The sequence below is a fragment of the Fulmarus glacialis genome, unplaced genomic scaffold (genome assembly GCF_000690835.1).
Source record: "Fulmarus glacialis isolate BGI_N327 unplaced genomic scaffold, ASM69083v1 Scaffold4817, whole genome shotgun sequence".
Classification (NCBI taxonomy): Eukaryota; Metazoa; Chordata; class Aves; order Procellariiformes; family Procellariidae; genus Fulmarus; species Fulmarus glacialis.
In genome coordinates, this window is record NW_009222440.1 from 1 (window position 1) to 54,470 (window position 54,470).

Genomic DNA, 54,470 nt, shown 5'->3' on the forward strand with positions numbered 1-54,470 from the left:
TCAAAGGCCTTACAGAAGTCCAGATAGACTTAATCTATAGCCCTTCCCATGTCCACTGATGTAGTCACTCCATTATAGAAGGCCACTAGCTGGTCAGACAGGACTTGCCCTTGGTGAAGCCATGCTGGCTGTCTCAAGTCACCTCCCTGTCCTCCATGATACTAAGGCAGGCTTTCTTTAAGAGTGCTAGGAATAAGAAAAGTCGGTAACTTCATCTCTTTATTACCTTCAGCTGCATACTTCAAAAGGTGTTCATATTAATAAAAACTTTCCTACAGAAAATAATTCAGGCATGAAGGAACAGTTTCATATGAAACTGGATAGCTTCATAATTTATAAATGTAGTAATAAACTGAATTACAGGGTTATATGCTAATCTTGCACTTCAGCCATTTGAGGTAAAACGTTTACCTGTGTCTGGAGGGCTTTTTTAATATAATGAAGGAATTTGTTAGTATGAATTTATATCTTGAGTTGTTGTTTACATTTTCTTATCCACTCGTTTCTTTTTTTACTTTATGAAATGTAGTCTGTTGTGCATTACAACTTAACTAACATTTTATGTAACACTGCTCCTATGATAATTTAAATGTTAAAATAGTATGCACTGAACTTCATGTTAATAAGAACTTGTTACAGTATTTGGAGGCTGTTCCTTTTAAAGTTATTCTGTGAATGGTGGTTTGGAACTCAGTAATAATATTTTACTTATACTATAAAACTGACTTTACGCAAAAAAAGAGTCGATTTACTATTTTAAAGGATTATGACTTATTAATTTTATTTTTATGTACTATAGGATATGTTTTGGAGTTGCAGACAAAGTATCTTTGCTGAAATGAAGAAGAAATTTTCACAGGTAGACAGATGAAATCAACTTTATAAAATGATAACCAAGATACATAGTAACAGCATGATGCTGTAGCTTTTGTTTATTTCTTAATGTGAGCATGAGCTATTGAATTTTTTGTGCATGTTCTTGAATACAAAGATTATGTATGTATTAAATGCAGTCTTAACAGTAGCTGCTTCAAATAAGTTTTGTGTTTGCTTTGTGGACTCAGTTTGATAACAGCCTGTCAAAATAGTTTAGAGGCCAATCACTGGCCAGTATTGCCTTTTACACTATTTTTCTAGTAAAGTAGCCACAAAAAAGATGTTTGCATTGTTGTCTGATAAAGTTCAGTTGGTATATGTGAATGCTTGCCATGAATAGAGTTGGACTGAGGTTATTTTTGCTTTATCTACTTACTACGAACAACCTGAAGCAGTGGCAGCGCAAATGATGGCTTAATACCCTTTGCTATACTAACCCTGAGTTAAACCAGTTCAGTCTGTCAGAATTACATCTGTGAACAAGGAAGAGAGGATTTGTCTGACATGGAACAACCAGCAACCCAACCAGCAAATCTTCTGTAATCTTCTATAATTTGTTTGCTTAATGTTATTTCCATCCGTCAGATACTGTGTGTCTAATTATTTTCAGTAGCAACTCCAATATAAGTCACAACTGATTCACTATCAAAGGTAGTGGAGAAAATGTGAATAGGAGGAGTTGAATTTATAGGTATTGTCTGCAGAGAGGAGGGGAGTTAAAGTGTTGGTTATGTAAAGGCAGTAGGACAACAAGGAATTGAGTCTCCAGTGGAGAACTTCTGTTCCTGACATGCTCATATACAGTAGCAGGTCAAGTTGTAGGATCAGTGGGAATCATTAAATCTGAATTAACTTACATTTTCCTAGATGAAGCTGTATGAATAGTAGCAAATACCTCTTAACCTCCCTGCACTGTTCTATAGAGGAGGGTGGGCTTCCACCCAGAGCAAGCCTCTACCATTGCTGGGGATATCTGGGTCATAAGTGTAGGTTGATCTTACGAGTTTGTTGGGTTTTAGCTGCTGCTCATCTTCTCCAGAAAAATCAAGAAAGTAGACCACTGAACTGGGCCACAAGCTTCATCTTCTCTTTTGTAACCACACAATGAAAGAGAAATTGTGTGCTTGTTGTTTAGCCAAAAAAAAAATTGAAGAATGAAGCTGTGCTGGGAGATTTAAAGGAAAGAACCCAGGTGAAGTAATCACTGGTGAAATTTAATTTTAGTCTCCTCAAGTACAGCCCTATGTGTCTCTGGGTGCTGCAGATGAAAGTGAGGATATAATATGTCAAAATTACTTTGACTTCTAAATTGTGTTTGCTTCTTAATGTGTGGTTAATGTTTCAGGAATAGTTTTGTCTGTCTTGGAAAGTAGTTCATAAACCTAAAAATCTCCAGTAAAGATTAAATGTATGAAGATGAAGTGTTGCAGATTTGCTGGAAATAGTGCCTTGCATCTTTTTGAGCATGCAATTAATAAAGATTTTAATAAAGGGCAATACATTTGATAAACTTAGAGAAATGGGACTTTAAAGTCTTAAGAAAAATCACAGTCTAAAGCAAATATAACGTAGTACAGATTGGGGGGGTGGTTTTATTTGCCCTTCTCTGACAACATTTTTCTGATGATGAAAGAATAGATGCTGCAGTCAGCTAACATTTCATTTTATAGCTGTGTGAAGACTGTCAGCTGATCTTGAAATTTTGTAAAATGGAGGGATGCAGCATCAGCTAAAATGTTTCTGTTCCTTTTTAAAAGGTTTGGTGATATAAGTGATCTCATAAGGGACTATACCACTTTGGTCATCTGTGTTGTGAGGCTAGTTGTGTAGAAATACAAGGGATGCTGAAGTTGTTTAGATCTTCTTTGTATTTCTTTATTGTCTAGAAGATGCTTATGACGTGGCTGACAGTTTTAGCATGAACACAGTTGTTGCTATTTGTTAATGGTTTTATCCACTGAAAATTGTGGTAGCGCTGCATGTATCTTTTTGCCTTTTTAGACAAAGTGCCCGTTAGCCATGGACTGAGATTTGGGTGCTCTGACATGCATTGGTAATGCTTTCTGTGTGTTACAAGTTGAAAAGGCTGAGTCCTTGGGGACTGTTAAACTTTACTTTGTCTAGTAGCCGTTTGGCAATGTTAATTTTCTTACTCTGTTCAGGCAGAAGAATTTCTCCTGTGACTCATGCAGCAGTGGATTTAGTAGAAGAAAGTTGGTGGCTTGATTACAAAACTTTTTGTTTAATGGTCAGCTTCCAAGATTATTTGGAAGCTTGCAGATCATCTGGGTTGCATTCCTAAAAATCACAAAAGGTGTACTTCTACCTCAGCAGGATTTATGATCATGTCAAAGCAAAATAGGAGCTTGAAGTGGTGATTTGAAAGTCTGTTCCTGATTTGAAGTAGTCTTCTGTCTGCTTACTGGCTGAAATTCTGTGCAGAATTTGAGCAGTTTCTCTCTCTACACAGTGATCCACGCATCCAAATTCCTTCTTGTTCTATAAAAACGGAGCTTGTTTTTACATAGGTTTTCCAAAACTGGAAGGTTCTTAATTTTCTTATGCCTGCTTTCAAAAATAAAGTCCAGTTTTAGGATCCTTAGGTTGTAAAAGTGTACCAAACTTTACTTGTGAAGTCTTGTTTTGATTTTTCAATTAAACTCCAAAATATTCTTAGCTTTACTCCTGAATTGTTGCTTGCTGTCATTTCAGGTGGAAAGTGCTGCTGAGGAACCCAGGGTGCTGTGTATAATACAAGATACCACAAATTCCAAGACAGTAAATGAGCGTGTTACCTTGAACCTGCCAGCTTCCACACCACTTAAAAGGCTGTTTGAAGATGTGGCTTCAAAAGTGGGCTATGTGAATGGAACTTTTGATTTAGTGTGGGGAAATGGAGATAATGTAACTGATACGGTATGGCAAAAGTGCTTTTTATTTCCTCTTGATAGCAAACATTTAAATCTTCACATTATAGAAAAGTGCTATCTGTATTAAATAGTGCTCATTTAATTCCTGTAAAAATTTGTAGTAGGTGCACCAGAGCAGACTGACACCACTATTTTGATTTGGCTGAATTTTATTTTGTATTATATCTACATTTTAGTCTCAAAATGTGCTCTTAATTGATATATGTATTTAATCATTAAACAAAAGAAACTAATATCATTCAGATGTTATGCTAGTTTTCATTATCAGTATGTATTTTTGATAATAATACCCATGATAATTAATCTCCTCTGTTTCCTGTGGTCTTGTTTGAGAAATGTTTTCTTCTCAGCAGAAGTATGCTATGTAGTGACTTTCCATGTTTCTTATACCTATTTGAATTTATAATACAAAAAAATTATGATTAATACAATTTCTGTGCTTTATTGTAAATCGGTGTTGGTTTTAGTTAATATGATTTCTATAGATGCACCTAGAAAACTTAATAAGATTCCTTAAGAAATAGACATTAGTTTATTTCAAGTGATATTTATGCTTGCTGAACTTCTCTTTTTTTTTTTTTTTTTTCCTTTAAAAAAGTAAAAGTGTGTGCAGGCTATATCGGACACTAGATGGTTTGATGTTCTGCAAGAAACTTGTAGACCAGTGTCTTGACTCCTGAGTAGATTAACCAACTTCTAAGTATTAAACTGTACTGTAATACTTAGTTTACACTGTTTCTTAAACTGTTCCGAAGTTCTTCTGGTATTAATGATGAGTATGTTTCATTTATACTGGATAATTATTTATTTTCGTTTCATCTTAGTGTGTCAGAACCTGCTTCAAGCAATGTACTTGGACGGAATCTGTTAATTGCACGTAGATCTGTTTTTTTAAAAAAAAGTGTTGGGTTTGTTTGTTTTGTTTTGTTTTTTTTAGCAGACTCCAATAGATCAGAACAGTGACAAAACTATTCTTGATGCTGGTTTTGAGCCAGGGAAGAAGAACTTTCTGCATTTGACAGACAAAGATGGTGAGCAGCCTCATATAGTGCCAGTAAGTAAAATCTTTGCTCAGCTACATAAGCTATAGTGTTGGGGGGAGAGAGATGTATGTTCTGTGTATTGCTCTTGTGAGATCAAAAAATGAAATAAAATTGGGCTGTATATTTCATACAATAAGCTTCTTCAGGAGCCTTCTCGATGGAATTTTAGACTACTATTTTACACTTCTAGGTGTCTCCTGAGTAGGACCGATTCCATTAGTAGTGACTTGCTGTCACTTTTCATTCATGCTTGTCAAATATTTATGTAATGCTTTGCTGTGAGTAATTTTCTAAGGTTATATAATTAATTAATCTTTGACACATTTAGAGATGAGTCTTAACAATACAGGTTTAATCATATACCTAATCCTTTTCCTCTGGGTGTTTGAAAGCAGTAATAGGCTACGCTGACAGAATTCTCAGAAACGGCAGTCCTGTATCAACAGCAGTTACCTACTTCCAAATTTACCTTTAAGAAAAAAACCCCATATATATTAAAAAAAGAAGAGTTGTCAGTGTTGCTAGAAGCAACCCTCTGCCATAATAAAATATTTGAAATTTCCTATTTCTCAAATATGTGATGCAGTGAAAGATAAATACAGCTGCAGTTTATTTAAATTAGGGATTGGATAGACTAGTGATATATTAAGATTTATTACTCAGCTCTCATGTCAGCATAATGCTGGCCTACTTAGCCTTTGTTGTGGACTTAATTATCTGAAAAGGGGAAAAAAAACCCCCATGTTTAAATAATTGTGCACAAGGTCAGAATTTGAGGGTGATTCTGAAAGAATATTGAATTGTAATTTTTGTACGGGGCGGGGGGGTGGGGGGAGAAAATCTCATTCTGTATTTCAGTGCAGAAATACAGTGAGACATAGGAGATGCTAAATTGCAAACTTGCTTTTTGTATGCATTATGGTACTGTATTTGATTATATAGTATTCTAACGGGTATTTGCTTCCACTACTGCAAGGGTAGTTCTCGAGGGGTTGAGAATTTGGAGGGCAGAATTAAAGTTACTCAAGCAACTGTATACCTGCAATTTTGTAAAATTTGTGTGATACACTAACAAAATTGATTTCTTAGCCATGAGAAAAAGTAGTAAAACTTGTAGGTGCTTCAGTAAAAACTTGTTGTCTAATTTTTGCATAAAATCAGTGTATTTATGTTTTTAGGAGGACTCAGGTACAACAGATGACAGTGCACAAGACAGATTTATAGGCCCTCTTCCAAGAGAAGGCTCTGTTGGCTGTACCAATGACTATGTCAGTCAAAGCTACTCTTACTCTTCAGTCCTGAGCAAATCGGAGACAGGTATAGTGTTCTCTCTTGTAAAGGCAATGCTTTTTCCATCATTTTCCATCATGGTTTCTACAACGTTCTCCTATCGCTTTGGGAACAGAAGAGCTGAATCCTATCCTTTTCTTACTAGTGACAGTGCAATTCAAACACTCTGTCAGGGGCCCTCCTTTTCAGTATTAATCTGCTGCTGTGTCTCTACTTGAGTAGTCAGGATTGGATTACCAGAAAGTATTCACCTCAAGCTGTGTGTTCGCTCACAGCTTAATGAGTACTTGCTACTCTGTTACAGAGGGGCTGTTGCCAAATCTCTGCACTCTGTATGTTAACTGAAGTCTTCCTCCTGTAGCCCCCGGTTGCAGTTTCTCTGCCTTGATTGGGGTACCGTGATTCCCCAAGAGGTTCATCCTCCACTGCCTGGCTCCCCACTGGCAAGCAGAGACTCCCTCTGGAAGGGAAGTGCAGCTCTGCCTCGCAGACAAGTGCCAGGGCAGAATCCGGGAGGTTGGCTGGGTGCCTTTGCTGCACAGGGGGGCAGGAGGAGATAGCAAGTTTCACCTCAGTAATGAGACAAACTCCTGATACTAAATTTGTTGAGCAGACACAAAGACGACATTCATATTACACCAATTCATGTGTGTTCAAGATTTTTTTTGAGAGATAAGGAAGTTTATCTGCCTCATACCGTTTTTTCATTTAATATAACTATGAAAAGATGATCTTTATAGAGTAGAATAATAAATAAAATACACATGTTCTAACTCAGTCTCTTCACAGAAAATGCCTCTATTCTGCATGGAGTAGCTGCCTTTTCATTACTAGTAGGGAACTGAGATTTTTTTGTTAATACTTAATAAGAGCTTCAGAGTATAAATATTTATACATATTTAGTTTCTTTATTACACTATGCTTCAGTATATGCCGCTTACTTATTAACTGTTGTTAATATTGTACGTTTTGGAGAAAATCTTAAAATTACAGTAAGGTGAATAGAAGTAAATAATTCCCTTTTGAGCTAATAAAAATAACACTGATTTTTAGTAGCTGTTTTAATTGGTTATCACGGGAGAAGGTTTTAGAAGATACATGTACATGGGCACTTCAGAGTTTTGGGGGTTTTTTGTAGTTCTGAGATGATAGTACCAACCAATGCAGATACAAATTAGATTTACATTATAAGTAGGATATTTTTAGTTGACATCAGACAATAACTAAGCTAGTACACAGTTGTTTTTTAAGAAATTCTAGCTTCTGCTGTAAAATATTTAAATCTACTATTAAAATATTTACAGTTACCTATGTCCTCATTGGTGCAGTATTCAACATTAAATATTGGTTATTATTGTGAAACATAACTTATGAAACATAATTCATGATCACTAAAATAGCTTTGTGTCATTCAGGGAAATTATTTCTGTTGTGTAAACTATTACTCTCTATTGCTCTCAGAAATGAGCAATTGTAATATTCCCTCAATTATTATAGTGTAAATAACAATAAATGTCAACAGATGGATGCAGTTTTTAAACGTTATCACAGAATTGTTTTCTTGTCTCTCTTAACTTTAACTCTTAAAGTTAAAAAGATTTCCTATCTTTTTGCGTTATTTCCATCTGATTCTTCTTATATTTTTAGGTTATGTGGGGCTAGTAAATCAAGCGATGACTTGCTACTTGAACAGCCTTCTACAAACACTTTTCATGACTCCTGAATTTAGAAATGCATTATATAAGTGAGTGTATATATAATCAAAACCTGTTCTTAAATTTGTGCTGGTATATATTGGTAGGAGACCATTTTGAATTCCTCCTGTCAAAATTTCCTTGTTTGGATACTGAAAAGCATACATGAAGTGAAGCTGGATAGGCTATTATAAATTATATTGGCCTAGAAGCTTCAGATTTTTAGTAAAACACTAAGATGTGTTATTGGTTGTGGCATGGACAAGCTTTTTAAAAAAATTGTCCCATCTTGAAAACATCACACTTGAAATTAAGTCTGATACTAAGTGCAGTTCATGTCTGTATTTGTGCAGTGAATGGCTTCAAAATTATTTTATTTGTTAGATTTGTGCATTTAAAGAATAGTATTGTCATTTACTGCAGAAATGGAAAGCAATTTCATTTGACTTTTCCGAAGAAACAGAGCTTCAGTTAACCTCTGTAATCTGGCAGACCTGTTGAAATGTAATAAGTGCTGACTTAAATGCCTTTTTGGGTAATGTTTTCAAGGCATTTTTAATTGTCAAATATCTTATGTTGTGAATAGATGGGAATTTGAAGAATCTGAAGAGGATCCTGTGACGAGTATCCCCTACCAGCTTCAAAGACTGTTTGTTTTACTGCAGACCAGCAAAAAAAGAGCAATTGAAACAACAGATGTTACACGAAGTTTTGGATGGGATAGTAGTGAGGGTAATATGCAGCTATTAAGCTTGTGTGATTTGCTTCAGCAGCTGCCTGCTAGGGGCCTAAACTGCTGTTAATGGGGAAAAATACCAGAATAATTAAAAATAATTATTAGAATCCACTTTGTTTCAATGGAAACAAAATAGCCCAAATGGATATTTTATTGTGGTGTGTGTTTGATTTTTGAAGAAATGATGTCTGTGAGTTTTAGGCTGTTAAAGTAAAAAGCATTATATTTTTGTAATTAAGCTATCATTACAGTTGTTAATTGTTTCTAAAGAAGTAGCTCTTCATGAGAAACTTGCATCTGTTTTGAATCACAAATGTCAAATGCATGTGTTCCACTTCAGTAGAAATAATACGGATAATTGAATAAAATCAAAATTGACATTTGTATTCTGAATTTTGCCCCATAACCTAATGATTTTTTCCATGGAGTAATCACATGATAATAAGGAGTTGGATTTCAATGTCCTTACACTTACAAGGAAAAAAAAAATAGAGTTTTAGAGAATCAGCACAAAGTGGGAAATAAGTCAGAACCAGTTTATTTTATAACAGTGCATATTAGCGTTTCTATATCTTTTACAAATTCTTGCTTATGTACACAATTCTTGTTTGTGCATAAACATTGTGAGCAAGTTGGCTGCTTATTTTTCTAACTTAACTTGAGAGGCAGCTGTTTGTGGAATTGAACACTGGCCCAATAGCAAATTATGTCGTAAATAACAGGTACAGACTTAAAAAATTGGTAGCCTTTTAGGAAGTATTCCTAAGGCTACAGTTAGTATTGGAGCTAATAACATTTCTTGTTTTAATTAAGATTAATTTAAATGTCTAACAGCATGGCAGCAACATGATGTACAGGAGCTTTGTAGAGTCATGTTTGATGCTTTGGAGCAGAAATGGAAGCAAACAGAACAGGTAATAGTATAAGAACTTTTTTCTGTTCAGTCAGTGGTGTGGTATTGTTGTGGGGTTTTGTTGGTTTTAAGGATGATTGTGAAAAATGAATTTTAAATGCAAGGTTATTGAAAGTCTGCCATAGTTGCCAGTTTTCTTGTTTGATGCAATAGCTAAGCTACTATAATGTGTGACTTTGGAGAGTGCGTTGCCTATGTTTTCCTCTCCTAATTAAAAGTGGAACATTCTGAACTCTGGATACTTAGTCTTTATTTGAAGCACAGAAAGTGATTGTGTAACTCCTCTTTTGTGATAGCTTCCTTGCTGTCAGTATTTATTAGGCTGTGTTGCAGGTTCTTGTAGCAAGCCCACTCTTCTAATGTAGGAGAAAGATAGGAATACATTTATAACGTATGCTACATTCTAATAAATGGCCAACTTGTTATAGACCAATTTTCAGATTTGTAGATTGGCAAATACTTGCTTTATCTTTCTATACCTACCTCTGGAGACACAGGGAAGGACCGCACTGTCAGTCTGTTAATGTTGTCTACAAGATCAGGCTTGTTTTTAAAACATAAACTTCAATGTTAGTAGTTTTGTAGTCGCTCTTAGGAGGTGTAAAGTATACTGTGAAGCTTATGTAACGTGGTTTGAGAAGCTCATTTGATATCTGTTTTGTGCAGTGGTGGGGCAGGGGAAAACAAGAAATCAAGAGATGGATGTCCTGCTGGGGAATGGTATTCTACATGTGTAGCTATGCAATTAAGATTATGTGATTAAATTAAATTTTTAATTATGCAATTAAAAAAAGGCATTTTCTTGTAAAACTAAAGAGAGGAAATACGTTCTGTTTCATTTGTTTAAAGCTCTGTTGAATATCTATTTGTTTCAGGCCGATCTTATAAATCAGCTGTATCAAGGCAAATTGAAGGACTATGTAAGATGTCTAGAATGTGGCTATGAAGGCTGGAGAATCGACACTTACCTGGATATTCCTTTGGTCATCCGGCCGTATGGCTCCAACCAGGCGTTTGCTAGCGTGGTGTGTACTATTATGCTGACTAATAGTGCATCCATACACACATAGAATACATAATGCGACAGTGGTATAATTTGTTACATGGTAAGTATCATCCTAGATACTCCATCTTGGGGTGTTCGTCTTTGTGCAGTGAACCAGCTAGCAAGTTCTAGAAGATTTTTTTTTTGGCTTTTTGGTTTATTTTTTGTTTTGTTTTTTCTTTTGCCCTTCAATGAGTCCTACTGGTGCATGTATAAGGGGAGGGGAAATGCAACTTTATTGCCTTAGGGCTGCAGTAATCAATTATTTTCTTCCTGATAAAATCTTCAGCATTTACCCGAGATATTTTTGTGAGATCACTAAGTTTTATTTGGGTTGTTCTCTTTATTGACACATCTGCTAAATTTTCATGGCATTGTTGAAAATCTTAGTGAAAGAACAGAACGTTGACTTAGAAATTTTAGTTTAATTGCCATGTTCTGTTGCTGTGCTTTTTAAAGTTCACTTCTCAAATATCATATGCTTTTAACAAGCAATTTAATGACAATAAAAAATTGTATCGTACATCAGTGTTCTTGTTCACTTTCGCTCCAGCATTACTGATGTTGGCAAGCATATATATTGCTTAGTAAATCTGTGGAAGTTTTTTGTTTTAGTTTTTCCACCCCCCTGAAAAGAAGTGATTACAAACTGTGGAATTCCACTGTTGTGGCTTAAAATACCTGTACTATGGATGAAGTTGTGAGAAAGAATAGGAATAAATCAAACAAGTCGTTCAGTAAAGGTTGTTTTAAACAAACACTTGCTGTGTGATTGGCTTACCAGGATTATTTATTATATATAAAGTATTTTTCCTTTTGTATTTAGTATGCTGGCAATATTTTTTAAGCACTAATAACCTGTAATTCTTAACAGTAATTCTGTTAAGAATTGTTAAATTAGGTTAAACTGCAGTGTAGGTTCAAAATACTTCATACTTTAAATACCAGTCTTGAAGAAGTAGTAAAGATAAGGAACATTGATCTCATAAAAATGATTCAAGTTAGTAAACTCCTTTGAATTCTCCTTAAGATTGCATTAAAATTTTTTAGAGCTATGCAGCTAATTGAAGCTGTATTTTGAGCTGCCATTCCATTGATACAGATTGGTGGTTTACATAGATGACTTCACCTTTTAAAAATTATTTCTAGAAATATTCCCTAAAATGAAATTTTTTGTTGTCATTTTTATTCAATAATGAGACTTTTCTGATCTATTCAAGTAATTAAAAGGATTCAGTTCATGTAGTTGTATTCCGCATTTAACAATGCATTATACCTGTGTCTCAAATTGAATTTTTTTCTTTATTAGAGAAGTCTATAGCAGAATGCTAAAGAAAAGACTGTATATTTGTAAAAACACAGAAAGCTTGAACAATTAAGAACTTAAATATCAGATTACTTTTAGTAGTATTTGATTTCTCCTGTAAATCAGCATTTACTGGGTTTACTACATTGAGGAAAATAGTTTTAAGATTTTTGTTACACAGTTACATGGTTGCAATTTGTACTGATGCTTCAATTTTTGAGCTTTTTTAATTCGTATTCTGATTATATTCAGTTGATTCTCCTCCCTGCATTTGTATTATCTACAGCAGATGTAATTTTTAGTTTTGTAGTCTTCAACAGTGGGGAGATATGGAGGATACTTGCTTTTGGAGAAGGGAAAAATCGCCTGTTTCTAAATGGAATTCTCTGAAGGTAGTATCCTCCATTGATCCATAGATGATGGTGATTTAGTAGGTGTAGGTATAAGGGTATGAGTGAGAGATCAAAAACTTCACACATGCGCTAATAGGGCTTATAGAAGGGAATGTAAAACTTTTTAGACCTTGCTAGTCAGCTCCTGAGGGAACTTGCAGCAGGCGACACAACCCAAGATAGGGGATCTAAGGAGGATACTACCTTCAAAGAACTCTAGTTAGAGGTAAGTGATTTTCCATTACTTTCTAATAAGAGAGAATGGATGTATGAGCTTTAAGTAAGGTTAATCTGTAGAATGCCACATAAAGTGTATTATCCCACTGTTCGACATTGTGTACTACCAAAAAATGTAGATACCTGAAATGTTGCATTTATCTATAAATATATATGTATTACTTCTTAAATACATGGGAACATTGAAGAACTGGGAAGGATAATGTTATGCTTTCTTTATTTCCTAATACGAAGTAATTCTGAAATTCTTCAGTATGTTTTTGTGGTTTGTATTTTGAAATTTTTTGTCTGATTCTCGACTCCATCCCCCAAGTTCATATAGTAAGACTACATAGCTACAGCTCATTAGGACATCTGTGAGGCACTGAGATCTTACCAGTATGTATCTCAAGATAGTTTCTGAAAAAGTACTTATACTATCTGCGTTGTTCAAGGACATGGTTTAAAAAAACTGAATCAGTCTTTTCTTGAGGTCAGTAGAAATACAGACATAAAAATATATACCTTATTTCAGGGAGGTAAACAGGACCAGCAAGTCACGTACTGATTTTTGTGGGTACTAGAATCTTTTGTATAGATGCCTGAATTTGACAGCATTAGACATAAGCTAAAAAGATTTTTTTGACTGCAGAACATAAAAAATTTTGCAAGATGAAGAACAGCTGAGAGAAGAGTGGATGCAATGGGGAACTAGCTGGCATGCTGAAATTATGTTACTAGAAATTATGTTACTGGAAATTGCTTTGTAATACCAGAAGACTAGTAATAATACAAGTATTCTGGACATGTAGCAAGTACAGTTCTGTTTCATTAAATGTTGTTAGTTTTCACCATCTTTTGTATGTTAGCTTTTCTTTTGAGGGTGTAAGTATGCATACAAGTAGACCTTTTTTGGGCAGAAACTAATTTGGACTTCTGTATGAACTTACTTTGTGGTGTCATTGCCAAACTAAAACTGTTGAAGGCAGTTAGAATATGGATGATGTGATACTTACTTTTTTTTTAAGCTAGATTGGTAACAAAAAGGTCTTTTATTTTTAGTTGAGCATATTCTTTGGACATGTAAAACTAGATGAGCTCTGAAAATCTGAGATGGCAATTAGTTTCTAGTTTTTTCTATAAACAGTTTTTCCTAATTGTTATTTATTGTGTAACTTTTCATGAAGGTTCCACTGCTCCTGTTCACAGGTTTTATACAAATGCTTGCAGTAAGATACCTGTCACACTACTGACTATATCATAATGCATTTTTGTGGAGAAGAGCGTGTCCTGAGTGCCTATCTTTAGCCAGACAATAATTAGTTTGAACTGTTTGTTATGGCAGTTTAGTATGCTAAGTGTTATAAGTCTCATAATCAGAATATTCAAAACTGGATATACTCAGAACTTGGCTGGACAAGGCCCTGAGCAATGTGCTTTAAGTTGGACCTGCTTTGAGCAGGGAGTTAGGATCAGATGATGTCCAGAAATCTCTTTCAGCCTATATTGTTCTTTTGATTCTGTGACCTATTAAAAAGTTTAAATAGCCTTTGTCATATTAATCTATTGCTTGATCATTTATGGTATATTTTGAAGAGTGCGTGTGTTGGGAATGGTGGAAATGCTTAGTAGATTTAAGACTGCATACTTCAAAGATAGCTTCAAAGGTAACATTTACTCTAAAAGTAGAGTTGCACAAAAATGGGGGATGTCATGCGATAGGTTGTGCAGCATAGAAGCTTTATCACTGGTTTTGCTGAGTAAACTGTCAGAGTAGAAAATGGTGAACTGCATTAGAATAGGAATTGTATTAAGAACATCCTAATCAGCAGAACTAACTTTGGTGTAAAGATTATATAGGAGAAAACTGGAGGAGACATAAATGAGTAAACCTGAGGAACAGCGATGTTCCTTATACAAGGATTGAAAAATACATGGATATTCATATAGCTCAAAAATATTGGAGTTCTCAAGAGTTTTAATCAGGTTTTTCAAAACACAGCTCGCTATGTGTGGTAAGCAGCGAAACCACAAGAGTAATATAATAATACTTCATTCAGTTTTTGGGGGTCTTGAAGGATCATCGCTTTTTTCCATATGTAAAAATTTATAGTATGTTTCCTTGTTAAATTGCACATAACATGAGTCTACGTAAGCATTACATAATCATTTATGTCCCATTATTCATATATTCCCATTCATTCATATTCATGTTGATGCATGAATTCAACTTTTTTCTTATACTCAAAATAATTTTTTATAGTCTTAACTGGCATTTGCTTCATAAGAGAGTTCTGTGGTCATTATTTGATGTCTTCTATGTTTCATGTTTTCTATGTTGGTTATTAACTTATTTGCTTTCATTTAAGTAGTTCTGAATATTAATTCCTTAACTAGTTTACCTAATAGTCAAAATGCAGCAATCTCTTTCTTCCCCTTTCTTTTTAAGCAGGGTTATAGCCTTCTTAGTGTTCTTCTTACCTTTTTAGAATGAGATTCCTCACCTTTCAGTGCATAATCTTACTAAACATTAACTATTTGTTGCCCTTGAGTAAAAACCAACTCAGCCTAGCGTTTAGGAAGTAAATACATAGACAGTAGTTCAATTCAGACTCTAAAATGTTCTCATGTGTCTAGAGTTCTCCCTGCCTAAGAGCTGTGATTTCAGGGCTGTTCAAAGGCTTTTCTGGCTGGATCCAAAAATGGTGAAGTGAGATGACTGCCTTCAATGTACAGTTGTCATATTCAGTCTGGTACGTTTTTCATTTGTGAGTAGTTGTCACCTGGAGTACAGTCCTTTCAAAAACTCCTTTCTCTTAGAACAGTAACAGAGCTTTTGTAAAACATTTGTTTTATTATTGTCTTCGCCGCTTCCCTGAGTTCTCAGAAAGAAAGAAGGGAAGAATTAGAGGCTTTCTGAAGAACTTGGCATATCCTTGGTTTCCTCCCAGTGTGACTTATCAAACAACATGACTTAGATAGTAATCTTAAGTTCTGTGCCAGCCACATTACAATGGGTGAGTTTACTTTGCTCAGTTAAGTCCCCTCTTACATAGACTTCAGGGAAAAGCTACACTCCTTTGTAAGAGATGATGATTTTTAAAGCATTGTTTCTGTTGATCTTTGCTTTAAATTGAATGTCTAAATATGCAAGTGGTATTTGTTTTCACCTCCATAGGTGAACAGAAAACTTCTGGGTTCCACTTGGAGTTCAGAAACCCAAAGCCTATTGGCTTGCAAGGTGACTGGGTTAAAGGTTTTAACTTTTAAGGTATCTGGGTAAAATTCTTCACTGAATCCATCTCAATATTCTTAGTGAATTTGATTTGAACAAGTTTGCTCTCAAGTCTATAGAACTTATGTGCAATATCATTGTTGCAAATGATATTAGGGGGAGGACTTCAGTTGTGATCAGTGATCAGTTTGGTTGTATTTTGAGTATTCTTTGCTGTAGTGAGGAGCAAAGTAGAAATCATTAAACTCCTGGATTTAAGGATTAGTGACAGATCTTTTAGGCAGCTGCCAGAGGACAAAATTCCAGTTATCGGTCAGTTGCTTCATAACGTTTGTTCTAGGAAGCTAGTTCTGTCTTTATAGGAGATGGCCATATCTGATTCTCACTCCTTTGGGAGTGAAGCTCAAATACTCTCTCTCTCTCTCCTTTCCCCACCTTGCACTTAAAAGAAGTAATATCTTCAAATGTAGTTTCCTAAGTCGCTTTGTAAAATGGGACTAAGGCTGTCTTCAAGCAGGGCACTCAGGAGCTGAGTAAAATTTTTTTCCTGCTGCCTCCCTCCACCCCAGTAATTCTTGGATGGTATCTGTTGGGAAAAACTCTTCTTGAAATACAGAAGAACCATCTCAAAATTCTGAGAGGACAGGGCCAAAGCAGGGTTAAAAAATAAGCTCATTTTCACAGCAGTTGATTGAACAGATGTAACTAAATGTGATGTGCAAGATAACAGGAATAAATGTCATTTTTATATCATATGATTATTAAAAAAAGGACCATTTGGATTCATCAAATACTGAATGAGATATAGTTAGCAGTAATCTGTGGTTTGACTGTTTAATCTTGGGCTGGGTAGAAAGGTTGGTTTCTCTTAATATTTTCCTGACTCTGTGTCTGTATCAAAGTTTGTCAACCAAATTTTGGCTGTAGATTTAATTGAAGTAATTTGTATGTGTTTGCAATTTCATTGTAAATTTATCGTTCTGATTTATACCTACATAGTAAACATTTTTTAAAAATCAGGTAACATCTTTTTATTATTAGGAAGAAGCACTGCATGCTTTCATTCAGCCCGAGATTCTTGATGGCCCCAATCAGTATTTTTGTGAACGATGTAAGAAGAAATGTGATGCAAGGAAGGTAAAGACTGTCCAAATCATTTGCGAAAATGACTTTTGGTAAACAACAATCCTGACAATGGTAGCATAATCTTGTCTTTGTTTCATTTAGGGTCTGCGGTTCTTACATTTTCCGTATCTGCTGACATTACAGCTGAAGAGATTTGACTTCGATTATACCACTATGCACAGAATTAAACTCAATGATCGTATGACTTTTCCTGAAGAGTTAGACATGAGTGTCTTCATTGATGTTGAAGATGAGGTAAGGTGTTTGGTTTCAGAGAAAAGTTTTTAACTTTCTTGAAGTTTCTCACTAAGAAAATTTAAATGTTGGTCTAGTAAACCCATTTTAACAATATTATTCATCTACATAAAATGTTCTTTAGCCATGGCAATGTTTCAATTTGAAGTTTTTAAATCTCTGCATGTGGATTTTTGTTATTGAAAAGGAAGCTTGTTTTCTAATCACTATAGGGTTTCCATGCCTCAATAAGAAGCTGTTTCTGATTTCTTATATCTTCACACGAGTGATTTAAAAACAGAAATCTCAAGGCTTCTCTGTATACTGCAAATCCAGAATTAAACATATTTTTTAAACTTGTGTCTGAATCTGTTTTGGTCACAAGAGGTGACCAAAGTTTTGGTAAAGTTTTGAAACTATGAATGCTGAGGTTAGTCCAGAAAACATTAGTGATTAATTCCTTCCGTCTGACTCACAATGTTGTGTACGCTGCAGAAATGAGATTTGTAAAATTTTTTCACTTGTATCTTCTTCTGGCTTTTAACTCCTCTGGGTTTGGCCAAAATTCGTGTTGTGCAATTACATTCACCGAAAAGTAATTTAATGTGCCTTCTGCATTAAAGACTAAATTTATTCCTCTAATTCCATTCCTGAAAACATTATGTCACTTTCTTAGCCTGTAGTGGTATAAGAGAAATACTACCTTGATATGCATATGGAGAGGCTTTTCTGACTCTATACAAACCTTTGGTTTATGAAGTATGCCATTTAAGCAATTTGATGCCTCTCAAAGTGTTACTGGGGGGGCTAAATGAGAATGAAGATTGATTGATATGGGAGAATAGAACTTGAGGTAAAATTAACAGCTGTCAGAAAGTCAAAAGAATTATACAGAGGAAAGAGGATCAGATAAGAGATGGATATACTGACTTGTACTAAATGAACTGCATTCATAGTGTTGTTGATCTCATGTTTTTAAGCTAATAGAGCACTAATCAGTCTTACTGTAATACCTTGACTCTGTCCCATGAGTTGAAATGGAAAAAAGTCTGTGTGGATGAAAATATTTCCAGTCAAATCACTTCTTATTAACAGGCCATGTTATAATAGGATTTGTTATCTCGTATTAGACTTCCAGGTATTTAATTGAATTAACTAGTAAGTGGAATTAGGGTAGTAAGAGATACAATCTTGTCAAGTATGAAACCAGGTAATTACCATTCAGTTGCACACAAGATGTGAAAATACTGATCTAAGAGGTGGACTGAAGACAGTTACTAACAGAAACAAGTCAGTTCTTGATGCTGAATTGCAGAGATCTCTAGGTTTTTGAGGAGTTTCATTGTTTTGCAGATTGGAATTTTTTCATTTCACAAACGTATCGTTATTTCTTGTTCTGTGTAATTTTAAATGTTATAATATTAGTATGTATGTCTTATTTTTAAGAAGTCTCCTCAGACTGAGAGTTGCACTGATAGTGGAGCTGAAAATGAAGGCAGTTGTCACAGTGATCAGATGAGCAATGATTTTTCTAATGATGATGGAGTTGATGAAGGAATCTGCCTCGAAAGCAATAGTACAGCAGAAAGAATTTCTAAAGCTGGCAGTGAAAAGGTATGTTTAAAAAATGTTGTACTGGGTCTGATTGGGATGGAGTTAATTTTCTTCACAGCAGCCTGTATGGTGCTCTGTTTTGGATTTGTGACTAAAACAGTGTTGACAACACACCAGTGTGTTAACTCTTGCTGAACAGTGTTGCACAGCACCAAGGCTTTCTCTGTTTCTCATTCTGCCCCTGTAACGAGTAGGGCTAGGGGTGGCAAGAGGCTGGAAGGGGAACATAGCTGGGACAACTGAGCTGAATTGGCAAGAGCGATATTCCATGCCATATTCCCTGCTGTGTACTGTCATGCTCAGCAGAAAAAACAGGGGGCTTTTCCAAAGTTTCTCAGAGACTGGCTGGGCATTGGTCTGCTGGTGGGAGGTGGTGAGTAATTGCCTTTGCATCATTGCATCTTTTTTTTTTTTCCCCCCTCTTTCCTTACTAAACTGTCATTATCTTTTGCTCTTCCTATTCGCTCCACCATCCCACTCGAGGGGAAGAGTGACTGACTGGCTAGGTGCTTAATTGCTGGCCAGGGTCAACCCACCACAAATGTAAATGATAAAAATATAAATAATTCTGATATTGGGGGTGGGGTGGGGGAGTGGGAGCATGTATTTTTATTCAAATTCCAAAAACTGACACTACAGCAAAGGAAAGCGTGCAAGTGATTTGGAGGTCATCTGAGAATACAGGTCTTCCCTGTCAGACTGAGAATTCCCAGATAACTTGTTTTGGCAGCAGACCCTCAAGTTGAAGACTGTTTTGTCTTGTGAGCAGTGTTTTTTCTTGAGGCCAACCATCAAAGGCCTACCAGCTTTGACTGCAAAAGTGTCTTGTAGTTTAGTAGAAGATTGGAAAGTTTTGAACAGTCTCTGCCATCCATTTCTTGTCCTTATGAAAACAGTCGTATAGATGAGGCCATGGGTCTAAATGTTAAATATTCATTCAGTTATCTTCAGTTAATATAAAGGAGTTGAGCAGCAAGTCAGTCTAGGATAGCAGTCATCCTTCTGTGGGACATAAAGATTAGCTGAGAGCTTCGAGAAACCTGATTTGAGTTTTCTTACCAATACAAAATCCATCAAAAATCTTGAGTTCTATGGTAATGTCTACAATGTATACTTCATGTGTTGTTATTCAGTGAACTCATCTGAAATTTGGCCAATAGTTTTTATTGAGACTTGTTAGGAAGCTGTTTGGCTGTAACTGTTACTTTCATAAATATTTAAAGGCTGACTTGCATTTTAATCTGCACATCTGTCCCTGTTTACATTTATGTTAAACCATTTCAGAGGGTTTTTTGATAAATGTTCTGAATATTGTCAATCTTAGCTGGAAAAAAGAAAGAAATTAATAATAGTCACTTTACTGCAACAGGGATAGAGTGTTGTAATGTATCTGTAATGCAAATGTCGTGTCCTAGTATTGATAGTAGCTTTGGCCAATCAATTCATACTACTTGTTCTCAAGGCAAACTAGCTGTCAAGTCAGCTGTTAGCTTTTTGGTTTGGATATCTTAATAATGGATGCAGTATATACTAAGAACTTACAGAGCCTTTCCCCTATATAATCTAAAAATATTTAGTTCTTGTAACACTTGTGTGAGTCAGTATTGTTCAGTTTTATTTTTTAATGTATACACAACACATAAGGTATGTCCTTAGTACCCTTTATTTCCATCCTTTGCCTATAAAAAGAAAGGTTTACGACAGCAAACTCGAAGTAGTGTGAGAAAAATTGAGTGCTGATAAGCATTGAATGGCATGTTGCTGGTTTGCAATATACATTAAGGGGCAAAAAGCGATCTTCAAGAATGCAGAGAAGGGTGATAGCAAATAAGCTTAAACTTTGTAGCTACAGGCAAGTTGGTCATTACTTTTGTTTCTTGTGTGGAGATATGTTTAATACCTATCTAGCATAAGAATTCATGAATTCAGAGCTTGTACAGAAAAGAAGTAACAGTAATGCATTAAGCCATTTCAAAAATGTTTCCATGATTTTTTTTTTCTTAAGTCGTTTGGTCTTTTCTCTCTCCTTTTTCCCACCAGTGAAAGGGGAAATTCCTCTTTACTTCCATTATTACATACTCTTGTATATGTATACATGTGCATATATAATGTACATGTATAATGCTCTGATTTTGTTCAGTGTCTATTGCAGTAATGCATTTCTGTTGTACGGATCTGTTTTGTAACATACAACTATTTATATATTTGGGTTCGGTTAAATGTTTTAAAACTTTTTAAAATTATAATTTGGTTACCTTTTCTTTATTTAATATATATCACACCTTCTTCTTCTCTCCCCAGAGTTCTTTACTGTATGAGCTCTTTTCTGTTATGGTTCATTCTGGAAGTGCTGCTGGTGGCCATTATTATGCCTGTATAAAATCTTTTAGTGATGACCAGTGGTACAGCTTTAATGATCAGCATGTTAGCAAGGTAAAAATAACATTTTTAGTTATCTTGTGTACTCATAGATGAACCAATAAGTTTGTATTTTGCATGTGATTTTTTCACTTATATATAATGAAGCTGGTTTTATGTGCAGGTATTTCAAGCATTTACCTTGTTTCATATTGTTGTCCTAATGTCCTGCCGTATACATTTCACTCATTAGCTTAACTGTTTTCTAGATACTTGTTTTTATTTATTTATGCATGGGGTTTTGTATGTTGGGGGTGGGGGGCATGTTTATTCTTGATTTTGAAGGAGGGATGGTTCATAAAGAAGCCTTTATTCATGTACAGACCAGGCTAGATTTAGAATTTTGCCTTCTATACATGTGAAGAATACTTCTTGCTTAGAGAAGTGTATTTGTAGATTTGTAGATTACAACCTAGATTGTGCTGTTAAACCTGTTCTGCCGATGCATTTCAGGTGTTACATGTACCCATAAATGTTATTGCAATCAAGAAACTGGATAATGTTTTTCTAAGAAGTTCCTGCTTCAAAATAAAATTAAAAAATGTTTACATTCATTGTAAAATGTAGAGGCAGATCACTTTGAAACAGATTTTTTGCTGTCGGCAAATAAGCAGAAATATTTTTAAAAATTAGAATTATTAATATTGTGTGTTAATTATGTAATGCCATTTTTCCTAATGAGAATAAATGCATCGTGATTAGTGCAAGTTTCTCAAATAATCATTAAATTGATTTTTCTGTTAGATAACTCAAGAGGATATTAAGAAAACATATGGTGGATCTTCCGGAAGCAGAGGCTATTATTCCAGTGCTTTTGCTAGGTTAGTAGTACTGTAATACACTTTTCTTTCTGGTGGTGTTTTACTGTAATCAGATGAAGGGCCAAGATGGATGTGCTTAACATGTTAGCTTAAAATTAATAGTAGATGCTTCAAATAGTTGTAAAAACTATCCTGACTGCTGTTTCAGATATATTAATCTGACATTTGTTTTTTAAAATCCTTTTTGGTTAGTGTATTGCTAAGATATGTATGACATAACTCTTTACTGAAAAACAAAACAAAACAACTTTTGAAGTCAATATTGTCCTCCTATCTGATAAATTCACATAACTATTCTTTTCTCCACCAGCTCTACAAATGCATACATGCTGATATATAGACTGAAGGATCCAACAAGAAATGCAAGTAAGTATGTTTTGCAGTTCTTAACTAGTAAGATTCTGTTGTGGAATAAGGAGATGTTTTACATGTGATGAGTCCTAATTTTTGTGAGGAGGGTGGTTTTGGTATTTTTAGGGTAAGCTAAAGTAGCTTAAATGTAGGAAGCTTTCTTTTATAGCTTTTCATTACTCTGTTTATAATAAATCTTTATGGATCATTAGGAGGTCATTACAAAATAAATTTTCTAATTTTTTGGTATTTTGGGTATCATGGAAGTGAAGAACAGATATACTGGGTGACACTGAATAAACTATAATGCAATGCTATATTAGTGTCATGATTGATAGTGGAATAAAAAATTATTTTCGTCGCTTAAAAATGAGTATGTAATAACTTAATAATGAAAAAATTTTACACTTTATAACCAACCCCTATTGTTTGTGTTTCAGTTTGGAAGTGAGACAGTATGCTAAAAGTTATATAGTGAGAAACAAATTTTGGATTTCATGGTCTTTTATTCCCCTATCTCTCATTTAGTTCACCAAGGCTTAGAGGATGCCTGGTCCCATGTAATAGCTAGGTTGATTAATCTTTGAAATATGACACAGTGGAAAATGAAGATTCTGTTTGGATTCAAAACAGTAATGTCTGCTTGGAGGCTTCATTCAAGTATTGGCTAATTTCATAGGGTCTTAGACTGTTCATATTACTAATAACTGTAAACTTCCAGGATTTCTGTAGATTTTTTTTTTTAATAGTACTGTAGTATTTGCTTGAAAACACTTAATATTTCTCATTTAAAATCTGAGCACACCTAAATGATGCAGTAGTAGATGAAAGTTTGATAGAACTTTTTTAACTAATATCAAAATAGAAGGAAGAATGTTAGTTTGCTATTTTTCCCCTTCTTGTTAATCCCTTGTTAGAAGCACAGCTGTAGAAAGGAAACTAGCCACACCTTTTGTTAATACTCTAACTGGTTGAATTGAGCCAAAGATCAATTTGCTTGCAGTATCAAAGGGGTTTTTTTTGTTGTTTGGTTGGGTTTTTTTAAAGCAAAAATTCAGTAGTCTGGCCTTATAAAAGGAAATTTGTCAGTTCGTAGCCTGGCTGAGCTTAGGCTGATAAATAGTGTAGACTGTTCTACGTTTTCGGCTTGTCACATTACAGTTGTCAGAACTGTAATGCCCTGAAGTGCACAAAAAAATGCAGTCAGTGAATAATTTTTCCTAATAGCTTGAGCAGATGAGAAGCCACATAAACTTTCAAAGGCAGGTAAAAAACCTCTAATACCTCTGCATTCCTTCCTTCCCCCACCCCCACCCCACTCCTTCCCTTTTCATTAAGTGCTCAAGCAATTGGGTGTCCTGAAGAATAGATTCACGCTCTCAAGAATCTTAAAATCATCCTTTGTAGGGAGAATATTTTGATAGCTGGATTTATTTTATTCTTAATTGGTAAACTGAAATTACATGTTACTTAACAGAATAGAATCTCACAACTGAAACCTTTGGCACCTCACATTGTGTAGCTCCTTTTGGGGCATACTCATTCTTTTTGAAGAACATGCAAGCATAGAAAAGACTTGTATACTTGAGAGAGTTTGTAACACACCAGCTTGTAATGTGTCCGGTGGAGGAGGGAATAAAATATCTTTGAAAGTAACATTTTGTTTATCTTATTCTGCTGCTGTAAATATTTTAGGAGGGAGATGAGTAGTTCTCTGCTTCCTTTAACTGCTTCTTTTGGAGTAAAATTTTAAATTCCACCATGAGAAACTAAGTATGACTATTAGCAAGAATAAGGAAACAAATTAGCAGTGCAAGGATGAGTAAAACAAGCTTTAATGTTTTTTTGGAATACAAACTGAAAAAACCTAAGCTTATACTAAATTTTATTAAAAAAAACCACAACTAAAATTAATAAAAGTAGACTTGCAACTACTTCTATATCGGTATATTCTAAAAAGTGTCGTAGGATACATGGAGCAAATTTGTCATGTCATTTCAACATCCTAATAAACACAAACTACATTTATTTTTAGCAGCAATCTATTTCATCATACATAGAGTACTTTCAGACATGTTATTGTTTTCTACTTTTCTACTTTTTTCTTTTACTTTTCTACTATTTTCTCCATGAAGTTGAACAATGGTATTTTCTTTGAGGAAATAGGGGATAAACTAAGTATCTCACAAAATCAATTTTGCTGGCTTCTTTTTGTTTCTGAGAACTCATGATACAGGGGACAGTGCAGTTATAAAAATATATTATTTTGTTTTAAAATAACAGTATCTGAAGTAGATGCTTTATATAGTTTTGAAGTGGATTCAATACAACAAGGATACTGTTAAAGCCTTTTATCAAACAAATTGATAACGTAGTAAGTCTTAAGAGCAACAAAAAATAATATTGTTTCAATATTTCAAACATTGAAACAATATTATTCATTCTAAACAAGAAGCGATTGTAAATTGTATGAAGTTTAAGAATAAACAGCCATAAACAAAGTCTATGGGTGAAGAGCTGTCTTTGGAAATAGACTTTCTTGTAAGTGCTATGATTAATTCCTCAACAGGCAAAGAAAGAAACTGAATCTGCTATTTCAGATTTCTTGAACATGCCAAACCCATTTTTAAATCTGAAAAATTATTTGCCCGATTCCTTGCAATAGGGGTGGCAGCGCGATTGGAAGACAACTGTATTTGCAAAAGTTGATTTTCTTTTTTTAAACTTGATGAAGTATTGCATGTTCTGTTTTTGTTTCTCTTTATGAAATAAAATCTCATTAAGTACCCTTATCTATAGTAAGTGCAATATTTATTTTATCACGATATAGACAATATCTTGTGACTTTTATTATAAGCTAATTCACTTTCTAGAACAGAATTTACCTTTATTGTAAAAACAGGCTCAAGTGCAGTCATTAGTCTTAGTGTATTTCCTTACAACGGCAAAGTTTCTTACTGATACTGGAATATTAATCTTGTGCTAGTAGCATTTTCTTTTGTTGCTGATGTATAATTAGGGGGAATAAAAGGCTGACTTCGGTTTCGTTTAAATGATGAAAAAGAGAACAGGACATGGTATAGTTGGAAATTTGAGTAGAGAAGAGAGAGGGAAGAAGGCAAGAAAGATAACTATTAAATATACCTATAATTCCTAAGATGTTGCCTACTGTGGAAAAATTTATTTTTTAAAACTATTGCTTTGTTTTTACTGGCAGAGTTTCTTGAGGCACATGAGTATCCAGAGCATATTAAACAGTTGGTACAGAAAGAGAGAGAATTGGAAGAACAAGAAAAGAGGCAACGTGAAATTGAGCGCAACACCTGCAAGGTTAGAATTTCTGCTGAATTAAAGTAACAATACATTTCTAGTAAGAAATGTTTCTACAGTAAATAGTAGTTTTTTACTACAGTACAAGGACTCTTTTGTGATAAGTGTATTTGTATTAATAACTTTACAATTAATTGTACACCTATTGGAAGCCTGTACACAGTGGAGGCGTCAGTTAGAGGTATTCACCAGAGATTTTTGTTGAGTTCATGTGTTCTGTGTGAATTTGAATTGGTATTAAAACCAAAACAAAACTACAGTTTTTTTTTTTCTGGCATCACTCGATTTCGGCAAAATGAATTCCAAAGAGTATGTAATGCGGTATGTTAGATGTTTCATACTACTAAATCTGTGACCCTTTGCTTTGTGAAATGATAATGCTTAAACTAATTTAAAATAATTATTTGGCAGAAAGAGCAGAATCTTTTTCTCACCGTAGATTCAATAGTAACAAACAAAATATGACATCTGTGACTTACAAGTATGACAGTCAGCTGGTCTACCTATGAATCAAGTGATTGTTTTATTAGAAGGTTCTCTGTGGTTGCAAAATATGTAACTCCGTTTGTGGAAAAAGGAATTTCACATTCATTGTTCCTATGTGCATTTTGTTTTGGAGGATTTGCATGCTGTCTACAGTTTAAAGATGTTCTGGTTATAGACATTGCACCCTAGCTTGCAAAAAGATATAGATATACATATATACACACTAGTGCTATCTACTGTGCCTTTGACGTTTTCTGTCTGCAGTTTTGTAACCAGCTGAAAGGAAACTGTCCTAAACTGAAGTAGAGCTAAAGATGTATTTTATATTAGATTGTTTGAATATAGGGTTGTAAATTTAAATGTACTCTAATATGAAAGATATTGCAAAATACCTTCATGATCATTTTTCTTCCTTTGGTATTTCATAGATTAAATTGTTCTGCATGCATCCTACAAAACAAATAATGATGGAGAACAAATTAGAGGTTCATAAGGACAGGACACTGAAGGAAGCTGTGGAAATAGCTTACAAGGTATGCTATGCATAACGAAATAGTTTAACTGTTAGATGTAATTTTTTTCTGCTGTTCAGTTTTTAAATTTCTAATGCTGTGGGATTGTTTGTATGGGGTTGGCTGCAGGGTTTTTTGTTGTGGCTTGTTTTTTGAGGGGTGGTTTGGGGTTTTTGTGTGTGGTTTTTTGGGGGTTTTTTTGTTTTTTTTTTTAAGAACTGTTCTAGTTGGGGATTATTGACCGAGTTTTCTGTTAGTAGCCATCTGATGATTTCTGATTGGAATGATATAGCCTACCCTTTTAAAAGGCAGTATGATTTTACATACTCACATTTTAAAATCCGACAGTGAGAGCTGCTGTTAGACTCACCGTAGTCTTAGTAGGTTGAAAGAATTCTGAATGCTTATATTTGTATTGCAGTAAAAATGTTGTATTAGATATGTAATAAGAGAATTCTTTCAAGAAACCTCCTGCATAGTTAATACAATAACAGCAGTGGGCACCAAAGCATCTGTTGATCTTTGCCTTCCACAAACAGGTAGAAGTTGAAGACATCTATTCTTGCTTACCTACTTGTACTCTTTGGTTCTTGCCATATGTGTCTTTGGCTGGGAGAATACCGGCAAGGCAGTTACAGATTTGGAATGTGTTAACATCCTGAGATGCATGGAAGATAGTTAATGGATATGACTTCCTCAGGCCTCTAAGATGCTGTTTGGTATAATTGATAGACAATGTATTCCTCTGAATATACTTCCGGGACTTGTCTGCACGTGCTTATATACATACTTTTCAAACTTCCCTCTTTTCTGCATTTTGATGCAGGCTTGTCTTTTGATTTTGAAAAGATGTATATTGCATGCATGTGTATATAATATATATGATGTATGCATATGTTTTTAATAAAACCAAATTGAAATTTGTGAATTCAAAGGATTCCTGGATGTACACGTACTGAGATATTTCTGGCTTAAAAGGAAAAAATTAAACTCACAAATAAACCATTATTAAATGTTTTGGGGTTTCTTTTGTGTGTGCATGATTTAGCTAATGGATTTAGAAGAGGCTGTTCCTTTGGATTGCTGTCGTCTTGTCAAATACGATGAGTTTCATGACTACTTGGAACGATCTTATGAAGGAGAAGAGGATACACCAATGGGTTTATTACTTGGAGGTGTCAAATCAACGTATATGTTTGACTTACTGTTGGAAACAAGAAGACCTGACCAAATTTTCCAGTGCTATAAGCCTGGTGGTAAGACATGTAATTACATATAGACAAAGATAGACTAAAATCATGTATTGCGTGGTGGCATGAAAATAAAACTTGTAAAACATAGAACTTTCATTATAACATGTGAAAGAAGAAAAACTTTGTTGTTCTAAATTTTATGAAGTCAGTACTCAAAACAAGAAAGTGTGTGCTGTGTTGCCAACTTGTTTCTAATTGAAGCAGTTCTAAGGTATGCTAAAATTTGTCAAACTGTGGAAGATTTTTGCCTCTCTGGCATTGAAATTGGTCTGAAAATGAAATTCTGAAATTGGACTGCTTCTCAAATTCATTACTGTTTGTCTGTATTTAATGCAACCTCTTAATCAGTACATCAGACAAGCACATGTGTGTGTTCTTTGCCTGTTGAATTCTCTCATATATATGTGGGTTTGTTTTCTTTTTCCTCTTCCCTACAGAGGTCATGGTAAAGGTTCACGTAGTTGACCTAAAGACTGAATCTGTTGCTCCTCCAATAAGTGTACGAGCTTATTTGAATCAAACAGTTTCAGAATTTAAACAGCTAATTTCAAAGGTAATTTACAGTCGTTAAGGACTTGTATTAGAATTTTCATTCATTCTGACTGTGAAAATGTGTCATAATTCAAATATCTAAAATGAGAGCCTGCACCTTTTGCAGTTCATACTATGTCATGTCCAGTAGGGTTAGATTAGTTGTTGCAGTTGAGCTTGTCTATCTACTTACTGCTGGTAAAAGCAGCAATCTGCTTCTTTCTTCCATCCAACGTTCTACCCTGTCTTTCGCACCAGCTTAGCCACTGTCTGGCCGTGTTGCTTACTAGCTTACCAGATAATAAGTTTCTTGGGGAAGCTAAAGAGTCGGGTTCGTGTTCTTTTGGGTTAGTAACTTGAGCCACCTCACTGAGTATCCAGTCAGTGGCAGAACTAGTGAACTGTTACCGTATAACTGAACCAACATGTAACTTCCCCCACTGGCTTCAGTAATTGAAATTAACATCCAAAGCTGTCCACATTCTCCCTACAAACCCTCCTTTTCATCCCAGCAGCCACTTGTTATTAAGATGCAGATTGATTTTTACATGGTCTTAAACCATGGAATGTTACTGCTTCCACTGAATTGGAAGACAGACATTTTAGTCAGTTCTGTGTAAAATAGTTCAGTGGTTGATGTAACTTCGTAATATTTGTTATGAAACATGATTTCAGTAATTTGAATTCGGTCTAATTAAGAATTAAGTGAACAGTGTGAAAACCTGGTGCTCAAGAATATATTTTATTTTCAGTTGGTTCATACCCTAAATAATAAGACTGATTCCTTGTATTAGTGGTCATTAACAATTTGCCAGTTCTCTGCAAAGCCAAGCCATTTTAGTCTACTGGCCTTTTGGAAAAACTAACATTTGCTACATATCAAAGGATGGAGGAAAGGAACTGGGACTGAACAGGTTTGGGAGGTTTCCCCCCACGTTTTGCAATTTATTAGTCAATAAACAAACCTTCTCCTATTCCTATGAGTAATCTTAAAAAATGAAATACTTGTTCCGGTATTTGAAATTACGTATAATGCGCATGTTACCTTACTGTCAATGTCTTATTTTAGGCTACACACCTGCCCGCTGAAACAATGCGGGTAGTATTAGAACGTTGCTACAATGACTTGCGTCTTCTGAACATTTCCAGCAAAACACTGAAAGCTGAAGGCTTTTTTAGAAGCAACAAGGTATATGCTCTGGTTTTTAAATTGTTCATTTCATGTATTTGTAGACTTCACTGTTGTGTTGTAAAAGGTATGGATATCTGTATAGAATTTATAATGGATAACTGTCATGTATTTCACTGTGTACTGGGTGGGACTTTTTTAACCAGCAAATATTGTGGTGCTGATGAATACTATAGGCTGTATATGAAACCAAGTGTACATAACAAGGTAGAGCAGATTCAGAATCAGACATCTGGTTTAAATGATGGTGAGGTTAACAACCTTACGATGAAGATTTTTAAAAGTCAACCCTTCTTAGGGAACAAAGGTTGGCATATTACTATGAAACCTGCTTAATTTGTTTTCTAAACCTTTTGAACAGCTGCGTGTGCTCTCAGTATTAAAGTTCTTAAGAAACAAATGTCAAAACTAAGAGCCAGTTTTTGGTGGGTTTTTGTCTCAAATTTGGTAATTTTTACTATGCAGATTCCCCCCTAGCCAAATTTATATTGTTTTTCCAAAAAGACTTCTAATAAATGTTTCCAATAATAGTTGTGTAATGCATTCAGAAAGAGTAACCTAGTACTTAAATAACTTAAATATCATCTGTAGCATTGCCCTTTTTACTACAGTAGTCATAGCACATCTTTTAGCACACTTTGCATATCCTCTGTCTATGAAATTTAAGCTCAAGAACACACTGTCCTCAATGAAAAAAGATCAGTGAAGGCTTTGATGGCTTATAGCTGAGAAAAATAATGGCATTGACCTGTTATTCAGTTAGTTCAAGCCCTTTCGCATTCACGTTGTCACTACAACACAGTGGCCTTTGACAAAGGGAAAAGAGAAATTTGTTCCCTTGTGTTCTAATTTGTGCTGTTGCTTACCCATGTATACATTTAAAGATTTCTTATTTGTGATGCTATACGAGAAAATAAAGATAGACTGCCAACTGTAGTTGTGGGGCTCATTACTACCATAACTAGTGTTAGTGTACAGGTGAAGGGTGCATGTGATGTGATATATAAATACACTTCTGAACATAAGTGTTTACTGCAGCTGGTCAGTCTGGTTTCAGTTCACTCCAATCTTAACATGATTATGAAAAAAAGGAAAAGTGAAATCATTGTTAAACTACATACTCCTTAGTCCATCTTTTTCTCAACATGTTTTTTTATAAGAGGTGATGTTTCGTGGTGATGTAATTTCTAATGCTTGCTCAATCCTATCCATTTGCTATTGTGGCTTTTACTTTTATTTAAAATAACACTACATGGTAAACCACTGTTATTTTATGTCTAGGTATTTATTGAAAGCTCAGAGTCTTTAGATCATCATGTGGCATATACAGATTCTCATTTATGGAAACTTTTGGATCGTCATGCAAATACAATCAGACTATATGTTTCATTACCAGAGCAATCACCTGGATCTCAATTTAGGCGAGCAGTTTATCAGAAGTCTAGTGGAGATTCAGGCAACTTGGATGAAGCCTGTGAAAGAGTAAAAGGACCTATAGGTAATATGAAATCTGTAGAGGCAATTCTGGAAGAAAGCACCGAAAAGCTTAAAAGCTTGTCCCTGCAGCAGCAGCAGGAAGGGGATAATGGAGACAGCAGCAAAAGCACAGAAGCCAGTGATTTTGAAAACATTGAATCACCTTTAAATGAAATAGACTCTTCAGCATCAGCAGAAAACAGAGAACTTGAAAACCAAATTCAGATTTCCGATCCTGAAAATCTCCAGTCCGAGGAACGGTCAGATTCAGATGTAAATAATGACAGGAGTACAAGTTCAGTGGACAGTGATATCCTCAGCTCCAGTCATAGCAGTGATACTTTATGCAACGTGGACAATGCCCCACTTCCCTTGGCTAATGGACTTGATTCTCATAGTATCACAAGTAGTAGGCGATCAAAAGCAAATCAGGGGAAGAAAGAAACCTGGGACACAGCAGAAGAAGATTCTGGAACAGATAGTGAATACGATGAAAGTGGAAAGAGCAGAGGAGAAGCACAATATATGTACTTCAAGTCAGAACCCTACACTGCAGATGAAGGTTCGGGAGAAGGGCAAAAATGTATGTATTCTTTTTTTAAATGCCTTAAAATAATCCAGCTTTTATTACTATTTAATTCATATGCTGTGTTAAAAAGTCTAATAACAGTATTGAAAAACTTGATGATATGTCAAATTAAAGCTAATGAAAGTGCAAAGATGAGATGTGGTGTCATGTTCAGCAAAAATCTAGCCTAATTTTGATATTGTAATAAGTGATTACAAATATGAAGTGTCTTGCTTTTCTGTTTTTAAGAAAATGAAAAGCTACCTTTATGATATTGAAAGTGTTTTCTAGAGAGCAAGCTGAGTTGTCTTCCAGTGAAAGGAAAATAGTTGCATCTGCTGCTGATGATTCACCTGTTTCAGAATGCAGTTATTTACTGTGGTTCACAGAGCAATAATTCTGCTAAATTCATATTAACAAACCTGAAAACTCCTAGTCATTTAACTGTAAAGAAAATCCAAATGTACCTGATATTGATCATTTAATTCAGTAGACTGTTGCTTTTCATTGACTGAAGTACAATAGGTACAAGGAAGTGTATGGCTGACATAAAAATGTCCGAACAAGTTCAGTGTAAGAGCCTAAGTGATATATTAATTGTCATAAAGATAAATTATTTAAACAATGCTCAGTACCTGCGTATGTTTTGTAACTAATAGAAGCATAATTAAAGAATAGTATGATATAAGATGAATATTTTGGAAGACAAAGGTTTTCCTGTCAATCCAGAAATCCTGATGTAATAATAATAGATAGAGTAAGATCTTTTTTGCTGGTTTGTGGGGGTTTTTTTTGTGACAAACATTTTCATTTTTAAAAACACAGAAATTTAATTGCAGCTACTAAAGTTTTAATAAAATTACTCCTTTAGCCTGGAAGGATTGGGGGGGGGGGGGGGCTGATCTTGAAGTACTTAATTTTTCCCTTTTTTTTTTGGTAGGACTAGTTGGATGCAGGAATTAATTTGTTTACAGTAATTTTGATGCTTTCATAGTACGCTGTATAAATGATTATCCTGAGGGGAAGGCTTTTATGTATTTTTGGTATGACAACATGAACGGATTTATAATTCAAATAATTTATTTGTTCAGTTAAATATTCTGAATAGCAGTTTTTTAATTCTAATAAGCCATGACACAATATCATCATACTGTAGTTTGTGGTGTAGTCCAAATTTCATATATTAAGAAACTCAGTTTCTAAAGATAAACTATTCACTTTACTTTCCAGAATTTCATATTACTACAGTGGCTTTTCCTTAATTACAAAACTATTCCATGAAAAAGTCCCTTAATCTAGACGTGAGCTTGCCTTGTGATATCCTGTGGCCTTCCAGAATACAAATTTAACCAAACTTTTTAATCCAGAAAGCCAGGAGAAAAAAAAAAAACGTTTGGTGGCATGTGCCTGGCCAGCCCCAACTCAGAAGGAGTTCTGTCATTCCCTTGAGGCAGAGGAAACCTGTAGGGGGATTATCTGCAAATGCTCCATCTGATTCTCTCTATTTGTTGTCTTATGAATGGAGAAGATACTACTTCGCTCTACTACTTCACTGATGGCAAAATAAGGCAGTTTGGAACTACTATGTCTTCCAGGAGTATCTACCCATAAACCCTTAAAATACAGCAAAGCTCTTAGAGGTTACAGTAACACCCTCAGATAAAATGTAAATGTGGCCATTAACTGTAATTCTGACTTCTCAGTACTGTTTTTCTGCAAGTGGTAACTGTGAATATATGGAAATAATACACTAGAGTGCTTTTTTTTTTGGTAGTATAGTGTTTCATGCCATTTTTATCTTTATTTTTGCTTAGGGCTGATGGTGCATGTTGATAAAAGAATTACGCTGTCTGCCTTCAAGCAACATTTGGAGCCTTTTGTTGGAGTTCCATCTTCTCACTTTAAAGTCTTTAGAGTCTACGCCAGCAATCAAGAGTTTGAGAGTGTTCGGCTGAATGAAACACTTTCGTCATTTTCTGATGACAATAAGGTTACTCAGAAGTTATTCTGAATTATTAAAAAATATATTGGTACAATATAGACAAACTTAAGAACATAATTTACAACTTTTTGTTAACTTGCCAGGTGAAATCATTACATTGGTCTTGGTAGCGTGTTACAAAATGTAATTTTGATTTTGATATCAGTTCTAACAGATATTCCTTTTGCCTTCTAGATAACTATTAGACTTGGAAGAGCCCTTAAGAAGGGTGAATACAGAGTCAAAGTCTATCAACTTTTGGTAAATGAGGCAGAGGTAAGGTGTGGAATATTTCAAGATTGAATCATGAAAATACTGTAATACGTGCCTTGACCAAGGTTCTTCTCTGAAATCTTGGAAAAAAAGAAAGTTCCTCTTTTCTCTGTGTTTTCCTGCAAGTTTTCCTGGATTTAATTTTGAGATTATTTCTATTTATTCTGTTCCGAGTATACAATTGGGATGTTATCTACAGTATCTCTCTTAAGTGTCTCTATTTCTGCAGTGTAAATCGAGAACAAATGAATGAAAATAATTGTTTCTTTGTTTTCCTTAAATGTATGAAAGTCATGTAGAATTCTTTCTAAATAAGAAACTGTTTTTGCTCATGGTTGCAGTTTTCAGAAATACTGTACTGATATAATTTGTCGCATTCACGCACTGCAGACAATGCTTATCAGAATGGTTAGCTGGATAACAGTCCTCTCTACACAAGACAAGCCTGAAACAAAAATGCCTCTCTTGCAGTAGCGCAGCTCACTTGCTTGTTACATCTTTTGGGACATGAAAAGTATAAAAGCGATTTCACTATGTAGACTGCAGTCTTTAGAAGTTGACTTTGTATGCATCTTAATTTCTGATTTTATTTTTTGGACCAAACTGCAGAATACATACTAATAATGGATAAGCATAAGAGACTGAAGCTGAACTGATAAAGCAGGGAATAAGATAAATTGAGAAGTAACTTCCAGTCATTAGTCTGTCTGACCAATGACAGCCAAGAAAGTGGCATTTTTTTATCATAAGGCTTACTTAATTTAAAAGCTCCTTTCAAATTGTTTACAGTGTTAATATAATGGTAGCAATTAGTAATACAGACACAAGACACGATTTCTGCAGTGGCATGCATTCAGAGTGTTTGAATGACCTGTCAAAGAACTGCTGCTACACAAATTAGGTAAACCTAATTTTAATCAATTCATTGCCTACCTTGTTTATGAAAAGCATTCTAATGGTCATTTTGCGAGGTGGATGGGACTGGTCACAAAACATGAACAGGAGGCAAATCTACTTTTTTCTGTTCAAAAATTTGTATTTAATCACTTTCTGTTTATATTCACAGCCATGCAAGTTTCTTCTAGATGCAGTTTTTGCTAAAGGCATGACTGTCCGACAGTCAAAAGAGGAGCTGCTTCCTCAGCTTCGAGAACAATGTGGCCTAGACTTGACAATTGACAGGTAAAGAGACTGCAATCTGTTAAGTTACCTGATTAAATATTACTTTAAAATGTGATTTTTTTTTTTTTTCTCTCCTCTGTAGAAAGGAAGTTATGAAAGGAGCAGAAATAAGTTACTGTGGTCTTTGAATCAGATTGTGAATACAAACATTAATTTAGCAATTCTTGATTTTCATCTCATGTAGAATGATACACGGAATAGTATTTACATAGAATTGCCTGTGTGCAACATGTCTACAGGTTTAGAACTGAGAATTTTTATTCTCTCTAAGGATGATTTTCTTCAGAAAGTAAGGAGAGCATTAAGTAAATCAGTTCACAAAAAAGCCACCTTCTCTCTAGATGCAGGCTCAGTGTAAATCACTGCAGCAAACTGCCTCGTGCATTACCATAGGGTGTGTATACAGCACTGATCCAGCACCGTCTTCCTTTTATCCATAATCGGTTTTCTCATCAAGGCTGACCTCACTTTGGGGCCTTGATTCCAGATTCCACACACTCTCTACTGTCAGTCACAAGTAGTGTGGTATGTGCTGTGGAATAACTGGCACTGGAATAAAAATACTCACTGGAATAAAGAAAAACCTGTAAGATGTGGTAAGCAAGCTGGTGGCGCCTTGACATATGCCTAAAATCAGGCTGGAGCAAAACATTGGAAGACAAGTGTTGGCCATTTCCTGTTGAGAAAAGGAGTAGAAACCTAGATCTGGACCAGGTTTTTCTCCTTTCTTCCCCGAGACTGGGCCAAAGGATTTTTGGGTGGGTGGGTTATATTCTCTAGTGCCCTATAATTATGGGGCACGTCGCAAAATTTATGTCCGCTTTTGTGTGTGGAGAAGCCGTTACAATTTAAGTTTTTTACTTGTGTTTAATCTCATTTTAGTTGTTTATACCTTTATTTACCTCCATATCTAAATCAAAGCTCGTCCTTTTATGGTGTCACTGCATTGGTGCAGTAGAACTAAGTACATAAATCAGACACCAATCCTTTTCTAATTCTCCACCTCTCCCCTTCTTCCCCACTTCCCCCTCAAAAAAAAAAAAGAAAGAAAGAAAAAAAAGAGCAGCAAAATTGTCAGAAGTGTTTGGGAATTTTGTTTTCTTATCCTAAATAGGAAACCGTTTTCTTCCACTAAATCCCTACATGTTTCTTGCACTGAACAAGCACAACACAGGCTTGTTTTCCTTGTGTTTATGAATGATGCAGCACTACGAGCCAGTAGTGATACCTTGCTGTCAGGACTACTTCAGAATGTTAAACTAATTCTTGATAAACCTAGCTAAACCTCACATAAATGAGTTGTATTTCAGTTTTGTTTTTATTTTTTCAGAAATACTCAGTTTTGATCTCTGGCAGTGGTGTTTATGAGCAGATAAAAACTCAAGTGTTTTCTTTGTGATGTATTTACAGGTTTCGCCTACGAAAGAAAACCTGGAAGAACCCAGGCACTGTTTTTCTGGATTACCATATCTATGAAGAAGATATCAATATTTCCAGCAATTGGGAGGTCTTCTTAGAAATACTTGATGGTAATAATGATATAGTGTCAAGAGAGTAAAGATAATGTCAGAGGTTTTTTTTCTTTAGAGAACATTGGAAAATGTACTTCCCTTTTTTCCTTTTTTTCCTTTTTTTAAAGACTATTACTGACATTTTAATAGCATTTTATTAGGAAAAAAAAAGAAGCAAAAACAATTAATAAAAGCTTTACATGAAGCTGGGGGGGCATTGTGCAAGTGCAGATTTCCTGTGGCTGTGATGTGCTAAAGGTCTAACAGCGGTACTGTTTTGTATGTTTATCAGGACATACTGTAGTACTGTAGGCAGGTTTTTTGCATGTGTATGCTTTCATTGTACATAAAAACTGTGGGAAAGCCTATATGTTAGGCTTTTATTTGTATTTAATTTTTGGACTGGTATTGGTGATGTTTGTAGTTAGCTGAAATATATGTGTGTGTGTGTATATACATAATACATACATAATTTGTTTTTAAAGTCAGCACAGCTGTTCAGTCATTTAGTATTTTTCAGACAGGAGTAAAAAACACTGATCTTCTGTCATGAAGTGCCAAATTTTTGAACAGACCTTGGTCATCAAAACAACTGTGGATGAAATGTTGGAAAGCAGATTGTTTTTTAAATTCTGCTTAAATGTCATTAAAAATATGGCATTTCTTAAGCTATCCTTTGTATATACACTTAAAATTTGGATTCTGAATGCAAAAGCATAACTTAAGAGGGGGGAAAAGTAGGCCATGCTGTTTTTTATCTAGGTTAATCGATACTTCTGTTAATGGGTAGATGAAGAATGTGAATTCCATTCACTCAGGAACTTTCTTCACAAGCGTACCTGGCTTAAGAAGTCTCATTTAGCTGTTACTCCAGTATTTTGGCAGCTGTGTTCAATCCTGGTATCTTTAATTTTTAACAAAATTGTGCCAATGCAAGTACAAAAATTTGAAACGAACATGGGACATTCAGGAGGCCTGCAGATTCCTATAGGCATATGTATCAGCTCACACTTAAGTTAAAACTTTGCCGTTTTAAATATTTTTGGATTAGTTTTAGATTTAATTGCTGTACTGTTTCCGTAGTGAGTAGGTCTTGGAGGTACTACTTTTTAGACCACTGCAGCCCACCTAGTTCACAGATATGCCATATTATAGACTACAGGGCTTCCAAGTATTCTGTAATATCTTGTATAACTGTCTAGCTCCGCCCAAAAGGTGCTACTTTAATCCAGTTGTAGAAGGTGCAGCTAGATCCCACTATATTCTGTGAAAATTAAATTGTATGTACCCGCTGCTACCACAGAGGTTGTTGGAAGAGTGTGAAGGCAACTGCTTTAAGTCAGGGTTTGTAAGGCCTTCCACCATCACCATTGCTTTCATCTTGTTCTTCAGCTAAACGCTGAAGACATTGGGGAGGTAAATAAGGCAACTTAGAATAATTTACCGTTAAGTTTCTTAGCAGAGCAGCTTTACATCACACTGTTGCAGACATATTTAAATCAGTTACTCTCTGGCTCTGAAGAAAACTTATGTAATTGCTTCAGACTTGAAATAAATGCCAAGAAGTACTAGGTGGCTGTATCTTCATTTCAGACAATAGGTTAGTGTTGAAAAGCAGCACAAATGTAGTCGTAGGCAAGATTGTAGAAGGTATTTAGGGAGAAGCTTAAACAGTGGTGGTGGTTTCATGCAAAACAAGCACGTAATGGTAGACATAAATGTTTAAGCCACAAGTTCTGCATGCTAAATAACAAAATTATAGACTGATTTAAAATGAAAATAAAATCAGCCCTTTGTTATCACTTTTGCTTATCTGATTGTAACATTAACAGTATTACCCTGTCAACCAGAGAAAGCTGTTACCTGCAGCTGATATAAAAAGGCTGGAGGCAGTACTTCTAAAAGTCTTCAAGGTGGTAGGTGTAAAGCAGGCTTTAATAACAAGTGTATAGTTAGTGTGTGAAATCTAGAAGTCAAATGTGGAGAGCTTATTTTGGTAAAGAAAGTGAAGCACGTGAATAATACCAGATTGCTGAGGAAGGGCTCATGCAAATGCAAGATCTGGAGGCCAGCCTCCCGGTTAGGTGGATAGATACTCTACGTATAACCAAGCTGGATGTGATGGAAAAACGTGCTCTTAAGAGGAATAAATGGCATGGCTCATAAGAGATGCTGCCTATGAAAAATTCCTTGAAAGGAGTTGGTAATGAAGAAAAGTTCAACTGAATCCTAGTCCCTTCCCCCCCTCCCCTTTTTTCGGTAGACTACTTGCAGCACACTTACTGGGTTACTTAGTTCGTGTGTGTATATGTAGTGCATAATACGTAGTTCCATATTTGAATATGCTTATGCTATGGAAAACCCTTGATCTTAAACAGGATATTTAGTGATGTTAATATAATAAATTTCTTCCTTTCCTAGGAATAGAAAAGATGAAATCTATGTCACAACTTGCTGTTTTATCGAGACGATGGAGGCCATCAGAGATGAAACTAGATTCTTTCCAGGAAGTAGTGCTAGAAAGCAGCAGTGTTGAAGAATTAAAAGAGAAGGTAAAATGTGTAACATGATACAGGTTTTTTGTGGTTTCTTACCACAAGAGCCTTACTGATATCCTCTGCTGGGAAGCACAGAGATGTTTAGCTACAAAAATCTTGTTGCATGGTGATTGTTCTTTTTTCCCAGGAACTGAGAACCTGTCCCATCTTCTTACCAAAGCCATGTGAATTATTAGCTTTGGTTCTTAGTTTCATATAATGGTCTGGTACCAAAGTATTCAGGTGAATGCATGCAAAAAAAAAAGTCGTATCTTGAAGTTTAAGAAGCATAATATTACCTGTGTCCCTTATCCTTGAAAAACACATGTGAAAGAAAAGCTAAACTATTGTCACTTTGTTTTTTCAAGCCAGTATTTTGGTTTTCCAAAATACCGAACCTCTCAGCTTCTTCATATTGAATTTGACAGCTGTTGTTCAGGGACGGTGTGCCTGTACCAAGTAGATTGAACTATAGTTTGATTGGAAAGAAATATGGCTTTGGTATGGTTTTTTTCGTTAAGGCTAGAACCCTCTAACACGTAAGCAGACATGTACCGTCCTAGCAGAAATCTACAGTAGAAGTATGTCTCGCATTGAGACTATTTTATTAATCCAGTATATCACAGGGTTCCACTCTTAGAGAAATGGTTATTTGTATGTGGCAATACCCAGATGTAAGAAGGCCACCTTGGATGTTGAGGTCGGCAAAAATCCTAGTATCAGTGAAGTCTGCCAAAGTCTGACCTTACTAAAACACTCAGCATTTGTAAGTTAGGGGTTAGTTCATAGACTGGAAAGAGGAACATTGTTCAGCTACCATAGAATGCAACAGCCTTGGATTTGTGTATGTACACAGATTAAGCTATGGACTGATTTCTTGTATTCCTCAGGTAGAAATGACTACGGATTTTTGCATGCAGTCTTCAAGATTTCCTCTTCACTTGTATCTGAAGAAATAGTTGGCTCTTCTTGTTTTCTTGTCTTAACAATTGATGTGCAGGGAGCAGTTCTAGCAGCATTCTCTCCAATGGACCTTAATCTTTTTATTCCCACCAATAATAAGAGAAATTTGAATTTGACACAGCTGTAGTAACAGATGTGTTCAGCCAGCTCTTCTTTCAGACAAATTTTATTAGCAGAGTGTAGGGCTAATACATTTCAGAATTTGTCTGGCTTTTGTCAGTATTGTTTATTTATCCTAGTTTCCTAAGAAAATGAGAGTTAAAAAATTATACTGGCTGTTAGTGTTTTCTCACCATCAGTTTAATTTGAACACATCTGTTTTAACAGTGGATTTGAAGGAGGCAAGACTCTTAGAGGAAACGTCTTCAAGTTTTGGGAAAATAAGCAGCCAGAGATAAATGCGAATCTAAGTTAGTGTCTGTATTGCCATGGAGACAAGACTGCAGCCCACACTCGAGTGAAGGTCGAGGCAGTGGTGAGCCTGTGTGCACCATGAGACTGCTCAGCAGAGGGAGGGCTCCACCAAGGCCATGCCAGGCACAGCTGGGTGACCCTCTGACGGATGCTAGGACTGGGCGGTGGCAGCAGGGGACAGGGGATGGATCATGCACTCTGTGCGCTGAGGAGGTGCATAGCAGGGCAGTTGCAAGGGGGAAGAGCAGCCAGTGGTGCTTAGGGGGAATTGTGGGGTTGTTATGGTAGGATGTGCAGAGATGTATAGAGATGGGTTTGTTGTGCATATTTTATGGCTTTGCCTGCTTCCAGGTTGACTTGATAATAGCTTTCATTTCATACAGGGAAACTGCTGAGGGCTAATTGATGGACATGAAGGTTTAAATGAGGCAGTTGGTCTCTTTGTATCTTGGAACTTTTAGTTAATTTTTTCTATTAACTTTTTTCTGTCACACCTTCACTGTTAAGAGAAGTGTGATCACAGCAAGTGTCAATCGTGACACGCTAGTAACTTCAGAAATGTAAAAAATCTGTACCTTGTCACTAATTTTGTATGAATACTTTGGATCATTTGAGGACTTTCAAATATTTTAATTGACTTCTAGATTTGGCATCTCCGTTGACTTTATGTAGACACTCCGTAACGTTGTTGTTCAATAGTATTAAATCCACCATTTTTCTTCACTTTACAGCTGAGTGAAATAAGTGGAATACCCTTAGAAAACATAGAATTTGCAAAGGTAAGTAAGATTTTGTCTATTTTTACCTTTTGATGGCATGGATGTGTGATTATGAATTTTGTTTTATTCACTAAGTAATTGCTTCCTCTCAGGGTAGAGGAACGTTTCCATGCGACATTTCCATACTAGAGATTCACCAAGACTTGGACTGGAATCCTAAAGTATCTACATTGAATGTCTGGCCTCTGTACATTTGTGATGATGGTGCAGTAATATTTTATAGGTATGTATTTTATTACAGTGTAATAAACTGTGCAAAAAATCTGCATATAAGATTTGAGGGATGATGTAATCAACAGAAGCCTAAAAATACTCGTCTTCTATTGTCTTAAAGGAAAAATGCTTATGGAAGAGGGTTTAAAACATTGAGCTGAAATGTTTGTGCTTCTCAGCTTCCTAAAAACCTGAATATTAACTGTTTATTATTTAAGAAAACAAACACTGCACCCTTTTACTCGCTTCTCCCTCCCAAACCATTGAAAATAATGCTGAACGCAAAAAAGGTTGCAATGCTTAAGTGTGTATCTGCATTTAATCTCTTAAAATAGAACAATATCCCTTGTGGAGTCTGTGAAAGTCTTGCCTTAGGTTTTAGAGAGCAAGGATTTTATTTTCCGAGTTTATTTCTTTGATAAATTAGTATGGCTTCTTTGGAAAAAAGGATGTCATGATAAAAAATTTAACATGAAAAATGTTCATCAGCTGGCGGCAGTAGCCCAAAGGTACTATTTGAGGACTAAGAGCTTGAATATTGTCATGTCTGCTAAAGTTGGGGGGTGAGGGAACCTCATGAACACATTGCTTCTACAGTATTTTTCATAATTCCAGGTGAGTTTGTGGGAAACAGCTGGTTGGTAATGTGCTGGCCTTGAAGAAAATTATTTGGGAGAGCAGCTGGTAGTTTCGAGGAGGGGCTGGCTGACATGCTGCTTCCAGCTGTTGGCACTGTGACTGAATAAAGAGCAGAGTCACAGTTGTCTATAAAGAATAGGAGATACCAGGCAGATGGAGGAGGATAGGCTTGTTTCTTGCGGCTTTCCCTTGGGTCTGCTGTCAGTTAGAATACTGAACGTCTCTGTTAGAAAAGCAGGCTTGGACAGATTGTTAGCGTCTGGAGAAGAAGAAAATCTGTAAGGAGTATTATGCTTAGTTGTGTTTTTTACTTAGTTGCTCCAAGTGAAAAAAATTACAGAAATCTAATTATGGTCATTGTATTAATCTGAGTTTTAACATGTATTTTCATTTTAGGGATAAAACTGAAGAATTAATGGAACTAACAGATGAGCAGAGAAATGAACTGATGAAAAAAGAAAGCAGCAGACTCCAGAAAACTGGACACCGGGTAACCTACTCTCCTCGTAAAGAAAAAGCACTAAAAATTTATCTGGATGGAGCACCAAATAAAGATTTGACTCAAGACTGATACTCGCTATAGCATTTTCCCTGGGGAATTTTTTTGTTTAAATAAAAAGGTTCACTACTACTGTGTAGTGCCATTACGGCAGGACACTCATTAGGTGTAAAGCGCTGACACCAGCACTGATTGGGCTGTGTTACCAATCAGAAGCGCAGTGCCCCGTTGGGTCACTGTTTGACTTGGAATCATGTTGTGCACTATAGTCAAATGTACTGTAAAGCTAAAAGGGATGTGCAAATAAAAGATTAGAACTAAAAAGTGGGCGGGGAGGGAAATGAGTGGAAATTTTTGAGGACGGTGTGCACATAGTAGCTAGTGAAACTAGCCTCAAACAGGATACTCATAGCTTAATAATAAAAGCTGTGCAAAGGCCATGAAAGAATCCTTTTTTCTGTTTGTTTCACTGATACACGCATTACCTCATCAGAGAGTCTGAAGTAAATGTTAATACATTGGTTCTAGAAAAGCAGCAGAAAAGGGTCGAAGATGAAACGGAAGTGCTGCAAGTGTAAGGTTTTAGAATATTCTTCCATAAAACAGGTAGGCTGAGAGGTGTCTGCAGAAAGCTGCCAGCAGGTGTTGGTTCATTTTGCAGAAGTGCTGTTGTAAGGTAAACTGGTTTTTAATAGGTTACAGAAGCCGATGAGCAGCTCTATTATATTGCGTTCAATGTGTAAATAAAATTTGCCCTATCCATTCAACAGAACTGCAGTTCAGCTATTTACCATGGTATTTCTTTTCACATATCAACATTAATTGTGTACATTTGGAAGTATAGTTGCCTATTTAAATTTGTATTCATTTTATGTTTGACGATGCTGGGTACTTTAGGGTTGTATTTCCCCTTGTTAATGAAGTTTTTGTTTTGTTCAGCTACTTTTTGTACATTTTGTTTTTGAGACTATTACGAGTTTGCATCTTCTCCACTCACTGAAAGTCATTTTGTTTTTCCCAGAGTTGATTCCGTAGCTATATGTAGTCAAATATTGGGGCAACTTCTAACACCTCAACATATAAACTTGGTAGTTCAGGTTGTGGTGCAAAGACTGATGCAGTCAACATGATTTCATTGCAAAGCCTAGGAACAGCAATTTTTTGCTTTGGTCCAAAAAGATCAATAGAGAATAATTCTCCGTAGTTTTTGGAAAACCACCTAATTTATAACAATCAAAAGATTTTGGTAAACTTTTTCATGCCAGATGCTGTTTACAACAATGAACATGCCAATAAAACATTTGTTCATTCTGTTGTGTTATTTTAATCATTAAATGCTGTGGGGTTTATTTGAAAAAATACAGAATTATTTCGTGGAAATACAGACTTTTCCAAGGCAATGTCAGAATTGTAAGGCTGTGTGTATATATGTGTGTATACACACACACACACACACCCCCCACGCGTGTACACAGTATTGCAGGAAGTGTTTTGTAGCCCGTCTGCTGCTCCCCTTTACTTATATTCACACCAAATTTTTCTTCAACTGCAAGTTTCCTTTTCCAGAATTGAATTCCTCACCAGTGAAACTTCTAAGCTCCAGATACGATTGGCAGCTAAGTTCTGCTCCAGAGAGGAAAAAGGATTTTGAATAACTGAACGTTCAGTTCTTCCTTGCATGCTGACCCACAGCAACCTAAAAATCCTGAGGAATCTGGCAGCTTGAGAACCAGGCACCGCGCAGAGGAATTCCCTCATTCTTCCTCTTTTGTTTGACCTGTGCCACCTCTTCTCCAACATAGATGAGGTGGAAGCAGGAGCAAAGGAAGCATAGAGTGAGTACCACCCAGTAGGTAGAGTACTTCATTAAACTACTATTTACATATGTATGTAGACTGCTGAAGGATCCTTGGAGGTTTTAGAAGAGAGGAAAAAAAAATAACTATCAAATGGGTCATGAATTTTCTTCAAACTTGGACATTTGGAGAGGCAAAAATCTAGAGATGGAAAGCAGGGTTAAGAAAAGAATTCCAAAAACTGCTTGCTTAATCTCTAGCCCTATTTGGGAAACTTTATTGAGAACTTCTTTGAAGAAGTTAATTTTAAACCTGTAAGTCTTGACAGAAATCTGGATAGAGGACTGAGGGGCATCCTTATAATGATTTCCTGTCCAGTGGTGCACTTCCTTCTGCATAAGTGTACTGGAATATATTCTGGGTTGTTCTGGGAGACATTTTTCAGCATCTACTTTACATTCTGATCATTTCAAACATTTTTGAGTTTGACCATGGGCATTTTAAAGAAACAAAAAGCCTTGAGTTTCTAATTTGCTTAGTTCAGCAGAAATCTTACTGAACTTCTGATGAATACTAACACTTCATCTTTCAGGGATTGAGGCATCAAGAAACTTGAAGGGAGAATAATGTTATCCTTAAGTGGGGCAGTACTTACAGACAATTATTGCTCTCTTGGAAGTATTTTTTAAAAGGAAAATTGCAATGATAATTAATTCCTTCTCTTTATATAGATGGGCTGTCTCTAAAGCACAGCAATTTTATTAGGGATAGAAAGGAAAGGTAAATTCAGTGAAGTCTGAGAGCATGCGTATGTGCGCATGTGTTGGTGTGACAATTGGTGGTAGGAATGAATCCTTAAACTAAAAGTCAGACTGTTCTGATGAAATATCCTTCCTCTTCGTAATGATTCATAATTCTGGTACCCAAGGAATCTGTTGAAAAGCTTTCACAGACTAGAAGTGGTGAAAGACTTGCAGGCTAGTAGCAAAGTCTTGTAGCTGCTTTTGTTAAGTTACTGGTGCTCTACTGTTCCAAATTAGACATAGCAATAGGGTTTATTTGGGAAAAAGCTCCATGTTACTTGGCTGAAGCCTCATATTATCTTTTACCATGTGCAATAATAGATGGTGAAATCTATTGAAATCTATCTATACCCCAAAAAAAAGTGAACAGTGGAAGAGCTATTGTAGCAAACTGTTGAGACAGCCGGGAGCTGGGGAGTTTGAATCGGATTTCACTCCTAGCTTGCTATTGATTTCTTACATCAGTGACCTGTTAAGATGGTAATGATTTTGTAACATGCACAGATTTAAGCGTATGAAGTATATTAAAAGCACAAATCATTTCTCAAAGAATTTTCTCTGGGTGTAATAGAATCAAGTAGGAGAAGCAGAAGCCTCTAAATGCAAGAAGCTATTTAGGTTGTCTTACTGCTAAACTGAAGTAATGAACTTATGTTCACTGCCTCTATCTCTCAAAAAGGATAGGTGATGATGGAGTATAGTCATCAGATACTTTAATCGACATTACCCAAGGTATGTTCATGTAGTGCAGAATGCTGCCATATATGGGGTACTGTATTTAGCTCCACCTTAGCCATAGCCTTGTAACTGCAGCCGCACTTTTCTCCTATATATTGATACTTACATATTCAGTGTACAACAGAGAATCTATATTCTTTGTATTCAGCCCATTTAGCTGTTTGTTCTGCAATTTTAAATAGTATATTTTGCCCTTGAGAGATAGAGCCCTGAAGAGTGAAGTTGAAAGTTCCTATGTAGAAACGAATGTGTTATATGGATGTAAGTATGTACAAACTATTTGTTATTTATATGGAAAATGTTGTAGGCTTTTTTTTGATAGTATGCCCCTTATATAGTGTGGGAGGCCAACAACCATTGTATATGAAAGTATAAAACTCAAGGGATACTCTAGCTATGGAACACCAGTTCTTAAGTTACACTGAAGGCTGCTGCAGGACAGATGGCGTCCATTGTACACAGCTGAAAAGCAGCTCTGGGTATATTCATCTAAAAGGGTAAGCATCCTTTATCTTTTCCATCCTTCCACAATGTGTGTGGTGGGGGGGACATGACACCCAGAATCTGTATGTTTATATGTTTATGATTATATTTTCTAAAGAAAAAATAAAAAATTGCTTAAAATCAATGACTAAAACAGTCCGAAATAGATGGTTCTTACCCTAGAAAAAGGGTAAGATTCTGAACACATGTACTGAAAATTCACTTCTGCGGTTCACTAATAACTTAAGATTATTTATGCTTATGTGTATTTTTTAATGAGTACAAGCACTGATAAGTTTATTTCTAATGTACAAGGGGACAGTACTAATCCAGAGGAAACACGGATATATTTCTCATTTGTTTTTGACACAAGGTTTAGTCCAAGGGTTGAATGAATTCAACAATAATTTGCACATGCAGGTTTGGTGCACAGAAAAGGATGCCCATTGAAGACCTTGTTTATTGCACTTCTATCCAGCAGTATGTGTTTAGGGTTTATATAAGCAAGACACTAGACAAAAATTTCTAGAAATAACTAACGAAACTGTCTGGTGTTTGAACTTTAAATTTCATCTCCCAGAAACAGGTCTTGAGCCGAGTCAGGCTCAGGCTTCAAACCTGCTTGGTCCTCCAGACTTTCTAATTCTTTACGTACTTCCTGAATGACACTGCTTTCTTCATAATCAGAAAGAATATCTCTGGGTATCAAGCTGAGAAAGGGCATCTCATCTATGATTAAAGGATCTTCTTTTTCATTATTCCTGGTTTCATTGGCAGACAGTTCACACACAGATGTAGTGCTGTGGCTGTTGGAAAAAGAGAGACATCTGGTCATATAGTACATCTTTTCATGTTCTTTTGCTAGTTCCTTAATAAAATTATTCATTCCCTCCCCACATGAAAGCATGTTAAATTGCCTAATACTGTCAGATCTACCATAGCTGACTTCATAAACATCTGATTTTTACATGCTTGACAGCTGGAGAGTTAAAGATGAGACTTCCACATACAGAGCTAGAACAAAGATCCTAATAGAAAAAAACATTTGATACTGGGACACAAGATGGCAGTGGACCTCAGCACAATCTGGCCCTTCTACCTATAAGCAATCATGGTTACTAGTCCTTTCTGTTCATGTCATGATGCCAAGTTAAGAAACAGGATACTCCAGCTTAAAAGGAATGCAGAAAAAATGTTGTTTGCCATCAAGCTGTAGAGTTGAGTGAACTGTGAGCATTATATATTTGGTTCTAAATAGGATAGTGTAATAGCTGTATTTGCTGCTGTCTTTGTTCTGAAAAGTGGCTTCAATTGCCTGCAAACAAACATCCCACATTTGTTGTAGGAACTTTAAAAGGGAACAAGAATTTTTATATTTGTTGACAGGAGGCAGAGGAATAGAACCTGATCACGGTGCATCCACTATCTCTGCACTGCATGGGACAGACCAGGGCTATAGGTCCTTGTGACAGAGTGCAAGGTGACTACTGCTTGTGCCAGGCACCCCTCAACAACTGCTTAAAGCTGCAGCCTCTTTCACTGGAAACAAAGGGTAAATGAACTAAAGATGTTCCTGAGGCTTATTTTGTGTACATTTTGAATTCTTGTATCTTTTGCTTTCTAGGAGTTCTAAGACTTTCATTTGTGGGCAGACTATGCCCATATTCTCTAGGATATAATCTGATAGTTCCAGTGTGTTTCACTCACTAATAATATTTAGCCAAGGACCATTTCAAGCAGAGATGGGCTGTTTCTTTTAATAAAAAATGTTATCTGAATCTTCAAGTTCACCATGCTTCACAGAAGCAGCTTTATCTTACTGTCCATGCGAGTCACGGGCAAGTGGTATACACAGTATTACTGTATTTGTGATAACCCTAAATAGATAAATAATTCTTGTGACTATAGCTAGACAGTTCAGTTATATTCACACCCTAATTAATTTCTGTGTTTCTGTAGCCTCATTTGAAATGTTTTCCTTCTTACTAGACATGACTTTTGCTGACTTACCTTCCCTGAGGTTAATGGTACTTGCATATTAACTGAAATTTTGGTGCTGAAAGGATGGGATAACTGTGCTTGCTTCCTTAGATCACATTTATGAAACAAAATGTTATCCAGTTACTTTTCATGCATGAAAAAAAGTAGAAACAGAGTTGGATACAGAAGAAGAGAGAAATACTAATCTACATCTCTATCACAGCTATGCTGTCTTGTTGAAAGTTAATATAATGAAAATGGTAGTGTAGGAACAAACTTGGACAGCTTATTTCATAGATAACATGTAGGTTTTCTAAAAATGCTTTTAGTGCAAAACTGAAATGATCTCACTTTATCCCAATGAAATCGCTGATAATGCAAATACCCATCGTTTTGAAGAACAATTAAAGGCATGATATATTAAAAGTTTTAGCTTCTAGCTGAAAACTGGGAGTCAGCCTGCTTCCTATTCCGTGAAACTTGATACTGAAGAAGTCTGCACAGTATTAAGTGTTTCAAGTCTGAACGCAGATCTTAAGTCAGCTGCAGGGAAACTGGCTTCTCGGGTTAGTTTGAAACTGAAGGAAAGTGCAAGCAAAGGTATCTCCTCCCCTCCCCCCCCCCCCCCTTGTGATAGAAGTGACCGTCTGTAAAGCTGATCAATAGTACAGGAATGTGCATGTTTATACTTACTGCATGTACTAAAATGTCTTATGTGTGAAAGCAAGCAAAACGTCTAACAGAAGCTCAATCTGACATAGAAAGTTAGTGGAAAAGAGCTGTATGTAGAAAATTAAATTGCAATGATACATCTCAACAGCTGTTAGTACTTTCTGACTGATTAAAAAGCAGTACCAGCCTGATACACAAACTTAATTCACACTGGATGGTGTTGCCAAACTCAATTGGGCACATCTATGTGGGACAAAGCAGTAAGTCTGAGAAAGTTTCAGTGCTACTGATGAGAAAAGCTGTCAAAACACTTTCTAGTGTGGAAGAATCTCCAAGTTCTGCATCTATTTATCACAGAAAGAGACCCCTGACAAATTTCAAGCAGCTTGCTTGCCCAGTTTTGATCTTTACCTCTGAGGTTGGCAGATCAAGCCACTTGCACATGGGCATCGCTCAAGTACTCCATCAGGTTCCAGTTCCCAGGTGATCAGGTTGAGCAGTCTGTTTGAAGGATCATGGCAGGGTTCACCTTCTTCAGGTAATGGAGTGCACACAGGAAACAGTAGTTCTGCATGCCAGAGTAAATTAATTTTATGAGAAGTCGTTAACTGTCTGCTCAACTGAGATGACCTAACCTTTAAGTCTATATGCAAGATATAAAAAGGCAGACCTGACCTCCTTTTAAGTCCCCTTGCATGTTAGGGAGCCATAACTTAATGTTCTTTCCACTAGATGGGAGTAAGACATCTGAAGTTCATGCTTAATGAGCAAGACCAACTCCTGCTTCTTCACTACTGTCAATGCAGTAGTACTGCTAACTCCATCCTTTGGAGATTTGAAAGACTGTTCTAAACCCACGAAAACTAACATTATGTTGAATCCTTTGCAATGCATAGCATTAATGGTTTAAAATCTGAATAGAGAAATATTGCTATATTTTAGAACTCTCTCTGTTATTTTTCCTATTCTATTTCTTTGCAGACTTTCCAAATACAGAGCAATTGTTCAGAGACTAGTGAGGTTACAAGAACAACTACTCAGCCATTTAATTTGTTATAGTAATTCTACAATAGGCAAAGCTGTCTGATGGCATTTGGGGTTTGGCACCCTTGTTTCTGCACAGGGGTGAATTTCAACTTCTGTAAGAAATTATTTAGAAGGATATGTCATTTGGGTTTCCCGACGCTAGTAACTTATAGCGTCAGCCTTGAATTCAGCTCTTCCAGATGTTCCTATCTAACGTCCCTTCCTCCTCTTGTCTTCATTCACTTCATTCTTTGTGGTATGGCAGAATAAAATATGTGAAGAGTTCAGAATATAAGTTTTTCAAACAGGCTTGGTCAAAATATATATATATGTGTGTATATACACAGACACACGCATATGCTTTAATATATATGACTTATAATCTGTTTTGGAATTAGGAACTGATATCTTAAGCAGCAAATACTCCATAGTTTACTACGGTTTTATATAAAAAATATACAAGTAAAGACAGTCCAATCTTTTTTAGGACAACCTTTTGCAATATTCTAATGATGGAGAAAGGCCTTGAGGTTAGGCCTAACCTGAAAACCCTAAAGCACTGCTAAAGCAGATAACCATCGAGAATAAAAATCCATTGCTATTAATAATAGCTTTATTTAAAGTTTTAATAAGTGTTCCATCAATTTTAGTCAATATTCTTATCTATTGTATTGTTCTGTCCTGAGTTACAGGTTTGTACTAAATTTCATTTCAAGCCAAGCACTAACTTAAATTAGTGTGAATGTCTTATGCAGCTGAATTAATCATTATGAAGACACAGCTTGTTTGTATCCCATAGGAAATCAGGGCTACAGAAGCAGTATTACCCTCACAGTAGACTAGCCTAGTGCTACTAACACCAATATAATGGGATGCATACTACTAATTTACTCATCTCTGCAGCATAAGCAGATTCAAAGTCCTGCACAGTGAAAGTAATAGGCATTTATTAAAAGTGTTCTTTCTGTCTCATTTCAGAATCAGAGTACAAAGAAATCTCTGATAGAGCTTGGCAAAACCTGCTTTAGGCAGAAACCTGATGGGGGGGAAACCTGCTCTAACCAAAACTTGCTGAAATTGAGCTTACTTAATGTCGAAGGTCCACTATGTAATGCTCAAAATTAACAAGGAAAAGCTGAGCAGACTCATTTGCCTTTATATGGTGTTTGAGCTTTCTCCTTTGTTTTCCTGAAATGCCCTACTAGCCTGATCCACCAGCAGGCTGAAGGCAGGTCAGGCAGCCCAACCATCAGTGAAGGCACAAGGTCACCTCTTGCTCACGGCAAGAGCCAAGAAAAAAGCTATCTAGAGAAGTATCTACCTGGTGTAGAAAGATGGTTGGAATCGTTTCCTGTCACTACAAAATTAAGGTGAACTATGATAAAAGCAGCGAGGAACTAGTTGGGTATAAAACAGTAGAAGAAGCTGGGCCTGACCAGGCAGGATTTAGGACTGATTTCAAGCCTGATACCTTCTCCTCCTCTCTGCCCTTCTGTAAATCAAGTTTCACATTCCCATGTTGATTGACAACATAATCTGGAATGTTATGTTATGGATGACATAATCATTCCTCTCATACCTTGGCTGGCTAGTCAGTATTGCATAGTGTGGTGCCCTGGAAGGCTGATATAAAACTTGGAGTATGAAATGTATCTATGGTCTGATTCTGATGATCTGCTTGCTGATATGAAGAAGCCACTTTCAGTAATCTCATTAATTTCTTTTGCACATTTTTAATGGGTGAAAATTTGACACAGAGCTCTGCTACTTTTAAATGCCTGAGACTCTCCTTTAGAAACAGTAGATTTTTGTGCTTCTCATGCTTGTCTCATCTCTAGCATGCACTAGGCCTTTATTTCACCATTGTGCACCCCTATCAGACTGCTTCTCACTCCTAATTCTATTAAAGTTTTATAATGAAGTTAACACGGTGCGCTCCACAGGCCAAGGGAGAATGACCTATTGATTCTGTAGAGATTTAACCACTTCACCTGGGCAAAAGAGCTAAATATTAACACTCCTGTGTTAAAAATGAATACGACAAAAAGCAAAACCTCTGTACCTTTCTGAAAAGCACAGCACATTCCAGGGTTGCAGTCGTGTTGGTTCTCACAAATGGTGCCGTTCTCTCCTTTTGAAGTGGATTTCCTGCACTCGCCCCAAACGCAAAGCTGGTCTCCACAGCATTCAACATCCCGTGAGCAATGCTTGCAAATGGAAAAAGCACGTGACAAAGCTGTCACTGTAGCACTAGCTGCAAATATCAACAGACAGCTAAACATAGAATTAGACCCTCGTCCTGAAGCCAACTGCATATATGTGCTTTAACTATATGCATGTCATATTCCCACTGTTTACACAGAACTGCTTAGCTTCTCAACTTCAAGCATACATAGAACTATTTGCCAGACAGGAACCTCTGCAGCAGAGTAACAGCACTCTTTCTATACTATTACACTTTCAATCTTACAAACCCTAAATTCTTATTTTGGCATTTATATGAAAATCGATCAGTAGCCAGATACCCTACAGCGTAATATGGATTTCAGGACAGTCTTTGGCAAACAAGGAAAACAAAAATTAATAAATGAAACATTATCAATGGAAAACATTACTGGTTTTTTTTCCCATTGTTAAATGCAGTCAGGAATTTACAATTTGTTCAGAAGGATTGCTTTCAAAGAGCAAAGCAAAAAGAAAAATGTTTTGTAATTGTGGGGGTTCTAGGTCAGGGAATTGATCCCACCACCTTCAGTCTGAGCTCATTTTACAACAGGAGTGTAGCTATGACCTAATTTTTACCTTCTTTATCCTACAAATGTTCTACTGAGGTGTGGGGGGGTAGGTGTTAGGTCATCCCACTCTTGATTTTTAATCATTCTATGTTAACAAGAAAAATTGTCATTTTAATATTTTCTAAAATATGAAGAATAAGCTTTCTTAATGACACTTGAGCATATATTCAGGACTTGTATTTAAGCAAGCATTCAGTCTGCTGAAGCCAATAGAGCTCCTTGAAGTATTTAAATCATTTCAGGAACAGCCTAGTGCTTTTCAATTATAATAATCCTATTGATTACATGACTTTACAGCAAGGTTTGCTTGCTTGTAGACTTAAATGTCTGCAAATGCTTTGAGGAATGAATTTGTTTCACAAGAGACCATCAGCAGAACTTAGATGAAAAGGGACAGTCAGATAAAAGGCCTTTTTTCAACAGACTGCTCTTAAAGTGGATTTTTCACCACAGAAAAAGCCTGAATTTCTCAGGTAGCTGTCGCCTACAGAAGGTAATCTAACCATAGCTACTACCAAGAACATTTATCTTTTAGCTCAAAAGACAGGAATTTACTGCTTCCTGAGGTTCACAGATTCAAATAATGTAAATGATCCATGTAAGAGGATCATTTACAGTAACAATTGCACTACAGCGTTGTACAAGTTGTCAGTGAAGGGAAGAGAGCAGGCTGCTGCAATTCTCTTTGGGAATCAAGAGCTGGAAGTGACCAACTGTCAGCTGAGCCTTAGGAGCTGGCACAGTATTTCCTCTTTGCCCATTCCACTGGCAACCTACAGTGTGTTAGTTTACGCTGCCCTTAGGTCACCTAACAAGTCAAGCTTGAGTGAGGAGTAACAGAGTGTAGGTTTTAAAGCATATGAGAACAGAATCCTTATAATTTAATTGTGTTAACAGGCAGAAAGCTTTGCATCTTATTTTCTGTCAGTTTTGACTTGCTGACATTAGCAACGATAACTTACAGATTGAGTTTCTAAAGACCACATAAAATCACATCTCATTCAGGACTTACTGTACGCTGGGTTTTACAGAGCTGACACTTGTATTCAAAGGTGGAGAACTGGCAATATTTCCCTGTTTCACAGTCTTCGTCAATGATACACTCCTGAAGAAAAGGATAAAAGTGTAATTTGCCACTGTGTGACAGAAATCCATACTTCTTCTTGAAATACCAGGTGGTCTTGATTATATTTCTTATTTGGGAACAAAGAAAAAAATCTTGCTTTGGTTCTTCATACAACCACAGTTCTGCAATAGAACAATGCTATCTCCCTGGCATACCGAAATATTGTGGCCTCAAAGTGTTAGGTGGCTTCACTTGTATAAACATTAATACCAGCAACCTCAAGAAAATAAATTATCTTGTTCTGCAGCTGTATTGGGTTTGTGTGGCAAGGTTTTGGTAGCGGGGAGGGCTACAGGGGTGGCTTCTGTGAGAAGCTGCTAGAAGCTTCCCTTATGTCTGATAGAGCCAATGCCACCGGCTCCAGGATGGACCCGCTGCTGGCCAAGGCCGGGCCCATCAGTGATGGTGGTAGCGCCTCTGGGATAACATAGTTAAGGGGGAAAAAAACCTGTGCAACAGCAACTGCAGCCAGAGAG

At 36.0% G+C, this 54,470-nt stretch overlaps 2 protein-coding genes across 2 annotated transcripts; one reads left to right on the forward strand and one right to left on the reverse strand.

Moving 5' to 3' along the window:
* The first annotated feature begins 802 nt into the window (after window positions 1-802).
* Window positions 803-43,986, forward strand: USP47 (ubiquitin specific peptidase 47). Its single transcript, XM_009581431.1, has 28 exons — window positions 803-859; window positions 3,589-3,792; window positions 4,747-4,860; window positions 6,028-6,166; window positions 7,787-7,883; window positions 8,420-8,565; window positions 9,404-9,483; window positions 10,358-10,507; window positions 16,718-16,813; window positions 16,904-17,056; window positions 18,482-18,649; window positions 20,951-21,082; window positions 21,812-21,888; window positions 22,199-22,254; window positions 25,457-25,569; window positions 26,484-26,588; window positions 27,616-27,823; window positions 28,258-28,373; window positions 29,421-29,540; window positions 30,822-31,599; window positions 33,399-33,574; window positions 33,761-33,841; window positions 34,905-35,020; window positions 36,431-36,549; window positions 38,953-39,083; window positions 41,177-41,224; window positions 41,317-41,447; window positions 42,473-43,986. The coding sequence occupies exons 1-28, from the start codon at window positions 803-805 to the stop codon at window positions 42,645-42,647; spliced, it is 4,086 nt and encodes a 1,361-aa protein (XP_009579726.1). The 3' UTR covers window positions 42,648-43,986.
* Window positions 43,987-46,796: 2,810 nt separating this feature from the next.
* On the reverse strand, window positions 46,797-53,973 carry DKK3 (dickkopf WNT signaling pathway inhibitor 3; the record flags this gene model as incomplete). The annotated part of the gene is made up of 4 exons (XM_009581433.1): window positions 46,797-47,201; window positions 49,459-49,615; window positions 52,136-52,280; window positions 53,881-53,973. Coding segments are annotated over 4 exons (639 nt in total), but the record flags the coding sequence as incomplete, so codon positions are not given.
* Between the last annotated feature and the right edge of the window lie 497 nt (window positions 53,974-54,470).

Coding starts and splice junctions, on each gene's coding strand:
- USP47 (XM_009581431.1), top strand. CDS start 803: ATGTTTTGGAGTTGCAGACAAAGTATCTTTGCTGAAATGAAGAAGAAA. Junction 16,814..16,903: donor AGAAATGTGATGCAAGGAAG/GTAAAGACTGTC, acceptor TGTTTCATTTAG/GGTCTGCGGTTCTTACATTT. Junction 25,570..26,483: donor TTGAGCGCAACACCTGCAAG/GTTAGAATTTCT, acceptor GGTATTTCATAG/ATTAAATTGTTCTGCATGCA.